General features: G+C 37.2%; 1 protein-coding gene and 1 pseudogene across 2 annotated transcripts; both read left to right on the top strand.

Moving 5' to 3' along the window:
* The first annotated feature begins 3530 nt into the window (after positions 1-3530).
* On the top strand, positions 3531-12298 carry LOC115918399 (annotated as a pseudogene). Its single transcript, XR_004062428.1, has 6 exons — positions 3531-3717; positions 5042-5243; positions 6419-6626; positions 8469-8721; positions 9451-9595; positions 10142-12298. The product of XR_004062428.1 is annotated as an arylsulfatase J-like (transcript).
* Positions 12299-26809: 14511 nt separating this feature from the next.
* On the top strand, positions 26810-56556 carry LOC105436537 (arylsulfatase J-like). The gene is made up of 7 exons (XM_030976775.1): positions 26810-27450; positions 48717-48903; positions 50256-50458; positions 52097-52304; positions 53320-53572; positions 54665-54810; positions 55303-56556. Exons 1-7 carry the CDS (start codon positions 27175-27177, stop codon positions 55572-55574), a joined length of 1545 nt encoding a protein of 514 aa, XP_030832635.1. The 5' UTR covers positions 26810-27174; the 3' UTR covers positions 55575-56556.
* Positions 56557-58311: the final 1755 nt, after the last annotated feature.

The raw sequence follows: 58311 nt of genomic DNA, 5'->3' as shown, positions 1-58311 counted from the left end.
TAAATGTACTTTGACTTGTTTATCAAACTGAGTTTCAGTGCATAGATTTCGAGAAATCTCTCTTGTCTTTCCATCTATATTTTGGCTCTCTGTAAAATACGCAACATTCTTCTTCTTCTTCGCTAGACGTACATGCCACCGTTGGGTGTACCCTGAACCGATGTATATATTACAATAACAGTACATGTACAACTAGTGCGCACCGTGATTGGTGAGCAAATCTCCTCATATAAGGAGGCTAAATGGCTGGTTCTGAGTTGAATAGGGGTATTAGGGATGAACAATTCCATTCAAAGAACTGTTTTCAGACGTCATAGAGACGTCTACCATATATGCCTAACGGTGTACTCGCAATGAACACGCCCCCGCCAGCTAGCCGCGACAGGTAACTTGTCGGCTCGCGTAGCAAAGCGATATCCATACTAACTAGAACACCTTTAAGAAGCGTATTTACTTAATTGATGTTCCCACCTTCAAACCATGTAAAGCGCCGAGAAACCAATATTGTGAGAGCGCTATATAAAAAAAAGACATATTTGTATTATCATTATTATTAATAAATATATAAATACATGACAATATTCATACATATACATAGATGTATTAATAAGTTTATAAATAAATCTCTGAAAAGATGAAGAATCAATGACAATCCTCTATAATGTGTACATTAGAAAACCTTTCCCTGATGAGTGATGACTCGTGTAGAATTTTGTCATCATTTTGTTGTTGGTTTCTTGGAATTATATAATTGGAAGCTGTCACTTATGTAAATAATAGGGACTTTTAGATTGAGTGGACGAGAACACGACGAACGCCGACTGATCATCTCTCAACGTACAGCAACTGCCATGTTGACTATTAGAATGAATCTTTTAGATTGCACTTGACGATATACATGCATGCAGGAAGTACAGAACATGAAGACAGACAGACAAAAGAGGACAAATATATTTTCATTCTACCCTCAACACAATAGAGGCCTTTTCGTAATGTAACTAAATTTAATGCATAGGTTTTTGTGAAGTGCCTCAGTACAAATTATTTCATTCACCTGATAGAAATAATGGTATTTTAATAGTCAGAATACAACTGCATATATTAAGTGTTGCTAGGTAGGTCAAGTCATAATGTTTGTCCAACCTGGCAACAACTAATGTATGCAGTTAGGATTACGAAAATGGCCTATTGCTACATAGTAGAACATCCCTTCACTGCTATTATGTAAAAATGTGTAGAACAGGTGAATATGCATGTGACACCTGTTCTACACATTTTTACATAATAGCAGGGAAGGGATGTTCCTTTGTCTACCTGAGGAAATGTATATTTTATGCGCACGCGGCATATACTAGTACCGTACTAGATTTAGGAAAATCAAGGTTGACGCATTCTCGATCGCCGACTGAGACGACGTTACTCATGCGCAGAGCCTTACAATGACGTCATATATTGCAGTCAAAGCTGTCAACGTGCAAATCTAAAGTCCCTATTATTGTAACTTTGGAAACTTACTTTCAATGTGTACGTTAATCTTGAACTGAATGATGCCAATTACCAAATACACGGAAGTCATGTTTCTTTGTCATATCTGTTAGGTCCCAACAAAAAGTACCCCCTAGTCTTTAGAAGAGTCTTCGGCTGAGGACGTCGTTACATCTTCCTTTTCCTTTCCCTTTCCATTTCTTCTTTTCTTCTCTTTTTTCCCCTCATTAATGGAGGGGCACGAACACAGTCCCTTTTAGGTAAAAGTGTTCAAAAGCTTGCGGTTCAGAAATTATGAGGAGTGCATGCTCCGTGGGTGGAGGGGGGGGGGACTTACTTTTTGTTGCGGTTTTATTTCTCGCATTGATTATAAATTCTTCCAGAAGTGCCCCTGGTTACGCCCACATTGCAGTAGACCGCCCTCTGATGGCGTGGAATATTGAAGCTCAGGGCGTGAACATGTATGCACATGTCACGCTGCTCTCTAATTGGTCAGTTGTAAATGTAGCTTCTCGTGGACCTAACCTGAAATGGGGTATTTCACCAGATTTATTTCATGGCCTCATTAGTTTATTTGCCAACTTACTATGGATATTATCAACATTTTTTTCATTACCAAGGAAATGAAAATATTGATGTAGACGAATAAGAATAAATTCTTTGTAGGAAACAAAAAAAATCATTTTGGGAATGAGCTCTTAAAATATTGTCCACAAATATGGAGGATATTGTTTCTCTACATGTCTCTGCGTCTTTTTTATAGTGATGCATTTCTTACCAGATCCACACAGGTATCCAACACAGAGTCATGAGACACCCTTCAATCGGTAATGAAAACGGAAGCATTTTAGGAACCGAGCTTTTCAAATAACTATGTCTCATAAGCAACTTTGGCGCAAGTCGATACGCACCCTCGCAAACAATGCCTCCTGTTTATCTAAGCTTGAACACATATGCCACACAAAAATGATACTGAATGATTTGGGATAGAACACTCTTTCATAAGATATATAATAATTTACTGTTTATAGATGTTTTTTTAATAATTAGCAACGTTCTAGGTGTAAACTTTTTATTTACTCACACCATGGACCTATTACGAATGGACATTCATCGTTTTCTTAAAGAATTTATTGTGATTGTCTCCGTCAATGTCTTCTCAATAACATTCTGTACATGTTTCTTCCCTTTGATCTCATGATGGTCACCGCCAACAAGCCGGGACAGAATTAAGATAGTGATTTTAAACATGGTAATCTACATGCGCAGAAGATAATTAACCGCTTAAATCATGGGAAATCGATGTGCAGTTCTGGTTAATAATTGGAAATTGTTGTTCCGTGTACTGTGTTCTATTTTTGAAAAACATGTTGATATTACCAGATAGGTTTTGTTTGGATTGTTTGTGATTTAAAATCCCGTTTTCCCCATAATATTCCAGAGTTACAACGCACAGGGCTTATAAAGATCATGGCCTTCTAATTGTTTTATAAGGTCATGGGGATGTGCGAAAGTGTGCGAATCAGTAATAATACATTTTATATCACCAAAATCGTCTGCTTTTCAACTTTGCTGCTCCCCATTGGGGATGCTTTCATTTAAGACACACTCTTACATAGCACACCATCCAAACAAACCCAAGAGAGGGAAACTGCTCCTTTGTCAATGACCGAAAATGCTTACGCAGTCGTTATAGTTAAAACAGCTGAATGTTCTCATTAAGATGCACATAATCAAAAGGCGGCGACTATCATTGGATCAAAGGAAGAATCACGTTGAATTTCCATCCGTAATAGGTCCATGCTCACACGGTATTGTCCACGATGATGAGGGACATAGTTTCTTCATGTGGTGTGTGTGTGTGTATTGGGTTTTTACAGACGTGTATCAATCAGATATTATTATTTACCTCTGGGGACCGACCTTTAAACGTCACCATCCAAAAGACGTGACTCAGTTTCGAACCTGCGTATTCGTTAGCAGTGGATTACAGGCGCACGCCACAACGCCTATAATGTCTCCATGTCTTATATATTCTCTACTAGATCCACACGGGTCTCCAACACGGCGTGATCAGACATGCCCAGCCGAACTGCCTCCCGTTGGATGAAGTCACGCTCCCGCAGAAACTTAAGGAAAGTGGATACGCCACCAACATGGTCGGTAAATGGCATATCGGCTTCTACTTGGATGCTTGCACGCCCACCGAAAGGGGCTTCGATTCTTTCTTTGGTAAGGGCTTATCTAAATTAGTAATCAGAATAAATATACTACTATACTACTCACTATGAACATGATGGACAAAGAAAGAGGACAAAATACACAGTTCCTCATTCTACCCTCCACGTGTGGTAGACAAAGGAACATCCCTCCACTGCTATTATGTAAACTAAGTAGAACAGATGAATATGCATGTGACACTTGTTCTACACATCTTTACATAATAGCAATGAAGGGATGTTCCTTTGTCCATCACAGCAATTGCTGAGGGTAGAATGAGGAACTGTATACTTTAATTGTCTTCTTTCTTTGTCCGCCATGTTCATAGTGACTACTACTAAAATGATGATTACAACAGAAATGCACATGTATTGATAATGATAATACTACTGATAATTTATCCCCAAAACAAATAACAGTAATAATATTAATGATAGGCTATAATATTTATAATAATAAAACCAATAATGAGGATAGTAATAATCTTAGAAATAATAGCTATGATTGTTATTAGTATTATTATTAGTATTACTACTATTATAGTGTTGATTATTATTGTGATAAAAATAACATGGCTGATAATAACAATAGCAACATGAGAACATTAATGATTGAAATAATAATAATTATGCTAACAATACTTACAATAACAATACAACAAACAATAATAGTAATACTATAATTAAATTATAATAATAACACTAAAACAAATTGCAATGGTATAATGATAAGTAACAGCTAGAGTCAAACGTGCTTTAGCATCAACCTGTATAGACAGACCACCTGTCTATAAAGACCACATTTTCTGTTTCCATCGAAAGTAATTAATTATAAACATAAATTATGCTAAAAGAACCTGTACATAAAGACCACCTGCCTATAAAGACCACATTTCGTGTCTCCCTTGAGCGGTTTTTATATACAGGGACCCGTTTCACAAAGCATTTTTCCAATGACAAATGACACAAATCAGTGACAAATCTGTTGGTAACAAATCAGCAGCAAGGATTTCAGTAGCTTATAACAAAAACTGTCATTTGTCACGGATGACAAGTTTTCTGAAATGCCCCCCCCCCAGGTTTCACTGTCTTATCACTGAGGCGCGATAGCTCAGTCGGCAGAGCAGTGGTCTCGTAATCCGGTGACCCGGGTTCGAAACCAAGGCGATGCGCTAGTGCCCTTTGGTAAGGTATTAATCCTCATTACCAGGTCCCTCGGAGAGGACCTAAAGCAGTCGGCCGTCTGGTTGCTTACTTACAAGCATTTATACTTTCTTAACAGTCAGTTAAATAACCACCACCATCGACCTTTTTTTTTCTTCTTTCTTTTTGATCAGGGTTCCTGGTAGGAGGTGAGGACCACTACACGCACTCGGGCCACTGCGAGGTCTACAATGCAGACGATGGCAGTACCAAGACCCTATCAGGACACGACCTACACGCGAACAAGACACCGTCTTCGATTACGAAGGACAGTATTCCACCCATCTCTTCACGAATAAAACAATTGATGCCATAGAGAAGCATGACAAGACAAAGGTACGTTTACGTGGACATAATCGGGACTTTTAGATTTACACGCCGAGAGCGTGGACTGCCGCGTGTGACATTGTGTTAAGGCACTGGGTCGTGCCCGGCAGTGCCTTAAAAAGGACGTCACATTACCTTAAAAGGATGTCACACGTGGCGGTCCACGTTATAAAAACAAAGAACGGACTGAATCTGGAATAGGACAGTATTTCAAGAACTCGTTTCCTAAAAACTATCTTTTTCCATTTTTTTCTTCTTCAAAATTTAAGCTTACTCGTCTGCTTCAGTATTTTCATTTAAAACCAACTTTAACAAAAAATCACTCTTAATTTATGGGCTAGGAGAATGAAGGGCAGTTTTTCTGAATTTTCTTCATTCTCCTAGCCCATAAATTAAGAGTGATTTTTTGTTAAAGTTGGTTTTATACATGCTTTCTAACACAAACTTTTTGAAAGGTGTTTGGCACACTCTATTTAAAAGTAAATCTTAAAGAGAAGGTTGAGTTCTGGGAAGAGATGACAAATAATTTGTGAGCGTTATCATTCTTAGTATGCAAGTGTGGAAGAACATCAGATAAGACATATTCCCTGAAAAGCATGGCTCTTCAAATGCCTTCCTATTCTAAATATGTCATGTAACATCGTAACATACGCCACGGTGTTCGTGTAGTCCTATATTCATCTTTCTGTGTACAGTGTTTGTAACTTTACCAAGACTTGGCCAAAGTTTCTTATCATTTTGGTGATTCCAGAACCTTGCAATACACACAAATTCTTATATGCTAGATGATCAACCTTTTCTGGTCGATTCCACACCGTTTCTTTCACAATGCAATCGCACGACCAGAACTCAACTTCATCTTAATAAGGCACTCTTCCTGTATCTGACTTACTTTAGTAGGATAAGAAAATCTTTATGTCTTCGAGCTAAGCTAGTTTGCAGGAGAACATGTTTCTACGGATTATTTGAGCATTAATTTGATTCGTTCTTTTTCATTTTTTTCTCGTTTAGTGTTTTTACCTTAAAGCCATTGTTCATGTACAGTAATTACTGTAGGTGGTAGAAAAGTCTCCCCATCTCAGAACTTAGGCACCTTTCAAGAAACATATTTCTATGGATTAATTTAGCATTATAGTTATTCTTTCTTTTGTCCTTTTTCCCTCTCTTCTATTTGTACCTTAAAGCCACTCTTCATGTACCTGGCATATCAAGCTGTACACCTACCTTTGCAAGTACCTGACAGATACATGGACCCATACAAGAACATCGCCGACGAAAACAGACGTACCTATGCTGGTATGGTATCTTGTATGGATGAAGGTATAGGAAACGTCACAAGAGCTCTCAAGGACGCTGGTCTTTACGATAATACCATCATAATATTCTCAACAGGTGAAGAAATGCACGTATTTCCATTTACTTTTTGACCCTATCCAGATACTTATTTCGTATTTTGTGATTTGGCTCAATATCGTTTTTTTCTTCAGAGCCCAAACAACAACAAAAACTAAAAAGGGGGTGTTTCACAAAGATCCTAAGTTGAAATTATCTCTGAGTTGGACTTAACAATTATGTACAGCCGTTAGCATCTATGAACATATTTTGTAAAAGTTATTTTAAAAGGCATAAAATGTTGATTCAAATCATTCGTGTTTTCTATCATCAAGGAGATTTCATGTTCTTGATGGGGAAATTATATATAAAAAGTATAAAATAATTGAATTTTTGCTTCTGAATATATATTATTTCAAGGCTACAAATGGCTTTCCATAATATTTAAGTCCAACTTAGAGTTAGGTTTGACTTTGGATCTTTTTGAAACACCTCCCTGATGAGTAGAAAGGGCATGTTTTCATTTAAAGATGTACACCTTGTCTATCTATGCTGCGTGACCATAATTTCATTTTAAGACGAAGAACAAAAGGAAAATATGCTTTAAAACTCTTAAATTGGCAACAAATCTAGAAGTTCAAAATAATTGTTTCTCAAACAAAAATTGTTATTTGTTTAGTTTTTCCAGTAGGTTCGTAGCTATCTATTGCTTAAAGAGACAGTACACTTTATTACAGCAATTTAACAACAAAGGAAAAATAATGTTAAGAACATCAAATGATTGGGTATTTGTTTCTAGACTAGTTCATCGTAACTGTGCCGTGGACCAGTGATGGCCTGGTGGTAGAGTCGCTGCCCGGCTAGCAGTAGATGGAGGTTCAAGTCCCGCCGTTTCCAAAAAAAATTCTGACTTCTTTTTCAATTACAGATCGATCAATCGATCTCATTTACTGGGTGAAAGCCACAAATATGTTTGAATAATCAAGTGATTAGTTTAGGCATTTTCAAATTCCATTCTCGGAGATTGACAGAACTTTATTTATACACATTACAACTAATGTCAACACTTAAACATCAAATATCAAAGATACAAGTAAACGATTTTTACAAAATCGCTGAACAATAATTGACCCTACCGCAAATATCATGTTCGACAGTAGATGACGACCTTTCTCCCCACAAAATAGAGAGGTTAGTTAACACATGCACAGATATACCCGGGAAGACGCTAAGACAATGTTTTTTCGGCTTCCATAGCGGTGTCAACTAATTCTTTAATTTACTAATTTATCGTTCAGGTTTCATAAACTCCCCCGATGGTTTGATGAGATATATGTAGGCACCATCATAACTTGTTATTTATATTTTATTGGTTCCGTAACTATTATTTCTACAACGGAGTTGCCAGTCCTGAGCCAAGGCATTGTATTTGCATGGGAACCGGAAGTGCCTTTGCCAAATATACTCATGGCCGGTACTGCCCTCTGCGGCAGAGAGAGAATTTCAGCAGGATAGTACGGATAATGTAGAAATGAATATTATTGTTTTGCAGTGTGTGAATGCACATCACTAATTAGGTGTGTTGGCCCAGTCAGTAGAGCGTCCGCCTCAAAACCGGGAGGTCGTGGGTTCGAACCCCGGCCGCGTCACACCAAAAGACGTTAAAAGACGGGAGTTGCTGCTACCTTGTTTGGCGTTCAACAATAAGGGATATAGCAACGGCCATCTGGCGCTGCTCAGTGGCTGCCGGGCTCACGATCAATTGGGCAAAAAGAATTTCCATTTCGGTTTAACTAATTTGGAGTGGACTTTAAAGATTATTATTATTATTATTATATTATTACGTACCTAGCTATACATATCACCTATTTAATTTAGTTTTCCTGTTATGTTCTTGATCAGATAACGGTGGTCCAATCCAAAGCGGTGCCAACAATTGGCCACTACGGGGAAGCAAAGGAAACATGTGGGAAGGAGGGATTCATGGAGTAGGGTTCGTACACAGTCCGCTTCTACCAACATCAGTCAAAGGAACGGTCAATCATGACTTGATGCATGTGAGCGACTGGCTACCGACTATTGTAGCAGGTATTGCAGGTGGAGCGTTGAATGGAACCAAACCCTTGGACGGCTTCGATGTGTGGAACTCTATCAGGTACCTAGCCATCAGGCACTCTTTTTCCCTCTACTTTTTTGTGAATCTAGCGAATCATTTTACTTTAACTCATAGCAGTTACTGGATTTCTGATGGTCTATATGAATCTGTTATCATGTACTCTTTCGATAAAAGCTCCAGTTAAAAAAAAAAAAAGTATTTTGTTCAATTCTTTTCTTCAACTAGTTCCAAATGCGTATTTTAATTCTTCTTCTCATTACATTTGTGTTACTATTTGTTTTATTATCATCGTCATCATTATTAATGAATGCATTCACGGTCTCTTTAAGAAAAGGGTGCTAATCACCGTGACCTTTGGCCGTTGACCTTGTTAAGATTCACCACATTAGTATTTCTCAAAAGAAGGTAAGGTTCGTAATTCCGACAAATTAAATCGGGTTCATAAGTCCGAAATTGTGAACATCCCTGGTTGAATTTTCGGAACAACAAACTCTTATTCTATTTTAGGAATGATAAACCCCATTTCATTTTTTTTCGGAATTACGATTCTTTGAAAAACGCAACTTTCTCTCTTTTGTAACAGTGTCCTTTGAACAGCTTAGTTTATTTCTCTACAACAGGCCGAGGAAATGTCTGCATTATGCTTACATACAAAATGTATGAATTGTTTAAAAAAGGGAAAAAAGAAAAAGAAAGAGCAAAGGGTTTAAGACAAGGGATTCTTATATGTGAATAAAATATGTTACTTTTGCATTTGTAATTTTTCAGTGGTACAGCTTCGTCCCCTCGAACAGAAATCTTGCACAATATCGACCTGAAGAAAAGCAACCTGCGAACGAGAAATTTGATACATCAATAAGAGCTGCGCTACGCGTTGGAGACTGGAAAATAAAGACGGGCGCAGACTATGACGGTGAGTCAAAATTATCTTAAAGTTATTCGAACATTTTCGTAATATTAAAGGTAAACTTGAGCTCTCGTCAGAATGCGCTTACGGCTACTACTAAGAGCAGTACTAATAATGATAATGCGACTACTACTACTACTACTACTACCCTACTTCCAACACCACTACTTCTACTACTTCTACTACGGAACCACTATTACTACTACTACAACAACTACTTATACTGCTTAACATTTACTATTACAACATTGTGCTACTATTTCTACTACTACTACTACTACTACTACTACTTATACTGCTGTACATTTACTATTACAACATTGTGCTACTATTTCTACTAATACTACTACTACTTCTACTACTGCTACTACTAGTAGTTTTGGAGACATCATCATCATTATCATCATCATTACTTTTGTATTATTATTTGTATCTGTACCTTTTGAGAATCATCATTTTTATCTATATCCTTGTTTTTATAATTGTTGTTGTCGTCGTTGTCGACATTACAAACATTCTTTTCTCTATCCAAACCTCTCTTTGTGACAATAGTAACGACACACAACGTGTGGATGCCGCCACCCGAATCCGGACTCGACACGATATACCCGACAGAGAAACCGAACCAAAAGGTATGGCTCTTCAACATAACCGCCGACCCTCTGGAGCAAACCGATCTTTCGGAAAAGTATCCGGATGTGGTCAACGAGCTTGTACAGAAATTAGAGGAGTATTACGAAGGTTCGGTTCCCATGCGGTATCCGGATGAGGATTTGGAAGCGGATCCGGCTTTGCGTGGTGGTTCATGGGGGCCATGGAAGTAAATCCATAGCAAATTTAGGCTGAAACTGCTTCAATCGATAGTGGTTCTTTTAGGACCCCCTCTCCTGATATATATATATATAATTAGATACATAACATTCTTAAAAATTTACACTGCATGCAAATGCCAGATAAAGGGGGCAAATGGGACACGTGCCCCCCCCCCCCCCCCCCCCCCCCACACACACACACACACTTCACCAAACAATTGGGAAATATGGTAAGCAGACAATGAGAAGAAGAAAACAAAAAATATGGGGATGGAGAAAAGGAATGCACAGAAAAGGACAGATAAAATGGGAAAGTAAACAGGAAGAAGACAAATATGAAGCAAGGGCTTATTTAATTGATTTGTCAGATAATTTCGTAGCAAAATGGCACTCCAAAATCCAGATGACATTTCGAAATTTCCCTCCGCCCCGTGCCACGAAATCTTAGGTCAACTAATGCATCTTGCGGTAACTACCCCCCTATTTAAACACATCGGCTAACAAGACCGACAACAAGTAATATTACATTACAACAAGTATTACCCCTGTCTACAACAAATAACAAAGTTAGTTGTTATTAACAACGCCAAATTAATCTAATTGACCTAGACATCACAGAAGAGTCTGTTAAAAAGAAGAGTTAAAAATGGAATTTCATTTATAACTATTATTTAATTTTCAAAATTATTGTAAGGTTTGATTAGAACATACTATGAGTACTTTCTACACTCAGTTTAAACTAGAAATAAGAGGAGAAATGTAATTATTGCAGATATCTAAGTATTGCTAGCTTGTTCCCTGTTCAAACAAAGTTTCTTGAGTTGTTTATGTTCCACCAGAGAGTTTAAATCATGAGCAACTTGTTCTTTCTTTCTAATGACAGAATTATTTGAATCTACGACAGGTTTGTTTGAACATATGCAATGATTGTACACTCATACTGATATGAAATTTACAATACTCTTGTATTTGGAAGAACGTGTGTTTCCTGAACTAAAAAAAAAAAATCTGAAGTTGTTCCAATTCACAAGAAATGAGATGAATGGAGGTATTGCCTTACAAACTAGAAGACAGTTATATATATATAATACAAATTAATGCAGAATTATTTGTAGAAAAAAATTGGTGTAAATATATTAATGGTTTCTACATTTCGTTTTTAAACACGGTAATTCGACAAATATGGCTCCTCTTAAATTTAAAATTAAGATACCAAATGTTTATTTCAGACCTCTTTCAATATAATAGTCAAATTCAAAATTATAATACCCGATTTTGCAACAAATTCCATTTATGGTCTGTTAAGTCTAGTTATAAAGCTAAATCAATAAGTTATCTAGGTCCTAAACAGTGGAATATGATTCCCCAAGTAATAACGAAATCACAATTCACATCTTCCTTTAGAAAACATATAAAATCTTATTACTAAATAGTTATTAATCATCACAGTTGTTCATTTTGTTTTATCTGAACCCCTTTCATTGTTGTTTTTTATTGCCCCCTTTATATATATATATATTGTTTTCTTCTATTTCACTTTCTCACGTATTATAGATAGTTAAAGTGTCTGTACTTTGCTTATTTTACTTAATTTATTGTTGTGTGCTAATAATGTTTTGTATTTCCTTTCCCCCCTTTATATATATATTTGTTTTTACTTCACTTTCTCTCGTATTAAAGACAGTTGAAGTGTTTTTACTTTGCTTATTTTACTTAATGTTTTGTTGTGTGCTTTTAATATTTTGTATTTCTATTATTGATGATCCAATTTTACAGGTTTTTGCAACCTTCACGGAAAGCCCCGCATATAACCTTTGTAAATGTATTCAAATTTACTGTTACCTTGTATACTTTGATTTTATATATTGCGAAATAAAATTAATTGAATTGAATTGAATTGAATTGAAAGAACTTGGTTATTATATAAAGCGTTCAATTGTATTAACCATAAAAAAATTATCTACGATATTTATCGTCATGGTATGTATCCACGGGATAACGCTAACATGGCCAAAAAAATTATTTCAGTGACAGCAATCAGTTTGTATTTTGTACGCAATTATAAATGAAAGATGTGTGATATTAATATAGGAGTTGTCCAAGGATCAGAAGTGAGGCCGCTGTAGTTCCTTCTTTTCATTAAAGGTAATACAAAGTTTTGGTATGGGGTCACGAATTAGGTCCAAATGAACATATTTGAAGCATATGCGATCCTACAATATTCAGTGATCGTTGTCGCGGTTGAAATCGAGTCTAAAATTATGAAATTGTAAATAGTAAACTCTTAATGTTGTATAGCTCCCTCTAAAGTTCTAGATGTTAATTAAGCTATAAACAATTTTTCTTGACTAAAATCGACTGATTAACTATTCCCGTATGATAACTATATATCACAACTACATATTCTGAGATTGTCATGGTTGCAGCTACCATTGTACGGCCGAAGGCGCTATGTGAAATTTATCAAAATTTACCTAGGGAGCACCGGTACATTTTTATATTCGATTTTTCTCGAAAGTAGAATTGTTTTAGGGGCTAAATTTTCTAGTGCTTATAATACATCCACAGGGGCATCCCCATATATTTAACAAATTGTAAAGAATCACTATCCACCAATTTTCAAAATTTCCCAAAATTTTGTATTACCTTTAATGACCTGAATATGTAAGCCAACTACTTATCACAACTACAACTACATATTCTGAGATTGTCATGGTTGCAGCTACCATTGTACGGCCGAAGGCGCTATGTGAAATTTATCAAAATTTACCTAGGGAGCACCGGTACATTTTTATATTCGATTTTTCTCGAAAGTAGAATTGTTTTAGGGGCTAAATTTTCTAGTGCTTATAATACATCCACAGGGGCATCCCCATATATTTAACAAATTGTAAAGAATCACTATCCACCAATTTTCAAAATTTCCCAAAATTTTGTATTACCTTTAATGACCTGAATATGTAAGCCAACTACTTATCACAACTACAACTACATATTCTGAGATTGTCATGGTTGCAGCTACCATTGTACGGCCGAAGGCGCTATGTGAAATTTATCAAAATTTACCTAGGGAGCACCGGTACATTTTTATATTCGATTTTTCTCGAAAGTAGAATTGTTTTAGGGGCTAAATTTTCTAGTGCTTATAATACATCCACAGGGGCATCCCCATATATTTAACAAATTGTAAAGAATCACTATCCACCAATTTTCAAAATTTCCCAAAATTTTGTATTACCTTTAATGACCTGAATATGTAAGCCAACTACTTATCACAACTACAACTACATATTCTGAGATTGTCATGGTTGCAGCTACCATTGTACGGCCGAAGGCGCTATGTGAATTTATCAAAATTTACCTAGGGAGCACCGGTACATTTTTATATTCGATTTTTCTCGAAAGTAGAATTGTTTTAGGGCTAAATTTTCTAGTGCTTATAATACATCCACAGGGGCATCCCCATATATTTAACAAATTGTAAAGAATCACTATCCACCAATTTTCAAAATTTCCCAAAATTTTGTATTACCTTTAATGACCTGAATATGTAAGCCAACTACTTATCACAACTACAACTACATATTCTGAGATTGTCATGGTTGCAGCTACCATTGTACGGCCGAAGGCGCTATGTGAAATTTATCAAAATTTACCTAGGGAGCACCGGTACATTTTTATATTCGATTTTTCTCGAAAGTAGAATTGTTTTAGGGGCTAAATTTTCTAGTGCTTATAATACATCCACAGGGGCATCCCCATATATTTAACAAATTGTAAAGAATCACTATCCACCAATTTTCAAAATTTCCCAAAATTTTGTATTACCTTTAATGACCTGAATATGTAAGCCAACTACTTATCACAACTACAACTACATATTCTGAGATTGTCATGGTTGCAGCTACCATTGTACGGCCGAAGGCGCTATGTGAAATTTATCAAAATTTACCTAGGGAGCACCGGTACATTTTTATATTCGATTTTTCTCGAAAGTAGAATTGTTTTAGGGGCTAAATTTTCTAGTGCTTATAATACATCCACAGGGGCATCCCCATATATTTAACAAATTGTAAAGAATCACTATCCACCAATTTTCAACCTTTAATTACCTTTAATGACCTGAATATGTAAGCCAACTACTTATTTCTATTATATTTGCAGATTGTGAAATCGTGTTCATCTTCAGAAGAGATATCACTTAGATTAATCATGTATTAAAATGTTGAATTAAATTCTATTTTTAAATCCTCTTGAAACAAAATATGGTACAAAATTAAAGAAATACCGTGCTTTGTGAATTTCTCCCACAAAAACAAGTGAAGAAAGAATAAATACATACATCAATATCCATGACATTCAGCCATACAGTCAAAAAAACAAATGTGTTAATGGCTGCATTCATGAAAACTTTTTTTTTCTTCAATATATATCAATAAAGTAAATTGATACATAACACGGCACATAACAGGACAACACAACATAAAACGGCACAACACAATGCCTCACTCTAGCCAGTTAAACGTAAGGCTCACCCTGACATGCATCAAGGTTATATTTCATGTTAGAAACCGAGACTGGATCCGTCACGGAGAGGCTCCACTGAAATACAGTAACATTAACAATAGAATAACATAATTGACAATAAGGAAGTAGAAAATTCATGAAATGCTAGGGGAAAAAAATCTACAAGAAATAAAGTGACCATTTACTAAAATGGGAGCTCAGTTTACCTTTCTTCTCTCCTATTCACATTCAATTTTCTGTTTCATTTTTACAAAAGAAAGGAAACCCTGAAAATGTAATTCTACCTCTTGAAATTTACATCGAATAATATAAAAATTGAGGTACAGGAATAAAAGAAATGAATACATACATCATGCCTGCCACCGATATCAATAATAAATATATGAGCGAACCCAAGTACAGTGTTGTCTCCTTCGTCATATTATCAATATAATCTTTATGCTTTTTCCATATTGGAGCAACTGCTGTGCATTTACAAAATATATGAATCAAGGTTTCAGGAAGCTCCTGGCAGAAGTAACACAAAGGACTATCCCTTCTTCCAATTTTATATAAAAATGAGTTTAGGGCTATGGCATTATGAAATATTTTAAAATAAAAGACCTTAACTGAGTTTCTATAGTGCATTTGAAATTATTTTTGTGTATAACAGACCCTTCAATTTCATCTCTATCCAAACCAAGCCACTCTTTCCACTTATTACCAATCTTTGCCTGTAATGGTTTATCTTTGCTACGTAGTATCGAAAAAGCATACCTAGGCACTTTCAACTTCCTCAGCAACTCAAAGACAATCTTATCAAAAATATTCCCATGAACATCTTGATGATTAATAAACCAATCTAAGTATAACGCATTCATCAGGGAATCATACTTGCGCTGGTCACTCATTAGGATATCAAATTCTACAACCAAGTTTTCAAAAGTTTTCACCATATTACAACCCTTTCACCATATTACAACCACTCTCATTCATTCATGAAAACTTAGCTGCTTAAAGGGAGTGTGTCATGACGAGACTATGTGTCTTTCCCGTGGCCCTACCCGGGGCCAATCAGGTATAATACGACTACGGACGACGCGACCACAGCATTCACGTGCGTGCAACATACGCGAACCCGAAGCGTGAGGAGAACTTCGGTCTGTTTCGTGAACGCTAGCTTGCGCTGACCCAGTTAATAGGGACTTTTAGATTTGCGTGGACTGATACGTGTAACGTCCATTCAAGGCAGTGCATTAAAAGGACGTCGATCGTAGGAATCCACGTTGTCGTTGTGCAAATCTAAAAATCCCTAATGAAGTCCATTCGTTTACGTGCAAAAGAAGACGTAGATGACGTTCACTAGTATTTGCCATGATACACTCCCTTTAATATGCTTTTAAAACTGGAGCTGTTCTCTCAATCTCAAAATAATGTTTATATATGGCAACTTGGACGTGTCCCAAATAATTAGATTTTGGGGATGTTGTTGCTTCTTAGTGCTTGTGTTGTAGTTGTTGTTTTCATTGTAATGTTAACTAATTTGGCCTAATTAATCGTATAGCTCCTAGATTAATATTATCTTATCCCAATCTCGCTTGGGGATTATCCCGAAAAAGGCGTTAGGACTTTCTTAACCCCCCCCCCCCCAACATGTAATTAATTTTAAGTTAAGAATGTACCGTTATTTATTCTATGTTCATTCCTACTGTAATGTTTATTATGTTTGTTGCCATTCTTATCATTTAGGTGTATATATATATATCAACCGTTTAAAAGTTCGTTTTTATGAGTTATTTTGAATAAATTTGTATTTCAATATAGATTTGTGATGAATTTCTCATGGACATTGCAGGGGCTATTTATTCTCTCGTAATGTAAAGATGTTTCACTATTTTTTGTATAGATTTTTCTTAAGTAATCTTGCCTTTTATGCTTGATTTTTTAACGTCATATTTAACAAGTCGTCTGCATGCACTGGTTTCAGCTACTTTCATGGCTTGATTTTCAGTTAGACCTCCATATTTTCAACTTGTGTCCGTTTGGCAACATTTTTAGTTTGTTTTTCTTCCAATCTCATGATATATATATATATATATATATATATATATATACAAGCATATCCAAGAAAGAAACACCAAACCGGCTTTCAAGGCATGAATTTACAATTCTAATGAATAATGTACCTGTTGGGATATACATGGATGGAAAGCCCTTCTTCTTTTCTCTCATTGTAATGCATACATTATCATTCATAATTCATGCACGATTGAGTTAAAACAATAACGGTGCATTCCAAATTTCCTTTTTCACGCACAAATTCTAAATTTGAGTAGGGTTTTAGGGTAGTACCGTAATTAATTTAAAATAAAAGAAAAACATCGCTTAAACATTCATAATTTATTCTTCTGACATCTCAGAAAATGAATGATATATTCAAATCAAATCAATTTTGAATAGTTCTAATTTCATAACTGAATAACAACATGAACAAAGTGCTTACATTAATTAAATACCAAATGAAATTTGCAATAAAACACAGAGAAAGAAACCAATTTTAACTTTACAATATTAAATGTCGATAAGTGATTAAAGCATTTAAGGATACATTAATATATAGGCATAATATTATCATAAATTGAGTCAAATTTTAAAGGAAATTGACAAATTTACTTAAAAACAGAGCTTGTAATACTCAAAAAGGGAAACAAAGAAAGGAAGAAATTTAAAAAAATAAAAATGAACACAAGTACTACTCTTAGGTTATGAGCTTTCATAGGCTTAGAACGGGACTGCACTACTTGTAGCTACTTGCGCCCTCTATATAGCCAACAATGCCTAAGCGGTACGCGTATTTTTTTTCTTCACGCTAGCGAGGGGAATTTCTCGAATAATTCCAATGAAACCGCTCGCAGAGAGCCTGGACTGTATTTTTAACCTATAAGTACGTAATGTACTGTACTGATGATGATAATGTACTGCAATTGTTTTGTCGATGGGTGTTGTGTGTACATGTGTGTGTATGTTCACGCTTGTTGCGCTGATTTCTGCTCTCATATTCAACAGCAAATTGCAAAATAAATACCAATATTTTTGTTTAATATATGTAACTGCTCCGAATCTTGTGTTGTGTTCAAATGGTTGAAGTGGTTTTAATTATGAAAAACTTGTTTTCAACTTTGTTTTTCCACATGACGTCCCTCCCCCTCCCCCTCCCCCCCCCCCCCCCTCTCTCTCTCTCTCTTCCTCTCTCTCGCTCTTTCCCTCCCTCATAACTCTTTATCTCTCTCTCTCGCATACGCCTATATATACCTATATACCTACTCTATACCTACTCCTTATCCCCCTCCCATCCCCCTCTCTCTCTCATTCTTCTCTCTCTATCCCTTGCCTTTTTCTTCCCTTTTTTCATTTCGACTCCTCCCTTTTCTGATTGAATTTACATGTTCAAAGTCTGGTTTTGAAATATAGTATGTTTAAATCTTTAGTGTGATATTTTGATAGTTTTACGCATTACTCACAATTTCCGCATGCGCATTCCCATTTCCTTAAAAGTATAACTTCATTTATTGTATTTTAACTGTTTTAATCTGTATGAATTACATTAAATGTGGTACTATATGAACTGTAATTTTGCATACACAGTAATTATACTTCCTCTAATTCTCTCTCTTCCTCTTTCTCCCCCACCCCTTCTAATACTCTCAGGGTTACCTGTTTCTTACATTTTACTTCGTTCTTTCTACTATCCTCCTCTCGATTTCCTCTTCTCTAACTCTCCTTTTCTCCCATTTTCCTTCTACTCTCCTTTTTTGCCATATCTCTCAGTGCAATATGTGAACATATAGCTTGATCCTGTTTTTAAGAATACTGACTTAATTATTGTGATTGCCGTATTGTCTTTATGTTTTGATGTTCTAATAATAATAATCATAATAATACATAAGATTTTTTTTTGTCGCCAAATCCACTTGACAATCAATTGTTCAAGGCACAGCTTGTGCGAAAGATGAAATACGTGATAAATATAAACAAAAGTGCAATAGGAAAGTTACAGACACGAAAGGTAATGGTAATCAATTATAGGCTAAATTAAACAGATATTTCTTAAGATTATTTGTTAACACTTCACCAGAACTGTTTTTTTTGTTATCCATTGACGAAGAGTATACCATAATGAAGTCCCAGCATGAGCGAAGATTCGCCCCCCCCCCCCCCACTTTGTTTTAACCCTAGGAATAACAAGTAAGCCAGAGTTTTGAGCCATGTATACAGTGAAATAATAACAAAATCATCTTGAAAACAACACGTTCTCACACTGTATTATAATTGTTACAACATTGATGTGCAAATCAAATTATTTTATTTTATTTATTTTATTATACTATGGGCTGCCAGGTTCAAAAACTAAATATCGTTGAATATTGTTAACTATAAAGGATCTTTCATTATTTTGACTCGACGATACACGATCGGGAGTAAGAGTTGAATCAAAGCTAAATTTTAAAGAAAGATTAAGCACAAACAAGCGCGGTGGAGCATTTTCCAAAATGGGGGGGGGGGGGGGCACCATTAAAATAGGGCATTTTCTGGAATATAAGGGACACCTACAAAGGGAAACATCGAAATGTAAATCTACCATATTTAGACATTGGTATGCCTATATACCCCTAAATTGTTATGATTGTGATTGCATTGTCAGGGATGATTTCAATATTTGTTTCACTCTTTACATGGTGCAATATACTGTTTGAGAATGAGAAGAAAAAAATCCTGATTGGTTTTAAGCACAATTCAATCATGAAAAACTGAAAATATATTTCATAATTAACACAATTATACCAATTATAAATGCGAGCGAGCTTTGGGGACAATCTAGGAAAAATTTGCTCTAACTCACTCTATAGGGGCGTATGTTATTGAAAAAGGAAAAGGGGACTTTTCAAAAAGAAAAGGGACACATGTCATAACAAACCTCGAACCTGAAACAGGGCACTCACCAGAGATGAAAAAGGTACTTATGACAAAGGAAAAGGGACATCTGTCGAAGGTAAGGGGGCACCTATCAAATTTTAATAGGGGCATTTATCAGAGTTGAAAAGGAGTATTTATGAAAAGTGGAAGGGGCTGTTATTAAAAAAAGGGAGGGGGAAGGGGCATTTACCAGAAGGAAATAGTAATTAATGACAAGGGGACACGCGTCAAAATAGACGCACATATCAGAGCCGACAAAAAGCACGTATTAGAAGGGGAAGAGGAAGTGCTTAAAAAGGAAAATGTCCCTTTTCAAACGTAGCATTTGCCCCCACCCCCCTTCCCCCCACCCCCTTCCCCCCCCCCCCAAAAAAAAAAATCACTGATTCGTTGTAGCTCGAGGTGAACTCACTTACACTCGCAATATACTCGCATTACTCAAAACAAGCTCGTGCTGCACTGATGTTTTAGAAAATGTGGGCATGGCAGTGTTCCTCCCCCCCCCCCCGCACACACACAATTAAGTATTATTTGAAACCCTCCCCCTCCATATGTCCGCTTAGTAAAATCTTGTCATAGTAAAGGCAAATATGTCAACATAATCAAAGAAAGATCACTAAAGAAATCCTGCTTTTGATTTAGCTGGGATTATATAAACATCCCACGAGACTTACAATGTAGGTCTCTTGAACTCTCAGAAAAATTGTCAGAATGCCCATTAAATTTGACAGTATTGAGGAAAGCACATATACATGTAAATAGAAATGATTTTTTTTTTTACATATCGTCTCGTATTAGACAAAACATTTTCTTTCACTTGATTGGTAATTAGAGCATCCAATTCGCTTTTTGAGAGGGTGCGTTTCCAAAACTGGTCTATACCTTTAAAAGAGAAAAGGAGGTTATTTCTTAAATGAAATGAAAGGGACTATTTGACTTTCAAGGAGAAAATTAAAATTTCTATCGGGCATGTCTGCTATTGCTGAATGAGATGGAATGTTAAATCGGAGGGCTTTTTGTGCTCTTTGAAAGGAGCACATAATGGAGGCAGTGCGATTTAAAATTAAATTTCAAGGGATGGATTAGATTTTTGTATCGTTCACGATAGCTATCTAGGAGCCCTAAGGCGGACCCCTGGACCCCATTAGTTATCATACAAGGGGTTTCCAAGACAACCCGCTGTTGTATACAATTATCCTTGAAGAGAAGATTGAGTTATGGGAAGAGGTGAACAATAATAATTATTGTTATGCAAGTGCAGGCGCGGATCCAGGATTTTCCAATAGGGGGGGGGGGGGGCCGGAAATTCGAAATTCGCGCAGACCATTATTTAAACTTACCAATACTGACAAGGTCATATTAGAAGCACTGTACTTTAATAGTGTACTGGTACCTAAAAACGGGCACAATTATTTTGGAAAGGGGACATGCTCACGTCACATCTCTTGTCCGATATCAACATTCCCCGTTTTCAAGTTATGCTCGCGCGCAATTTTTTTGACATTTCCATCAGTGGGGGCTGAAGCCTCTTGCCCCAATATCTATTTCCTGGTTTAATAATTTGGCGAGTGAGCGTAAATTTGAGCTTATGTATGTTGTGAAAAGTGTTAATTGTCACCAAAATATACGAGATAAGATATAACAAATGCATATTGGTAATTTTTAAATTTTCGGGGAAAGAGAGGCTGCAACACCATCCCGCATTAACTGCAGGTGTTTTGAAATCAAATCAGACTCCCCAAAAAAGTATTAACCAAAACGCACGAATCCAGTTTCAAAAATCCAAAAAAATGTCAGCTTCAGAGGGAGGCACATCACCCCTCAGACTCCCTCTAAAAGTATTAACCGAATCGCACGAATCTAGGTAAAAAAAAAAATCAGCTTCAGAGCTAGAGAGGAACCCCCCCACACACACACACACACACACACCCCCTGTGCGTGCAAGCGTGAAATTAACGCTGGCGCTAATGCGTAAGCAGGGGCGGCGGAGCTATTTCCAAAGTGGAAAGCACCAACAAAAAGGGCACCTACAAAGCGAAATCTCAAGGCGAAATTATACATTTTTTTAGACATTGGTATATACCCTTTCATTGTGATCCCATTATCAGGGACGATTTCAATATTTGTTTTTCTTTATATATCATACAAGTTATTGCTTAAGCATCACACTTTCGGCTGAGTGTGATTGTCTGAATATTCATTTGCGAGCGAGCAAAGCGAGCGAGAAAAAAATGTAAGATCTGTGAGGTCGCAGAGTGAAAACTTACATCTTATAAAGAGGAAAAAACCAAATCATGATGGGGTTATAAGCATCACGGAAGACTGAAAAAACATTTGTTTTAAAGTGACATATAATTGTATCATCTATAAATGCGAGCGAGCAAGCAAGCTTTAGGGGAAATTACTCTTAGTCGCTTTAAATTAGTGCAAGACTAATGATGAGCAGGTTAGGGGGCACGTGCCCCCCTCCCCGTGCCCCCCCCCCCCCGTGCCTACGTGCCGGATGATGAGAGGTTAAGGGGACACATATCGAAAGGGATAAAGACACTTATTAGAAAAGAAAAGGAGCATGTGTCAAGGTACAAAGAGTAATTATCAAGGTTTAAACTGGGCACTTCTTACACCTGAAAGGAGGCACTCACCAGAAATGAGATTGGGCACTTATGAGTATGGGAAATGGGCATTTGTCGACGGAAAAGGGGCATCCATCAGAAATTGATTTATCAGAGGTGAAAAGGGGCATTTATGAAAAGGGGATAGGTCCCTTAATAGAAAGGGAAAGGGGCACGATTGAAAATAAAAGGGCAGTTAGCAAAGGTGAAAATGGGCACCCATCATAGATGAAAAGAGTACCTATCAGGAGGGGAAGGGGTACTTTTCAAAGTAAAACGAGCATCTCTCAGATTTGAATAGGGGCAATTATCGGAGGTGAAGAGCGCACTGAAGTGAAAAGAATTAACTTCTCATATATGAAAATGGTCATTTACCAGAGATGAAAAGGGACACTTTTTATTTATGAAGGGCCTCATTTTTCTAAATAGCCCTTATCAGATAGGAAAGGGGGCACATGTGTTGATGAAATGTGCGCTTATCCGAGTTAAAAAGGGGAAGGGGCACTTCTTTACAAAGTAAAAGTGGCCCTTTGGGGAGGGGGGTACTTGAAGAGTGGGGCGAACTTTGCCCCCTACCCCTGCCACCCGCCCCATCATCATCGCTTGTAGTTCACTTATGCACCCCTTCCTCCTAATTCGTTGTTACCGTCACTGCCATTTACGTATGGCCGGCCGGCGTATTTTTATTTACACGCTAGCGAGGGGAATTTCTCGATTAATTCCAATGAAACCGCTTAAAATTCCAATTTACATCCAGGAGAAAGTTTTCTTAACTTTTTCTTGAAACACTTGAACGGTTATGGAAACTGTTTGTGTTTCTAATCTCCAAATATTAATATTATTCTGCATCAAATATAAAACATTGATTTCTACTGTGATATGTAAAGGCACGAACTTACGTTAATACATACACATAATTTGTTTGTAACCAAGAAGGTGCACCATGGTAATACATTTTAACAAACACATCAACATGTTACCTAGACAACTCATCACCATAGCCATTGTAAAACCATATATTAATGATACATGTAAAATATAGATTGAAGCAATTCTCGTCGATTGGCTGTATCCTGAGTGTGATTTATATAATGGATTTTGAGTAACATTTGCATCTACCTGTAGTTGAAGTATAGATACAGTGTATAACATCAATTAAGTTGGAGTTCAATTGGAAGGAAGTAACGAGGAATATTAAAGCAATGGAGACTGGGAGATGAGGAAAGCAGGAAGTTAGAAATTGAGAGATTACTCGCGTGACTAGCCTTGCATTAATGAATCCTTTATATAATGTTGTCTTGAGAGAAAGTAGACGATTTTTTTTAAATTGGAGATTAGTGCAAGTATTAGATATATTGGAAATAGAATTAATGAGAAATTTATTTTTTATCGAGATCAATACATGGGGGGGGGGGCACCATCAAAATAGGGCACTTTCTGGAATATAAGGTGCACCTACAAAGGGAAACATCAAAATGTAAATCTGCCATATTAAGACATTGATAGACGTACGCGCAACGCATGTCACACACAGAAAAATGAGAAGAAAAGAAAGATTTTTTTTTTTTTTTTAAAAGATAGAGGAAAAGGAGAGAGACAGAGAGAGGGAGAGAAAGAAAGAAAGAAAGAAAGAAAGAAAAAAGGAAGAACATGAAACTTAACTTTACACTTAGGCCTACATATTACATTTCCGACTGAGTTGGCTCGACATGTGCTTAAGTAGTCTGCGGACGAAAGTACAACAATACGAAAACAGAAGTTATATGAAATTGTCTTTAAGAGAGAAAGAGAGGTTAAATTCTAAAATGAAATGAAAGGGGGTATGTGACTCTCAAGGAGGAAATTACAATTTCTATCGCTCATGACGACTATTTGGAATTTCCTAAAAAATTTTAAAGTTCAAGAACTTCCTGGTGCTCCGCCCCATGCAAGACTCCCGGCAACAGCGAATTATTTACACAATTTCTTGCTGTCTGCTGCCTCGAGATCACTGGAGCGAAGAAAGGTAACATTATAGCAAGAATCCCTATTCAGTGAAGGATTTATCCCTTTTATTATTAAAGACTCCCGACAAAGGCTCTCCCCCTGCAAAATTGGATAGAGTTTTATGTAGTTTAAGCTTCTAACAACCACGCCCGTGGACTTTTTATTATTTACACAAAGGTAAAAGTGTATAGCAAGAATCCCTATTCAGTGAAGGATTCATCCTTTTTTATGCAGATGCTTCTTCTACCATTCTTGACCAGAAGTGCGTTTCAAACTCAATGATATGGGCATCATCCCATTGAATGTTGTGTCCAGTGTTACGGGTTTGTTTTGCTACTTGCTGCCTAATCTGAGGGCTCTGTTGTGCTCTTTAAAAAGAGGACACAATAGGGGCGGCGCAATTTAAATATCAAGGAATGTATTAGAGTTTATTTCTAAAATGAAATGAAAGGGCTATTTGACTTTCAAGAGCGATAAAAACTCTAATCCATCCCTTGAAATTTAAATTGCACTGCCCCCATTCAGTGTGCCATTTTCAAAGAGCACAAAAAGGCTTCAGATTGAAGATTCCATCTCATAAAATTGTCTATAAGAGAGAAAGAGAGTTTATTTCGAGAGAAAAAATGAAATGAAAGGGCTATTTGACAAGAGCCCTTTCATTTCATTTTAGAAATAACCTCTCTTCCTCTCTTATAGACAATTTTCTCTCTTGAAAGTCAATAACCCTTTCATTTCATTTTAGAAATAACCTCTTTTTTTCTCCTAAAGACAATTTCTTTCTTGAAAAGGCTCTACCAGACCCCTCAAGCTCTGCCACGTTGTATGGATCCATTAGGAAGCAAAATAAGCCCACTCAATAATTGATACATATTAAAACGTCATAGCGATTCATCCAAATAAGAAATCCACGTAAGAGGCATTTTGAATGTTTTAAGAAAATTCTTTCAAATTCCAGGATATTGGGTGTTCTTTTTCAGGAAACTCTATTTAAACGAGTGGAAGCACTGGCGGTTCTGTTTTTTTTAAAACTGTAACAATTCTCCTTGGATCAGATATAGACCAAAAACAAGCCTCATTATCTTCAGTATACAAGTGTCATTTCGGACCTTACAGCTTTCATAGAAATCGCTTCTGGACCGTCAAAGAAAAAGTTTGAGAACCCCTGGTCTACGCATTATACACATCAGGACCAACTTGACAACTTGACAAAAATTTGAGGGGGGTTCGACCCCCCCCCCCCTCCCCCCCCCCCCCCCCCTCTGCCTTATTCATCGTTACCGTCACTACCATTTGAGTAGGGCCGGCCCCCTCCTTAATAACGACTCCCAAGCCATCAAGAATGACCCCATAATTTATAGATTACCATTCTGCCGTTCTTTGGAGGGGCCGGGCGCGGCCTTTTCAGAAGTGTTTCTACACTAACCTTTTCATGCACTCCGGCTTAACATAAACAAGCATGCTAAGATTGTTTTGAAAAGAAGCATAATTTCGACTCAGTTTCGCATAACCTAAAAATAAGAATACGGCCAGTCACCCCCCCCCCCCTCCCCTTAATGTATGTTAACACATTAACGTGGGCGGCGTACCACACAATAAATCATTCATCCGCAAAATCATGTGCAACACGCGTAGCGAACTAATTTGCATAATCGGACAAGTCCGCGATCTACATAAAACATAAACTAGTCCACATTCCCACAGTAGAATACGGCCAGTCACCCCCCCCCCCCCTCCCCTTAATGCATCCGCCTTCACGCACCCCCTTCCCCTTGTCTTTCCCTTATTCGTCGTTACTGTCACTAATTTTTAGTGCCATTTCGTTGTCTTGCTTTCTCACCGGCTCCTCTCTTCTTTTTCTTTCCTCTTTTTTGAACTCTCTCTCTTTTCTTTACTTTTTGTTCTCTTTTCTTTTATCTTCTCCTTTCCCCCCCCCCTTTTTTTTCCCTTCTTTTTTCTTCCTCTTTTTTCCTTCTCAATTTTTTTGCTTCGCCAATAGGGGGGGCCGCGGCCGTTTCGGCCCACCCCTGGATCCGCCACTGCAAGTGTGGAAGAACATCAGATAAAACATGTTCCCTGAAAAGAATGGCTAGCCCTTCAAATGCCTTTATATTTCAGATATGGCATGTAAGAGCAAACAAATCGGGACGGATTGTATGCCAAATGTTCGTCTATTCCCATATACATCTGTCTGTGTACATAACACTGTGTACGAACTAGTTCACCACAGAAACATTTTCGTTTTTGTTTTGTTTTTTTGTTTTTTCGTTTTTTTTGGTACCACTATTTACACTCAGGAATACCCGTAATAAATCTTCCGTCTTTGCTCACTTCGATTCTTGATGGGTTCTGCTTATGCGTGACTTGTCGCTGCTCTGCATGTCACGTGATCGCATGGAAGCGAGAAGAGGAAAATCGGGTGACAAACAAAAGACCTGTGTATAATGTATTCACCAACGTTTTGAGAGCGGACATTTATACGGAAACAAACCGCCGGAGTTATACACAAAAACACTCCAGAGGTGGATATTTCGATTTTTGGCGATTTAAGTACTTTTGACGAATGAAGTCAACTTTTGACAAATGTATTAAGGATCGATTTTTGGTTCCAGTGTAAAGACAGCTTATAAATTTTCGCCTTCATCTAGAACCAAACATGCGATACTAGTATATAGTTCAATCATTGCAACAACAAAAAATGGCTGTTCGGCACTTCGGTGAGTTTGTCGTGATTGTATACCTGACGTTAGTCACATCTGGATCCTCGTACGCGGAACAATTACCCAATGTCGTATTCATTCTCGCTGACGATTACGGATTCAACGACGTCGGCTACCATGGTCGATCGCAAGGGTCTGCAATACTGACGCCGAACCTGGACCGGCTCGCAGGCGAGGGTGTTAAGCTAGAGAACTACTACGTTCAACCGATCTGCTCTCCAACGAGGAGCCAGCTCATGTCAGGAAGATACCAGGTAAAAACCAGGAATAATTAATCTTTTTTCTTCTTCTTTGCCTCATCAGTGGATTTATTAGGTAAACATGGTTTACATTCAAAGATACAATGATACAAATCATACTTACATAATCACAAACGCATCATAATCGGCATAACGTGAAATGAAATAAAGCTTATGCAAGGCAGTATTGCCTTTTTATCAACCCGATTGGTTACGTGGCCTAGGATACTCTTATTTTTAAAGGTTCATTTCACACCGAAACCTCTTATACATTTAATGAAAAATCCGGGGCATTGCTCCAAAGGGGTGGGCGTGGGGAACGAGTTTTCCATTTTTCATTTATGAATATATAACTAAGGGCTTCTTGTGGTTCTGAAAAAGGAAAAGTTCACAAACCTATATTGTTTTGATATATATTTCAGTATTCACATTGGATTCGCCTGAGCAGAAAGGAGCGACATTATGAAAATGCCTTAACTTGCCTTTCTTTTTAAATTTGGACGTTATCCGATCACACTAGCAAAACCTCACTTTCAAAATGAATTAACTATATCTGTGGATGCCATTTCAATGAGGTAAATTTATTTCTTTTTTTAAAATTCATATCCACTATATGTCTTAAAGAAACTAAAATTGTACAGCTTTCTCGAAAGATCGAAAACCAGACAAGAACAGGATTATATCTAGACAGACCTTTTTAGTTTTCTACATAATCTTGTCAGCAAACTATGTTGGCATCAGCCACTATCCAAAATGTTAACGTGATGCTATAGCACAGGGGTTCTCAAACATTTTCTTTGACGGTGCAGATGTGATTTCTATGAAAGCTGTAAGGTCCAAAACATGAGGTGCCATTCGCCTGACAGTTTTTAAGGTCAATCGTTTCCTTTAACGTAAGTAGAACTACGTACAATATGATTGCTGGAAAGCTGAGATCGAGGATTCGAGCATTACTCAGTTTTGTTTCAGACTTATACAATCTACTGCTAAATTTTACAGTAATGACACTTGCATACTGAAGATAATAAGGCTTGTTTTATGTCTATATGTGATCAAAGGAGAATCGTTACAGTTATATATTAAAAAAACAGAGTCGCCGGTGCACCCAATTTTCTAGAATTTGAAGGAATTTTCTTAAAACTTTCAAAATACCTCTTACGTGGATTTTCTATTCGGATAAATTGCTATGACGTTTAAATATACATATATGTATATGAATTATTTAGTGGGCTTATTTTGGATGACCGTCTTGAGCTATGGAAACTCCTACTCTCTCCTGGGGACAATTGTATACTACATCGGGTTGTCTTTTCTTTGCTCCAGCGATCTCGAGGCAGCTCCTTTCAAAGAGCACAATAAGCCCTCCAATTCAGCATTCCATATCATTGATCAATAGCAGAGACGCCCTCAATACTGCACAAAACTTTCAATGAGATGATGCCCACATTAATGGTGAGTTATCATCTAGAAAAAAAAAGGATTTATCCTTTACTGAATAGATACTCTTGCTATACATTGTTAAATTTCTTTGCCCCGATGACTTCGAGGCAGCAGACTGCAAGAAATTGCGTAACGGTAACAAAAAAAGTCCACAGGAGTGGTTGTTAAAACTTCATTCATCAATAACACACACGCCCGATATAAATTTTATTTTTCTTCTTGAAAGTCAAATAGCCCCTTTCATTTCATTTTAGAAATAACCTCTCTTTCTCTTTTAACGGTATAGACTGCTTTTGGAACCCCCCCCCCCCCTCCCCCTCCCCCCAAAACGATATGGAAGCTCTTATTACCAATCTAAATGTGAAATAACATGTTTTGACTAATACGTGATGATAATTATGTAAAATCTATTCATTTCTACATACATGCACATGTTTTCTATAATTCTTCACTAATAACAAAAGAAAACACTTTTTGGCTCAAGCTTGATATCCATATGTATTGAAAAGAATTTACATCACATTAACGCTTCGGCATTCTGCATAGTCTTGTGAAAAAAAATACTTGAGGATTCACAAAACCGGCATGTCAGTTTAATGGGCATTCTGACAATTAAAAGATCGCGAGGGTAGCCAGTACAGAAACGGTCATAGCTCATTTAAACACCCCGTATTCAGCACTTGCGTCGCACAGTGGGCCAGAATCGCCTCAAAGTGTGCCAAAATTCAAAATTGGCGAATGTGAATTTTTATATTTTTTTTAATCGCTTTGGGAAGAAAACATTCAAAAGAATATTTTTCCACCCATATTTTAATATTTAGCGAGTTTTAAAAGTGTCATATACCCCTGCGAACATGGGAAAATCTATATGTTTCTCCAAAAATGATAAAAGAAGCGACTTTGCAATAGGTGTTGAGAATTTATGAAGGGAAAAGCAATCAACTTGATACTGCGTGCACTTCTTGCCTATTGGTAACCCAATTAGAAAATACAATGACCACATTTATGGAAGCTTCATTTTGGGGGAAATGAGCATTAAATTTCACGAAAAAAGGAAAAAATTGCAATTTTTATATAAAAGTAGCATATTTATAAGGATTCCGGCCGATTCCCGCAGTGATGTTAATCTCAAAATGTCTGCCCAAACCTAAGCTTTTCATGTATGGTATTTCTTTTTGCCAGAATTTGCAACACTGCATGTGTAGGTGCTTTTCCTCCCCCACGTCCTTCGATTACTATTATTAGGCATAATCGGTACACATTTGTACTATTCAACGCTCGTCCGCGTAACCATGCCAACGGTTACGTCAGTGTAGAGCGTATAGCGTAGTGTATATTGCTTCCACACGTTGATGCAATTTGCAATAACATATGGTATCATTCTAGGAGAACTTGGATTGAAATAAACGATGGCGGTATTAAGAAGACAGCTTTTTCATGCTGTGCATTCAGCTGGCTTCATTTCAGACATCAAACTGGCATCCGAAACATCCATTGATGCATTATGTGCATATCATAGTGTGGGTAACAAGTCAAACATTCCACAAAAACTAATCAAGAGTTTGTCAAAGACTATTGGACGCTTTCTGTATCGTATGCGAGAGAAATGGAACAAGTGTGGTCGTTACCAGGAATATTTCATGAAAGAAAACGAGGACTGGCTTAATCAGACATTGACATTCAATACTGAAGTAGAAACATTTCTTGCACAGCAAAACAGCACAGATACCGGGACAGAAACAGAACCAACTTCAGACTTGCCAGGCACGTCACAGGGCGCATCCAATGTGGGACGTCCACCTAAGAATTGGGACACCCTCCAGTGGCGGATCCAGGGGTGGGCCGAAACGGCCGCGGCCCCCCCCCCCCCCCCTATTGGCGAAGCAAAAAAATTGAGAAGGAAAAAAGAGGAAGAAAAAAAGAAGGGGAAAAAAAGGGGGGGGGGAAAGGAGAAGATAAAAGAAAAGAGAACAAAAAGTAAAGAAAAGAGAGAGAGTTCAAAAAAGAGGAAAGAAAAAGAAGAGAGGAGCCGGTGAGAAAGCAAGACAACGAAATGGCACTAAAAATTAGTGACAGTAACGACGAATAAGGGAAAGACAAGGGGAAGGGGGTGCGTGAAGGCGGATGCATTAAGGGGAGGGGGGGGGGGGTGACTGGCCGTATTCTTATTTTTAGGTTATGCGAAACTGAGTCGAAATTATGCTTCTTTTCAAAACAATCTTAGCATGCTTGTTTATGTTAAGCCGGAGTGCATGAAAAGGTTAGTGTAGAAACACTTCTGAAAAGGCCGCGCCCGGCCCCTCCAAAGAACGGCAGAATGGTAATCTATAAATTATGGGGTCATTCTTGATGGCTTGGGAGTCGTTATTAAGGAGGGGGCCGGCCCTACTCAAATGGTAGTGACGGTAACGATGGATAAGGCAGAGGGGGGGGGGTCGAACCCCCCTCAAATTTTTGTCAAGTTGTCAAGTTGGTCCTGATGTGTATAATGCGTAGACCAGGGGTTCTCAAACTTTTTCTTTGACGGTCCAGAAGCGATTTCTATGAAAGCTGTAAGGTCCGAAATGACACTTGTATACTGAAGATAATGAGGCTTGTTTTTGGTCTATATCTGATCCAAGGAGAATTGTTACAGTTTTTAAAAAAAACAGAACCGCCAGTGCTTCCACTCGTTTAAATAGAGTTTCCTGAAAAAGAACACCCAATATCCTGGAATTTGAAAGAATTTTCTTAAAACATTCAAAATGCCTCTTACGTGGATTTCTTATTTGGATGAATCGCTATGACGTTTTAATATGTATCAATTATTGAGTGGGCTTATTTTGCTTTCTAATGGATCCATACAACGTGGCAGAGCTTGAGGGGTCTAATAGAGCCTTTTCAAGAAAGAAATTGTCTTTAGGAGAAAAAAAGAGGTTATTTCTAAAATGAAATGAAAGGGTTATTGACTTTCAAGAGAGAAAATTGTCTATAAGAGAGGAAGAGAGGTTATTTCTAAAATGAAATGAAAGGGCTCTTGTCAAATAGCCCTTTCATTTCATTTTTTCTCTCGAAATAAACTCTCTTTCTCTCTGATAGACAATTTTATGAGATGGAATCTTCAATCTGAAGCCTTTTTGTGCTCTTTGAAGATGGCACACTGAATGGGGCAGTGCAATTTAAATTTCAAGGGATTTATCGCTCTTGAAAGTCAAATAGCCCTTTCATTTCATTTTAGAAATAAACTCTAATACATTCCTTGATATTTAAATTGCGCCGCCCCTATTGTGTCCTCTTTTTAAAGAGCACAACAGAGCCCTCAGATTAGGCAGCAAGTAGCAAAACAAACCCGTAACACTGGACACAACATTCAATGGGATGATGCCCATATCATTGAGTTTGAAACGCACTTCTGGTCAAGAATGGTAGAAGAAGCATCTGCATAAAAAAGGATGAATCCTTCACTGAATAGGGATTCTTGCTATACACTTTTACCTTTGTGTAAATAATAAAAAGTCCACGGGCGTGGTTGTTAGAAGCTTAAACTACATAAAACTCTCTCCAATTTTGCAGGGGAGAGCCTTTGTCGGGAGTCTTTAATAATAAAAGGGATAAATCCTTCACTGAATAGGGATTCTTGCTATAATGTTACCTTTCTTCGCTCCAGTGATCTCGGGGCAGCAGACAGCAAGAAATTGTGTAAATAATTCGCTGTTGCCGGGAGTCTTGCATGGGGCGGAGCACCAGGAAGTTCTTGAACTTTAAAAAAAATTAGGAAATTCCAAATAGTCGTCATGAGCGATAGAAATTGTAATTTCCTCCTTGAGAGTCACATACCCCCTTTCATTTCATTCTAGAATTTAACCTCTCTTTCTCTCTTAAAGACAATTTCATATAACTTCTGTTTTCGTATTGTTGTACTTTCGTCCGCAGACTACTTAAGTACATGTCGAGCCAACTCAGTCGGAAATGTAATATGTAGGCCTAAGTGTAAAGTTAAGTTTCATGTTCTTCCTTTTTTCTTTCTTTCTTTCTTTCTTTCTTTCTCTCCCTCTCTCTGTCTCTCTCCTTTTCCTCTATCTTCTTTAAAAAAAAAAAAAAATCTTTCTTTTCTTCTCATTTTTCTGTGTGTGACATGCGTTGCGCGTACGTCTATCAATGTCTTAATAATTATGGTAGATTTACATTTTGATGTTTCCCTTTGTAGGTGCACCTTATATTCCAGAAAGTGCCCTATTTTGATGGTGCCCCCCCCCCATGTATTGATCTCGATAAAAAATAAATTTCTCATTAATTCTATTTCCAATATATCTAATACTTGCACTAATCTCCAATTTTAAAAAAATCGTCTACTTTCTCTCAAGACAACATTATATAAAGGATTCATTAATGCAAGGCTATCACGCGAGTAATCTCTCAATTTCTAACTTCCTGCTTTCCTCATCTCCCAGTCTCCATTGCTTTAATATTCCTCGTTACTTCCTTCCAATTGAACTCCAACTTAATTGATGTTATACACTGTATCTATTCTTCAACTACAGGTAGATGCAAATGTTACTCAAAATCCATTATATAAATCACACTCAGGATACAGCCAATCGACGAGAATTGCTTCAATCTATATTTTACATGTATCATTAATATATGGTTTTACAATGGCTATGGTGATGAGTTGTCTAGGTAACATGTTGATGTGTTTGTTAAAATGTATTACCATGGTGCACCTTCTTGGTTACAAACAAATTATGTGTATGTATTAACGTAAGTTCGTGCCTTTACATATCACAGTAGAAATCAATGTTTTATATTTGATGCAGAATAATATTAATATTTGGAGATTAGAAACACAAACAGTTTCCATAACCGTTCAAGTGTTTCAAGAAAAAGTTAAGAAAACTTTCTCCTGGATGTAAATTGGAATTTTAAGCGGTTTCATTGGAATTAATCGAGAAATTCCCCTCGCTAGCGTGTAAATAAAAATACGCCGGCCGGCCATACGTAAATGGCAGTGACGGTAACAACGAATTAGGAGGAAGGGGTGCATAAGTGAACTACAAGCGATGATGATGGGGCGGGTGGCAGGGGTAGGGGGCAAAGTTCGCCCCACTCTTCAAGTACCCCCTCCCCAAAGGGCCACTTTTACTTTGTAAAGAAGTGCCCCTTCCCCTTTTTAACTCGGATAAGCGCACATTTCATCAACACATGTGCCCCCTTTCCTATCTGATAAGGGCTATTTAGAAAAATGAGGCCCTTCATAAATAAAAAGTGTCCCTTTTCATCTCTGGTAAATGACCATTTTCATATATGAGAAGTTAATTCTTTTCACTTCAGTGCGCTCTTCACCTCCGATAATTGCCCCTATTCAAATCTGAGAGATGCTCGTTTTACTTTGAAAAGTACCCCTTCCCCTCCTGATAGGTACTCTTTTCATCTATGATGGGTGCCCATTTTCACCTTTGCTAACTGCCCTTTTATTTTTAATCGTGCCCCTTTCCCTTTCTATTAAGGGACCTATCCCCTTTTCATAAATGCCCCTTTTCACCTCTGATAAATCAATTTCTGATGGATGCCCCTTTTCCGTCGACAAATGCCCATTTCCCATACTCATAAGTGCCCAATCTCATTTCTGGTGAGTGCCTCCTTTCAGGTGTAAGAAGTGCCCAGTTTAAACCTTGATAATTACTCTTTGTACCTTGACACATGCTCCTTTTCTTTTCTAATAAGTGTCTTTATCCCTTTCGATATGTGTCCCCTTAACCTCTCATCATCCGGCACGTAGGCACGGGGGGGGGGGGCACGTGCCCCCTAACCTGCTCATCATTAGTCTTGCACTAATTTAAAGCGACTAAGAGTAATTTCCCCTAAAGCTTGCTTGCTCGCTCGCATTTATAGATGATACAATTATGTCACTTTAAAACAAATGTTTTTTCAGTCTTCCGTGATGCTTATAACCCCATCATGATTTGGTTTTTTCCTCTTTATAAGATGTAATTTTTCACTCTGCGACCTCACAGATCTTACATTTTTTTCTCGCTCGCTTTGCTCGCTCGCAAATGAATATTCAGACAATCACACTCAGCCGAAAGTGTGATGCTTAAGCAATAACTTGTATGATATATAAAGAAAAACAAATATTGAAATCGTCCCTGATAATGGGATCACAATGAAAGGGTATATACCAATGTCTAAAAAAATGTATAATTTCGCCTTGAGATTTCGCTTTGTAGGTGCCCTTTTTTGTTGGTGCTTTCCACTTTGGAAATAGCTCCGCCGCCCCTGCTTACGCATTAGCGCCAGCGTTAATTTCACGCTTGCACGCACAGGGTGTGTGTGTGTGTGTGTGGGGGGGTTCCTCTCTAGCTCTGAAGCTGATTTTTTTGGATTTTTGAAACTGGATTCGTGCGTTTTGGTTAATACTTTTTTGGGGAGTCTGATTTGATTTCAAAACACCTGCAGTTAATGCGGGATGGTGTTGCAGCCTCTCTTTCCCCGAAAATTTAAAAATTACCAATATGCATTTGTTATATCTTATCTCGTATATTTTGGTGACAATTAACACTTTTCACAACATACATAAGCTCAAATTTACGCTCACTCGCCAAATTATTAAACCAGGAAATAGATATTGGGGCAAGAGGCTTCAGCCCCCACTGATGGAAATGTCAAAAAAATTGCGCGCGAGCATAACTTGAAAACGGGGAATGTTGATATCGGACAAGAGTTGTGACGTGAGCATGTCCCCTTTCCAAAATAATTGTGCCCGTTTGTAGGTACCAGTACACTATTAAAGTACAGTGCTTCTAATATGACCTTGTCAGTATTGGTAAGTTTAAATAATGGTCTGCGCGAATTTCGAATTTCCGGCCCCCCCCCCCCCCCTATTGGAAAATCCTGGATCCGCGCCTGCCCTCTCAGATCGTTCTAAAAAAAAAAAGCACACCACCTTCTAGAAGACTGGGAACCAGAGGAACTTCTATATGCGGCATCTCAAGGCGTGTATAAGAAACATTCAAGTTTGAAATATGTGTTGAAATTCGCAATGCTAACACCATCTGAAATCAATCGATGTCTCATTCTTTAAATTCATATGGAAAGGGAAACCCGATACAATAAACAGAAAACAAGTAGTTTGTAAATACGAAAATAGTGGACTAAAATAGTTGATGCCGGACACTTTTATGGAGAGAAATTTAAAAATGCTTCAATTGTGCGTCTTAGGTCAAGAGACCCCTGAAAAGTTCCCCTAGTCAGTGTAATATAAATCTGTCTATGTGTTACAATGATTATTTGCCTTGCCCAACCAGAAAACAGTATTTTGATGACGTCATAGAAATTTGAAAATGCTCCAACTGTGTTTCTTAGGTCAAGAAACCCCTTATAAGTTCCACTAATCTGTGAAAATGAATCTGCCTATGTGTTTAATACATAAGTATTTGCCTTGTCCGATCAGAAAACAGTATTTTAATGACGTCAGACGAATTTGAAAATGCTCCAATTGTGTTTCTTAGGTCCAGAAACCCCTTATAAGTTCCACTAGTCAGTGTAATATGAATCTGTCTATGTGTTACAATGCATATTTGCCTTGTCCAATCAGAATATAGTATTTTGATGACGTCACACGGATTTGAAAATACTCCCATCGAATTCTATGGGTCCGAAAACCCCTCAGATACTTTAACCAGGAACTTCATTAACCTTCTTCAATGAGAAATTAATTATGGCCCACTGTGCGTCGCCGTGTGAAAACTCCCTATAGTTGGTCTCGTGGGCTGTTTATATAATCCCAGCTATTATCACAAGCAAGATTTTTTAGTGATCTTTCTATGATTATGTTGAAATATTTGTCTTTACCATGACACTAAGCAGACAGGTGGAGGGTGTCATACACAAGTTAATTGTATGTGGGAGGGGAGGGGGCACCTGCCCTTGCCCACATTTTTCCATAACATCACACAGAGTACAGAGGTATACTTATCAATTGCACTCAGCACTCTCCTGGCCTAATCCTTTGAACTGTCTGGACTGTCTGCATTACTTTATTTGTGTTTGTTGATGGACTTATTTGTCTTGGTCATGGGCAATAATATGATAAGGGGCTGAAGACGCGGGGATGGGGGGGGGGTGCAACTGCCAACGCCCACATGTCCTGAAAAATCCCTAATTATATAATAAGAACTTATCAATTACCCTCAGTGACTCAGCACTCCAAATCCTTCGAACTTTCTGCGCTACTAAATGTCTAATCGCTTTTGTTCATTCAATATACCGAGATACTGCCCAAAATTATTTCGATTTTTTTCATTATCCATCTTTTGACACCAAATTAATGGTGATTAGAGGTTTTACTTAAAAGTTATCTTTGAAACTCTATGTAAACACGCTTAGGTCCACAAAACACTAAGACATGTATGCATACAGTTAATACACATGTGGGGAATACTGTTGTTGTTGTGGAAATCGAATCCATAAAATTTGGGTTGCTATACCTTTTTATTGAAAATAAATTTTAAAAAACGTCTTCTTTACACAGGATATTTTCCTTCCACATGGGCAAATTCTAAAAAAAAGTGAGGAAAAAATGCACCTCTCCGATTTTGATATATAGAAAATATTATTTTATGAAATTCAATATTAATTTTCGGGAAAAAAAATCACAAAAATCGTGTTTTTTTACTTAAATTTGCAATGTTCATTAATCCCAAAATCGTTATATCGTTAAAGATAATTAAATTTTTCTTTCATGTGACACCAAACTTATGGTAGGTCAAGGTCTCCTCAAAATATATTAACCAAATACTCCTCTACGTCAAAAGGGCCGCTTTTGGACGCCCCTCCGATTTAGTAAACCAGTAAAAAAAAGACTCCTCTGAAATATTATGTATTATGATAACATCTTTCGAATAAACAAGGTGTGCTTAGTTTGTGCGGTAGTGGCAGGCAAACCTCTCTTTTCTGGCTTTGCCCCTCCGCTTAAAGTAGAGAATTAATAAATGTACTTTGACTTGTTTATCAAACTGAGTTTCAGTGCATAGATTTGGAGAAATTCTCTCTTGTCTTCCATCAATATTACGGTTCTCTCTTTGTAAAATACGCAACATTCTTCTTCTTCGCTAGACGTACATGCCACCGTTGGGTGTACTTTCATACCAATATATATGGGACCCGGTTCACAAAGCCTTTTTTCAATGACAAATGAATAAAATCAGTAACAAATCTGCTGATAACCAATCAGAAGCAAGGATTTCAGTAGCTTAAAACAAAAACTGTCATTTGTCACTTATGACAAGTTTTGTGAAACGCCCCCCTGGCGTACAGGTGTATAAACAGTGTCTCTATTACAGTATTACAAAAACAGTACATGTACGACTAGTGCACACCGTGATTGGTGAGCAAATCTCCTCATATAAGAATGGGTAAATGGCTTGATCTGAGTTGAATAGGGGTATTAGGAATGAACAATTCCATTCAAAGAACTGTTTTCAGACGTCATATAGACGTCAACCATATAAACCTAACGGTGTACTCGCAATTAACAGCGCCCCCGCCAGCTAGCCGCGACAGGCCAATTTTCGGCTCGCGTAGCAAAGCGATATCCATCGATCAAAATGACTAAAATGGTCCAAGATATAAAATATTTTAAATGAAATTGATTGTCCTAATATCCTTGCACATTTTTATATTAATTTTGAACATATCCGACATGCACACCAGAACTTTTACTTTTGACTGTTTTAACTCTTGAAATTAAGGTACTTGTAAATAGGCGTATATATATAATATCACAAAATTTTATGTACGGAAATAATTGATTAAGTAAGCTAAGTTGTCGATTGCTTCGGCCCTTTTAGCTTTCATGGAAATCATTTCTTGACCGTCAAGAACATGGTTAAAGAACCTCTGTCCTAGGCCCTACACTAGCATCTGTCTAACATACTGTTTCATCAGTCTGTCACAATGTGGGAATCGAGCAACACATTGCGACTAGGATTTTTTGCTATTGCATTTAAATGTTGGTACTGCTACTAAGAATTTGGTAACCTTTCAAACAGAAGACATTTCAGACAAATCATTAGGTTGAATAAACCTTTATTAACGTAAACTATTCTACACAAGGGTTATAAGAAAACATATCCAATGAATTACACATATATGAGACTCAAAGAGAAGATTTATAGAATTCACTGATTAATATAAATCCTTAGCTGGGTATTTTCTACTTCTGCCCCTAAAGCTGGAAAGACCTGGACCAATTGTTTCGTCTTGTCCAATAGTTCCAGTTACAGAACAGCTACATGAATCCTAAATTCCGACTTATTACATGATACAAACAAATATTCAAAGTCATTTTTGGACACAGACCGTACATTACAAAGAAGGCATGCGAACATTCTTGCACAGTTGTTACCTTGTCCCGCCTAGACTATGCAAGCTCACTTCTGTGAGTAATATGGGCATCGCAGGTCCAACGGCTTCAGCGTGTTCAGAACCATGCTGCAAAGCTCGTAAACAACACGATGCAATCCAATTAAAAAATATATATTCAAAATCCTGGCTATAACTGACAAATGTCTCCACAATCTAGTCTGGGTTTTTCTCATCAACAGGCATCAATCATCTTTCCATACCTAGAACATCCACAGTGACAGATGATAATGCTTTTCAATCATATGATTTCTGGAATCAACTACTTCGGTACATCCTTACACCATCCATACTAGCTAGGCACCTTTAAGAAGCGTATTTACTTTAATACCTATGCTCCCTCCTTCATACCATGTACAGCGCTGTAAAAAAAATTGTGAGAGCGCTATGTAAATAAACATATTTGTATTATAATCATTGTGAATAAAAAGATAAATTAATTAATATATTCATACATATACAATGAAAACATAGATGTATTAATAAGTTTATAAATAAATCTCTGAAAAAGATTAAGAATCAATGACGACCCTGTATAATGTGTACATTAGAAAACCTTTCCCTGATGAGTGACTCGTGTACGATTTTGTCATCGTTTTGTTGTTGTTGTTTCTTAAAATTATATAATTGGGAGCTGTCAACAATTTAATTAATATTGTAACTTTGGAAACTTACTTATAATGTGTACATTAATCTTGAACTGAATGATACCAATTACCAAATACCAATTACTTTTTGTTATGGTTTTATTTCTTGCATTGATAACAAATTCTTCCAGAAGTGCGCTTGGTTACGCCCACATTGCAGTAAACAGCCCTCTGACGGCGTGGAATAATGAAGCTCAGGGCGTGATCACATGTCACGCTGCCCTCTAATTGGTCAGTTGGAAATGTAGCTTCTCGTGGACCTAACCTGAAATGGGGTTTTTCGCCAGATTTATTTCATGGCCTCATTAGTTTAATTGCCTACTTCCTATGGATATTATCAACATTCTTTTTATATATTGGTTTCATTACCAAGAATATGAAAATATTGATGCAGACGAATAAGTATAACAATCTTTGTAGGAAACAAAAAAGCATTTTGGGAATGAGCTCTTTAAATATTGTTCACAAAGATGGAGGATATAGTTTCTCTACCTGTCTCTGCGTCATAATAGTGATATTTTTCTTACAAAAACGGCCGTTTAATGGTAGCTGCCACCATGAAAATCCCAGAATATGTAGTTGTGATATATAATTTCCAAATGGGAATAGCTTATTGGTAGATTTTAGTCAAGAAACATTTTATTACAGCTTAATTGATATATTGACCTTGAGAGGGGGCTATACAACATAAAGAGTTATTATTTTCAATTTCATAACTCTAGACTTGATTTCAACCGCGACGACGATCACTGAATATTGTCGGATCGTATATGCTTCCAATAAGTTCATTTGAACCAAATTCTTGACCACATACCAAAACTTTGTATTACCTTTAATACGACCTTTACTCTAAGGTAACTTTTCTCCGTCTGCACAAGACTATACACGTGCTGTTTTTCTATGATCGGTGCACACAGGATACTTCTGTGTCAGCAACACAAAGGTAATGGAATGTCATATTTCAGAGCAAGAATAAATGCTCTGTCACTCTCTTCACGGTTGAACTCAAGTGAGCATCTCATTTTTCATTCCTTTGAAATTTCGTTGGTGGTTTTGCCATTCATAAGACAGGCTGGTAGTATAACGACAAATAATAACGGGTTAAGGAACACATTTTGATACATCGAGCAGGTATTACAAACAAAAACCAAGGCCGTCTGGAATTCTAGACAATAGGTATACCAAGTTTAATATTGACATTATAGCGCTATTCACCACAGACGAGACGGCGAGACGCTCAATCAACCAGATCTTTGTTTGATGTATTTTACACAGTGTTTACTTGGAGGTTATACCATTGCAAGTATTTTCCCAATGACAGAAGCATGTAATATGATTATGAATACAACTGTACGAATGTTGATATATATAATAACTATGTAGAGGATAACTTAAGATGCAGAAGGTCACTTATCTGTTATAGTTATTATTTTTACATTTGTCTTGGCCACAAGTGGATATTTAAAGGGATAGTTGAGTTCTGTTTTCAGACCGCAAATGCCTTCTAAGTGCATGGTTATTGCTTTTATTCTTATCTATGACATTTCTAGTGCCCTTTTAAAACCTATAATTGCTATGAAGGTAATTTTAGACCCAAAATGTGTGAAATTTAGCAAATACGAGCATACCCATTCAGCTCCACTTTCAAAAAAACACGGTGACCGTTAATTAATTATTTAATCAAAAATAACAATACATGGGCCAGTTTATTTCCAAATGAAAGACACATTCAATATGATTATGAATACAACTGTAGGAATTTTGAAATAATAGAGGATAACTCAAGATGCAGAAGGACACCTGTGTTAGTTATTATTTTTACATTTGTCATGGCAACAAGTGGATATTTAAGCTATTTCCTTATGTGAATGAGATAATACCTTGTATTCTTATACTAATCTAATTACAACTTATAATCTTTGCACTATTAAATCCATATTTAAACCATCTCTATGATTTCAAGAGATTGCAGTATAGCAGTATATATTAACAGTTATAATCTTAACAAATATCGCATACTACTAAACGCTTATATGTTATAACCTATGTAGATTGCTTCTATGTGCTTCATTAGATGTAATCATGGTCCTGTGGTCGAGGGAATTGTGCCTAGTCTACCTGTTAAGGGCGTCACTTTGCTACTGGGTAATGACCTAGCACGGAAAATTAATGTCTCGTTTTATCCCAAGTGGTGACCCTGCATAAGAGATGCCTGACGTCTTCCCATCGTGTCGATGGGAGCAGCCAACTCAGCTCCACAACGCCCGCCCGCTTATTTTTTCCCCACTTCAGCTCCGGATCCCTAGTATGAACTCATTTGCATACAGCCAATTAGAGCTCATCTTGTCAATAACAAGCTTTACGCGTGCTAAAGATGCGAAATTCGAAACGTTGCAAATGTATTCAACGCGGAGTCATGAGACACCCTTCAATCAGTAATGAAAAACGGAAACATTTTAGGAACCGAGCTTTTCAAATAACTATATCACATAAGCAACTTTTGCGCAAGTCGATTTTTGCACTCTCACAAACAATACCTCCTGTTCAACCAAGCATGGACACATACCACACAAAAATTGATACTTAGTCCGGCAGCCAAATCCAGATTATTGGCCTAACCTTGTTTTATGGTCTATAGTTTTTTTTTCAATGGATTTTGATTGCTTAGACCTTCTATTTCAAGAATCCGATTGCTGACACTCTGTCAGCCTTGAGCAATTTAAGATATATGACGTCATACAAAATGGCCGCCAAAGTACATGATTTTCCTTTAAAAATGAATAATAAATATATAATAAGGATTTTTTTCTTCAATTTTTGGCAGCCAAATGTCTGTATCTCTCAAGGACCATCACTAAAAATATGTTTCGTGGTGTTGCATGGCCAGAGATGACCAGCTTATTTGCATATTTTGAAATAGCGCCCTCTATAAACATATTAATTTGAATAAAATATGTGTGCCAGCCAAATGCCAATTTCTTAAATCTATGTCACGTTGAAATCATATTAAATGCTTTTTGGGGGAAACAATTGCAGTTGTGCTGCATTAATCTTTCATCGTGTTTGGTACAAATTTAGATAGGGTAGGTGTGGGGAATGGAAGACCCTTAAGCACATTTGCATAATTTACATAAACATGAACAATGTTACACATACAGACATTTTTGTATTCTCTTTAGTATTTTTTCTCTTTATTTGGTAACGAAATTGTGGTGATGATGTAACTGATTAATAAGATAACAATGATTAATGACGTCATCACCAAAGGTCTCTCTTTACCTACATGTGTAGGTAATAAGGGACAGTTACAAATCAAGACATTTTAAATACAATTTAAATGAAAATGGGATTGTTATAGTTAGTTCAAACACTTTTTGAATGATATACATGCAGCCAATGAACTTACTGTAATTTTGAAACGATTTTAAAACAATGGGGCCCAAAATATTTCTGTAGTTTTTTGTTTACCGTAATAAAGGTGCTCTCAAATATGTTAAAATACTTTCAGAATAATGTTCTGGCAATATGACTTTTACATTTATCAAACTCACAGCATAGAAACAACTTCTTAAAATTAAATGCATTCAAATTAGAATGGTGACACGTACAACCAAATATGTTTCATGATAGTGCCTTTCAACATGAAATGAACAACTGGGGAGAAGTAGGCCCCCATCTTGGACCTGGTGTCCCCCATTACCTACACACATTTCTGATCAGACACCATTCATAATGTGAATTGCAACACCCATTCACAACACACAGTGGCCATAAACTTTCTGTGATGGTTGGCACATTTCATAAACTTCCTTTTAAAACTATTTTTTTTAAGGGCCACCCCTAAATATCTGCATACACCACAACATTCAGTGAAAATTGTGTTTTTATATCAGAGCAAAATTTTACGATCAAAATTGCTTATCTTGGTCAATTTTGCCAATTTTCTCGTAGAGAGAACGCACTGTAGTCTTTGAAATGAATTAGATATATGCAGTAGTGTTGTTGAAGGCCACATATGTCGCTATATCAATATTGGATCCAACACGGACAGACAGTGATGGGTTCAAGCTTGGTGGTCTCCAATTCCCTACACCTACCCTACATATGTCAAGAAAAAAATGGCTATGAAAGAATTTATTTTTCAACAAATCGGTGAGACGTGGTTTTACGGCACACATTATTATTCAATTAATAGGCTTTATTTAGACCAGCATTGCTCCAACGTCAGTGAATGTGGATAAAGCAGTTGACATCTATACTAGACAGATGCATGATTTTCAAAAGAAATTACCTGGTGGATTCTATGTCACAATTTCCAAGAATGTTCAAACCGTGGCATCCATGAAGAAGTCAATGTTGGGGTACGAAAGTCTATGAAAAGTTGATCTACTCCAGAGTAATAGGACTGCAGGCAAGTTCAAGAGAGGTCAATGTCAAGGACATTTTTCATAAGAGCTTTCACCAGTCCCAACAGCACTTGTTGATGATTCTGGAAACGAGCACTCCCATGTCAAAGACGGACTTATAGAATTTGACAAAAGTTGAGATGTCAGCCAGGCATGAGACACTGGAACAACCTTGTACAGTCATTGATGGTTGTGCTCTGCTGTGGATGAAAATCTGATGATGTTTGCTTGGTGTTTGACAGATCCGAGAGTATTTAGAGGTCATAACGGGTCGAGAGTCTTCCAACTGAGTCCCGCGTCACTGCTGCCCTCCAAGAAACTATCTCTTACTGTTCGTCGTCGTCGTCGTTGTCATATAGATCATGGCTCACCCTTGTGACCCGTTTGATGAGACCTTTTGATCGGCATCTGTCTCCTGCAATCCGCTAGAGTGTCTTTAGTATTTAGAGGGTGGCTAGTGATTTCCCTAAGGTCGTCAGTCCATCTGAGCTTGAGTCTTCCTTTGTTACGTGTTTCTTCAAAGGTACCTTGAATGATAATTTGTCAAGGTTGTCTCCTGATCTTCTGCTAACGTGACCAAACTATTGTAGCTTGTACTTGTCAATCCTGGTAGCAAGTGGCGGTTGATCTCCGATGATGGACATTAATTGTGTACATTGGTGTTGTAATCTCTTCATGATATCCCAAGTAGCTTCCTCCAACACCACATTTCAAAGGCAGATTGCCGAGCTTCCACCCTCCTTGACAATCATTGACCCAAGAACATTATATAAACTTGTCCACTTGATCAACTTCTTCTCCATCAACCACCATGCTCTGTTGCATGTAGTTAATTTCCACCAATCATGATCTTGGTCTTTTTCACATTGAGGTAGGGTCCAAATTATTCACTTGCATCCTTCACTCTTTTTTAAGGAGTTTTAGTAGTTCTTCTGATGTTCTTGTTATAAGTGTTGTCAGTGGCATACTGAGCAAAAACACTTAGAGGGGCAGAAAAACAATCTGCATCACCATCACTCATACATGTTACATTTTTACATTTTTTAAAGCGGGGTGGGGGGGGGGGGGTTGAAGTATTTACGATCAGGAAGAGAGGAGCGCAAATTGGCGTGGTGTTCAAGGGGCACAGCCCCCGGAAGCTCAAGGGTTTCAGGCATTTATTAACTGTAAGATGAACATATTTTGATACCTCATTTCACCTCGGGTCACTTTCTTTCTTTCTTTCTAGTTCTCTTTAACATACTTTATACAAAAAGTGAGGGGGCTCGAGTCCCCTGAGCCCCGCTGTTCTTCGGACCCTGACATGTAGGCTTTTAAATAAGCATATTTTTTGCTTGACTGTGGATTTACTAAAAAGTGAGAAAAAACCCAGGAAAATCATGTCATTTCAGCAACATTTGTAAATCACCGGTATCGAATATATAAAAAAAAACAGTTTGAATTTTGTTTGGGGGTTCAATTGTCCCCCCCCCCCCCCCCCATACCCTTCCCCATAAATACGCCAGAGAGTGTTGTGTTGTCGGCGTATCTTAGGTTGGTGATCGTTCGTCCACCAACAGAAACTTGACCATAAAATGCCTTTCTCATGATGAATTCAGCATAGATGTTGAAAATTTATGGTGATAGGTTGCAGCCTTGACGGACAACTTGACCAATAGTGAACCTTTCGGTGTCGCCATTCTCTGCTCTTACTGTTGCTTCTTGGTATTGGTAGAGCGACTGGATGAGTTGAATTATATGTGCTGGAAAGCCCATCTAGCTCATAATCTTCCATAGGCGTTTATGTTGTACGCAGTCAAAAGCTTTGGAAAGATCAATAAAGCTAGGGAGAGAAGTTGTTGAAACGTGTCTCTAGTGTTGCTAACTTCACTATCTTTTCATAAAAACAAACTACAGTTGATCGACATCATAATTATATGCACGAGTCTGCAGGATGATTGGGTGCTCAGAAATAGGCAAAAGCACAAGCAGGCCTTTACCGTCAAGATGAGGTTCTTGTTGAAGTGATTCCAGGCAGTGATGTCATGCCAAGGAAAGGTCTGTCCACAACATAGTTATGATGAAGCAGGCAACATCAAAGAACAGCAAGCGATTGGAATTGATGCTAATGAGAAGATGTATGTTAGGGTCCTAGTGGATGACACAGACGTCTACGTACTACTTTTGCATCATTATCTACATGACGGATTTATAAAACGCCAATTACCATGGAGACGCCCCTTCACAAATCGAACTGTTATTGATGTTCCTGCCAATGTAGACAAGTTAGGAGATATCATTCCATCGATGTTGGCAGGACATGCGTTGACGGGATGCGACACTCTTGGGGCATACTTTGGCATTGGATAGGGTACAATGCTGAAAGTGATGAAGCAGAAGATTCGACTCCCTTAGGACTGAGTTGGCAATGTTGATGCAGCATGGTCATATGTCATCACTCAACCTACTCAATGCTTTGCTTAATGTTATGGACAGTCAACAACCAACTGAATGTCAGAGGCTCGTATCAACGTGTGGCTATCAAGGGTCCGAAGACTAGGAGCTCCAAATACCCCCAAACCTTGCCTCACTACCTCAAACTACTGAAGCGTTTGTAGAAAATGTTAAGAGAACTCATTTGCAAACATATGCGTGTGGAAGCACGCATTACAGTCACGACCTTACTTTGCAGAATTAAGTGTGAAATGACACCCTGTGTGCAGCACAATGTGCAGCACAATATTTACTCACTGTATTCAGTGCATCTGACTCATGACATATGATAATCTCATGTTAGAAATTGGTATTTGGCCATCATTTTGACCTATGCAAGTTAATGTGTCTATAGAGGGCGCCATTCCGAATTATGCAAATTTGCATATCATTTGTAATCATACAGCATTGCAATTTTTATTTAGTGATGATTCTAGAAAAAAATCAAGATATTTGACTGCCATTTAATGTAGTAAAATGCTGTTAAAACTTTTTATATCATTAATTTTGGTTAAAAAGGGGATTTTGGCGGCCATTTTGTATGACGTCACATATCTCAAATTGCTCAATGCTGACAGAGTGTCAGCAATCGAATTCTTCAAATTGATGGTCTAAGGAACTATAATCCGAAGAAAAAAAAACTATAGACCCTAAAACAAGGTATATCGAGATGGCTGCCGGACTAACTGAACGAGTTGGGATAAAACACTCTTTCATAAAATATATACTGTTCATAGATTTTTTTTTTTTTTTATAGTTAGCAATTTTCTAGGTGTAAACTTTTTATTTACTTACACGGTATTGTCGACGGTGATGAGGGACATAGTTTCTTTATGTGGTGTGTGTGTATTGGGTTTTTACAGACGTGTATCAATCATACATCATTAGGGACTTTTAGATTCGCACGAAGACAATAGGTCTATGCTACGATCGACGTCCTTTTAATGCATTGCCTTGAATCAGGGAGGTGAAAGAAAAGGAGGCGAAACTCTTGTAATTTATTCAAACGCATTCTTGAGTTCTAAAGCGTAACAATGGGATGTGTAACATTCCACTTGGCTTTGAAGTTCCATGCTCCGAACCGCGCTTCCACTGCGGGGAATTTCGGAAGCCAGGCACCAGTTTTAAATTTATTACAAAATATTAAATTACCGGCAAAATTTCAGTGTAAATCAAAAACTTTATATGGGGATTTTATTGGGAATAGTGCATCAAACAAATTTTCAAATTTAGAACTCCGTCCTTACTTTAATTTGTGTGCCAGAGTTGGTAAAAGAAAAATTACATCCTGTCAAAAACTCAATATTTTAGGATGATGCGCTAATTTGTGCATGCTTTAATGTCCCGTTATTTGATCCATGATTTACAATCTTCAATAACATTAAGTTTGCTAATGCGTGTTTTCGCGTGTTTTTTGTATTTTTCAAGTTTAAAAAAGGATGAAAGTACACAAGTTTGTGTTCGCTTGTTCTACTCTTTACACATTCAACAATGGATGAGAAATCATTGGAAGGGACAGCGAACAGTTGCAGTGATACCATTTTCTGATGTAGGAATTCTAAATCCTGAAATTTCATGCGCTCTTTTATCTCACCACCTGGTCAACAGTTGCAGATTAGCGCATAACTTTTCGGCGGCTTGGAGCATGGGGTCAAAGGAGAGCGGCTTGATTCCTGTCCTTCTCTATCACGTCCCTGCTTGAATGGACGTCACACGTATCAGTCCACGCAAATCTACAAGTCCCTATTATTTACGTCTGGGGACGGACCTTTAAACGTCACCATCCGAAAGACGCGTCTCGTACCTGCGTCCTCGAATAAATCAGTTTGTAACTTCCATTATAAGCAGTGGATTACAGGCGCACGCCACAACGCTTTTAATGTCTCCACTCCATGTCTTATGTATTCTTTACTAGATCCACACGGGTCTCCAACACGGCGTGATCAGACATGCCCAGCCGAACTGTCTGCCCATGGATGAAGTCACGCTCCCACAGAAACTCAAGGAAAATGGATACACCACCAACATGGTCGGTAAATGGCATATCGGCTTCTACTTGGATGCTTGCACGCCCACCGAAAGGGGCTTCGATTCTTTCTTTGGTAAGGGCTTATTTTAATGAGTAATCACAATAAATATACTACTAATACTCACTATAAACAGTCATGATGGACAAAGAAAGGGGACAAAATATACAGTTCCTCATCTTACCCTTAACATTTGCTGTGGTAGACAAAGGAACATCCCTTCACTGCTATTATGTAAAATAAGTAGAACAGGTGAATATGCATGTGACACCTGTTCTACACATTTTTACATAATAGCAACGAAGGGATGTTTCTTTGTCCATCACAGCAACTGCTGAGGGTAGAATGAGGAGCTGTATATTTTGTCCTCTTTCTTTGTCCGTCATGTTTATAGTGACTCCTACTAACTAAAATGATGATAACAACAAAAATGCACATGTATTGATAATGATAATACTACTGATAATTTATCCCCAAAACATATAACAGTAATTATATTAATGATAGGCTATAATATTTATTATAATAAAACCAATAATGAGGATAGTAATAATCTTAGAAAAAATAGCTATGAATGTTATTAGTATTATTATTATTATTATTATTACTACTATTATAGTATTGATTATTATTGTGATAAAAATAACATAGTTAATAATAACAATAGCAACATGAGAACATTAATGATTAAAATAATAATAATTATGTTAACAATACTTACAATAATAATACAACAAACAATAATAGTAATACTATAATTAAATTATAATAATAACACTAAAAATTATTGCAATGGTATAATGATAAGTAACAGCTATGTTCAAACGTGCTTTAGCAGCAACCTGTATAGACAGACCACCTGTCTATAAAGACCACATTTTCTGTTTCCATCGAAAGTAATTAATTATATAAGCATAAATTATGCTACAGGAACCTGTACGTAAAGACCACCTGCCTATGAAAACCACGTTTCCTGCCCCCTTTGCTCGATTTACAGGGACCCATTTCACAAAGTATTTTTCCAATGACAAATGACACAAATCAGTGACAAATAGAAATATGTTAGTAACCAATCAGAAGCAAGGATTTCAGTAGCTTATAACAAAAACTGTCATTTGTCACTGATGACAAGTTTTGTGAAATGTCCCCCTCCCCCCCCCCCCCCCCCCCCCCCCAAGGTTTCACTGTCTTATCACTGAGGCGCGATAGCTCAGTCGGTAGAGCAGTGGTCTCGTAATGACCCGGGTTCCAAAACAAGGCGATGCGCTAGTGCCCTTTGGTAAGGTATTAATCCTCATTACCAGGTCCCTCGGAGAGGACCAAAAGCAGTCGGCCGTCTGGTTGCTTACTTACAAGCATTATTACTTTCTAAACAGTCAGTTAATAACCACCACCACCGACCTTTTTTCGTCTTTCTTTTTGATCAGGGTTCCTAATAGGAGCTGAAGACCATTACACGCGCATGCTCTCTTGCGAGGCATACAATGCCGACGATGGCAGTACCAAGACCCTATCAGGACACGACCTACACGCGAACAAGACACCGGTCTTCGATTACGAAGGACAGTATTCCACCCATCTCTTCACGAATAAAACAATTGATGTCATAGAGAGGCATGACAAGACAAAGGTACGTTTACATGGACATAATCGGGACTTTTAGATTTACACGCCGAGAGGGTGGACTGCCGCGTGTGACATTGTGTTAAGGCACTGGGTCGTGCCCGGCAGTGCCTTAAAAAAAGACGTCACATTACCTTAAAAGGATGTCACACGTGGCGGTCCACGTTCTCGTCGTGCCAATCTAAAAGTCCCTAATAGTCCAGCCTCTGTACCGTTTCCGTGCCAAGCGCCCTCATTAACACACCCTCAACGTTGTAAGTAGACCTAGCCATTCCTCTCAATAGACCAGTTCACGGTTAGCACATTACTGCAATGACCCCGAATATCCACAGATCTTCAAAACGTGAAGAGGTCTCACTTTGTACATTTTGAAATATTCACTCCTACAGCGATAGAGGTGCTACATAAATAGCCTTTGTTTCCCCTTTTCAAAGAATACTTCCACCTGGGTATCATGGAGTGCATAAATGAATAATGATTACATAACTTTCATGAGCACGTTTCCAGTATTTCGTCTCCGTGTATTTCACAATTTGTTCTGCAATGACCTTTATCTGCTCATGCGCAGACTGCAACCGTGAACTGGCTTATTCTGTACATGGACGGAAATTGGGGGGGGGGGGTCGCGCGGTCAGTGAAGAGACCGCGCTGAGTGTGGGATCAAGGCGTGTGATTGAAGAATAAAAACAAAGAACGGACTGAATTTGGACTAGGACAGTATTTCAAGAACTCGTTTCCTAAAAACTATCTTTTTCCATATTTTTCTTCTTCAAAATTTAAGCTTACATCGTCGGCATCAGTAATTTTTTTTATTTACTGGTACTGAAATGGGCAGTTTTTCTGAATTTTCTTCATTCACCTAGCCCATAAATTAAGAGTGATTTTTTTTTAAAAGTTGGTTTTATACATGCTTTCTAACACAAACTTTTTGAAAGGTGTTTGGCACACTTTGTTTAAAAGTAAATCTTAAAGAGAAGGTTGAGTTCTGGGAAGAGATAAAAATAATTTGTGAGCGTTATCATTCTTATTGCAAGTGTGGAAGAACATCAGATAAGACATATTCCCTGAAAAGCATGGCTCTTCAAATGCCTTCATATTCTAAATATGTCATGTAACATCGTAACATACACCACGTGTTCGTGTAGTTCTATATACATCTTTCTGTGTACAGTGTTTGTAACTTTACCAAGACTTGGCCAAATTTCTTATCATTTTGGTGATTCCAGAACCTTGCAATACACACAAATTCTTATATGCTAGATGATCAACCTTTTCTGGTCGATTCCACACCGTTTCTTTCACAATGCAATCGCATGACCACAACTCAACTTCATCTTTAAAGGCACTCTTCCTGTATCTGACTTACTTTAGTAGGATAAGAAAATCTTTATGTCTTCGAGCTAAGCTAGTTTGCAGGGAAACATGTTTCTACAGATTATTTGAGCATTAATTTGATTCGTTCTTTTTCATTTTTTGTTTCGTTTAGTGTTTGTACCTTAAAGCCATTGTTCATGTACAGTAATTACTGTAGGTGGATTGAAAAGTCTCCCCATCTCAAAACTTAGGCACCTTTCAAGAAAAATATTTGTATGGATTATTTGAGCATTATTTTCATTTTTTTTTCTTTTGCATTTGTACCTTAAAGCCACTCTTCATATACCTGGCATATCAAGCCGTTCACGCACCTTTGCAAGTACCTGACAGCTACATGGACCAATACAAGAACATAGCCGACAAAACCAGACGTACCTATGCTGGTATGGTATCTTGTATGGATGAAGGTATAGGAAATGTGACACAAGCTCTCAAGGACGCTGGTCTTTACGATAATACCATCATAATATTCTCAACAGGTAAAGAAAAGCACGTTTCCATTTACTTTTTGACCCTATCCAGATACTTATTTCGTATTTTGTGATTTGGCTTAATATCGTTTTTTTTCTTCAGAGCCAAAAACTAAAAACTAAAAACGAAGGCATAAATAACTACCAGGGGGTGTTTCACAAAGATCCTAAGTTGAAATTATCTCTAGTTGGACTTAACAATCATCGACAGCCGTTAGCATCTATGAAAATATTTTGTAAAAGTTTTTTCAAAAGGCATTTAATGTTGATTCTAATCATTCATAGTTTCTATTATCAAGGAAATTTCATGTTCTTGATGTGAAAATTATAAAAAGTATAAAATAATTGAATTTCTGCTTCTGAATATATTTGATTTTAAGGCTACAAATGACTTTCCATAATTTAGAGTTAAGTTTGACCTAGGATCTTTGTGAAACACCTCCCTGATGAGTAGAAAGGGCATTTTTCATGCAAAGATGTACACTGTGTCTACCTATGCTGCGTGACCATAATTCCATTTCAAGAAGAAGAACAAAAGTAAAATATGCTTTAAAACTATTAAATTGGCAACAAAATTAGAAGTTCAAAATAATTGTTTCTCAAACAAAAATTGTTATTTGTTTAGTTTTTCCAGTAGGTTCGTAGCTATCTATTGCTTTAAGAGACAATAAACTTTATTACAGCAATTTAACAACAAAGAAAAAATAATGTTGAGAACATAAAAAGTGATTGGGTATTTGTTTTTAGTTCATCGTAACTGTGCCATGGACCAGTGATGGCCTGGTGGTAGAGTCGCTGCCCGGCTAGCTGTAGATGGAGGTTCAAGTCCCGCCGTTTCCAAGATTTTGTCTTACTTTTTAATAAAATTTGGAGTGGACTTTAAAAGATTATTATTATTATTATTATTATTATTATTATTATTATTATTATTATTATTATTATTATTATTATTATTATTATTATTACGTACCTAGTTATACATATCACCTATTTAATTTAGTTTTCCTGTTATGTTCTTGATCAGATAACGGTGGACATATTGATAGGGGTGGCAACAATTGGCCACTACGGGGAAGCAAAGGATCCATGTGGGAAGGAGGGATTCATGGAGTAGGGTTCGTACACAGCCCTCTTCTACCCGATGCAGTCAAAGGAACAGTCAATCATGAATTGATGCATGTGAGCGACTGGCTACCGACTATCGTAGCAGGTATTGCAGGTGGAGCGTTGAATGGAACCAAACCCTTAGACGGCTACAATGTCTGGAGCTCCATCAGGTACCCTAGCCATCAGGCACTCTTTTTTCCCTCTACTTTTTTGTGAATCTAGCGAATCATTTTACTTTAACTCATAGCAGTTACTGGATTTCGGATGGTCTATATGAATCTGTTATCATGTACCCTTTCGATAAAAGCTCCACCTTAAAAAATAAAACCTTATGTATTTTGTTCAATTCTTTTCTTCAATGACAAATGTTTCTTTGTGACTAAATTGATCAAATATTGTTCTTCTAACAATGATATTTTGTTGATGTTAAATTGTTTTAATGAAATACATTCTTTCTGCAAGCAAAGTACCTAGGTAAGATTTTGTGTTGAAAAGTTGAACAAATGGCCAACTCGGATCGAAAAACAATGCAGTTGTGAAACCTCTCAATCTGTTGATAATTCAAGGATTTTAAAGCTTATTTTGCCTTTAGAAATGCCTGCCGTCACACGCAGTTCGGTCATGTAACAAACATGAACTCAATACGCGAAGACATTTTTGCCGATTTCATTAGGCGACAGACAAGACTAGTGAAATTGCCCAAAGTTACGTCTTTCAAACTATTTCCAAATGCGTCTTTTAATTCTTCTTCTCATTATACTTTTGTTACTATTTGTTTTATTTTCATCGTCATCATTTTTAATGAATGCATTCACGGTCTCTTTAAGAAAAGGGTGCTAATCACCGTGACCTTTGGCCGTTGACCTTGTTGTTAGATTCACCACATTAGTATTTCTCAAAAGGAGGTAAGGTTCGTTAGTCCGACAAATCAAATCGGGTTCATAAGTCCGAAAATGCGAATATCCCTGATTTAATTTTCGGAACAACAAACTCCTTTTTTATGTTAGGAATGATAAACCCCATTTCATTTATTTTCGGAATTACGAATCTTTGAATAGCGCGATTGCCTCCTTTTTGTACCAGTGTCCTTTGAACAGCTTAGTTTATTTCCCTACAACAGGCCGAGGAAATGGCTGCATTATGCTTACATACAAAATGTATGATTTCTTTTAAAAAATTAAGGGGGGGGGGCAAATGGTTAAAAACAAGAGAATTCTTATATGTTAATAAAACCTGTTACCTTTGCATTTGTAATTTGTCAGTGGTACAGCTTCGTCCCCTCGAACGGAACTCTTGCACAATATCGACCCGAAAAAGAAGCGACCTGAGAACGAGAAATTCGATACATCAATGAGAGCTGCGCTACGCGTTGGAGACTGGAAAATAAAGACGGGCGCAGACTATGACGGTGAGTCAAAATTACCTTTAGTTATTCGCTAATTTTCATAATATCAAAGGTAAACTTGAGCTCTCGTCAGACTGCGCCTACGACTACTACTAGGAGCAGTACTACGTCTACTACGTATACTACTACTACTACTACTACTACTACTACTAATTCTACTACTACTTCTAACACCACTACTTCTACTACTTCTACTATGGAACCACTATTACTACTACAACACCTACTTATACTGCTTTACATTTACTATTACAATATTGTGCTACTATTTATACCACTACTACTACTACCACTACTAATACTACTTATGCTACTGGTACTACTACTAGTTTTGTAAATATTATCATCATCACCATTACTTTTGTATTATTATTTGTATCTGTACCTTTTTCAGAATTTTCATTATTATTTATATCATTGTTTTTATAATTGTTGTCGTCGTTGTCGACATTAAAAGCATTCTTTCTCTATCCAAACCTCTCTTTGTGACAATAGTAACCGTATTCAACGAGTGGATGCCGCCACCCGAATCCGGACTCGACACGATATATCCGACAGAGAAACCGAACCAAAAGGTCTGGCTCTTCAACATAACCGCCGATCCTCTGGAGCAAACCGATCTTGCAGAAAAGTACCCGGATGTGGTCGATGAGCTTGTACAGAAATTAGAGGAGTATTACAAAGGTTCGGTTCCAATGCGGTATCCGGATGAGGATTTGGAAGCGGATCCGGCTTTGCATGGCGGTTCATGGGGGCCATGGAAGTAAATCCATAGCAAATTTAGGCTGAAACTGCTTCGATCGATACTAATAGTAGTGGTTCTTCTAGGACCCCCTCCCATGACATATATATATAAATATATATTATATACATAACATTCTTGAAAACTGTTTGAAAACTGCAGTGCATGAAAATGCCAGATCCAAAGGGCAAAGAGCACACGTTCCTCCCCCCCCCCCCACACACACACACACTCCATCAAACAATTGGGAAATATGGGAAGCAGACAATGAGAAGAAGAAGAAAAAGGGATGGAGAAAGGGAATGATAAAATGGGAAAGTAAACAGGAAGAAGACACATATGAAGCATGTGCTTATTTAATTTGTTAGAATTTCGTAGCACAACGGCACACCAAACTCCGCATGACTTTTTTGTTTGTTCGTCATAGAATTTTCGAAATTTCCCTCCACCCCGAGCCAAAAAATCCTGGGTCAACTAATGCATCTTGTGGTAACTGTCCCATATTTATACACAACGACTTACAGGACTGAGAACAAGTAATATTACAACAAGTATTATCTCTGTCTACCATCAATAACAAAGTTTTGATGTTATTAACAGCGCCAAATTAATCTAATTGATCTAGACATCACAGAGGAGTCTGTTAAAAAGAAGAGGTAAAATAGAATTTTATTTGTAACTATTATTTCATTTTCAAAATTATTGTAAGGTTTGATTAGAACATACTATGAGTACCTTCTACACTCAGTTTAAACTAGAAATAAGAGGGGAAATTTAATTATTGGAGATATCTAAGTATTGCTAGCTTGTGTCCTGTTCAGACAAAGTTTCTTGAGTTCATTTATGTTTCACCAGAGAATTTAAATCATGAGAAACTTGTTCTTTCTTTCTAATGACAGAATTATTTGAATCTACGACAGGTTTATATGAACATATGCAATGACTGTGCCTCATACTGATATGAAATTTACAATACTCTTGTATTTGGTAGAACGTGTGTTCCCTGATTATTATTTTTTAATCTGAAGTTGTTCCAATTCACAAGAAATAAGATGAATGGAGGTTTTGCCTTACAAACTATAAGACAGTTATATCCATAATACAAATCAACACATAATTATTTGTAGAAAAAAAATTGGTGTAAAGTATATTAATGTCTTACGTAGCAAAAAAAAATAACCTATGATTTCTACATTTCTTTTTTAGACACGGTGATTGGACAAATATGGCTCCTCTTGAATTTAATATTATGTAATAACGTGTTTATTTCAGACCCCTCTCAAAATAATAGTCAAATTCATAATTATAATACCCGATTTTCCAACAATTTCCATTTATGGTCTGTTAAGTCTAGTTATAAAGCTAAATCAATACGTTATCTAGGTCCTAAACAGTAAATATGATTCCCCAAGTAATAACGAAATCCCAATACATATCTTCCTTTAGAACAGTGGCGGATCCAGGGGGGGGCCCCGGGGGCCCGGGCCCCCCCCCCCCCCTTGAGAAAAAAATCATGTAAAATCACGTGATTTTTACGATTTATGGGGGTTGGGCCCCCCCCCTGGCGCTCAAGGGGGGGGTGCAAATTGAAATTTTTTTGAGGATCAAAAAAAAAAAAAAAATGTGCTCACTATCCCCCCCCCCCCCCCCCCCCCCCCCCCCCCCCCCCCCCCCCCCCCCCCCCCACTGAGCGAATCTTTGGCCGGCGCGTTTTTCAAATTTTCGGGAGCAAAAAAAAAAAAAAAAAAAAAAAAAAAAAATTGTGCTCTGTACCCCCCCCTTTGAGCGACTTTTCGGCCGGCGCGATTTTCAAATTTTCGGGAGCAAAAAAAAAAAAAGTTGGGCCCCCTCCCCTAAGAAATCCTGGATCCGCGCCTGCTTTAGAAAACAATATAATATCTTATTACTAAATAGTTATTAATCATCAGTTATTCATATATTCTATATATCTGAACCCCCTTTCATTGTTTTCCTTTGCCCCCTTTATATATATATATATATATTTGTTTTTTACTTCACTTTCTCTCGTATTATAGATAGTTGAAGTGTTTGTACTTTGCTTATTTTACTTAATGTATTGTTGTGTGTATTTCTGTTATGGATGATCTAACTTTACAGGTTTTTGCAACCTTCGCCGAAAGCCCAGCATATAACCTCTGTAAATGTAGTTAACATTTACTGTTACCTTGTATACTTTGATTTTTTTTTTATTGCGAAACAAAATTAATTGAATTGAATTGAATTGAATTGAAAGAACTTTGTTTCTTCTTGGATATTATATAAAGCGTTCAATAGTATTAACCATAAAAAAAACTATCTACGATATTTATCGTAATGGTATCCATGAGACAACACTAAAATGGCATGAAAATTATATCAGTGACAGCAATCCATTTGTATTTTGTACGCAATTATAAATGAAAGATGTGTGATATTAATATAGGAGTTTTCGAAGGACCGGTAGTGAGACTGCTGTATTTCCTTCTTTTCATTAATGACCTGAATAATAAGCCAAATACTTATTTCTGTTATATTTGCAGATTGTGAAATCTTGTTCATCTTCAAAAAATATTTCACTTAGATTAATCATGTATTAAAATGTTGAATTAAATTCTAATTTTAAATCCTCTTGAAACAAAAATATGTGTTTTGTGAATTTCTCCCACAAAAAAACAGATTAAATGAAGAAAGGATGAAAACATGCATCAATATACATGACATTCAACCAGTCAAAAATACAACATTTGTTAATTCCTTCATTA

The sequence above is a fragment of the Strongylocentrotus purpuratus genome, unplaced genomic scaffold (assembly GCF_000002235.5).
Source record: "Strongylocentrotus purpuratus isolate Spur 01 unplaced genomic scaffold, Spur_5.0 spur5_contig_871, whole genome shotgun sequence".
NCBI classification, from domain to species: domain Eukaryota; kingdom Metazoa; phylum Echinodermata; class Echinoidea; order Camarodonta; family Strongylocentrotidae; genus Strongylocentrotus; species Strongylocentrotus purpuratus.
Note: the sequence above shows the minus strand (reverse complement) of the source record. Positions and strands in the feature narration are given on the sequence as shown.

What these genes read in the sequence shown, in the direction of transcription:
- LOC105436537 (XM_030976775.1), top strand. Translation starts at nt 27,175, where the DNA reads ATGGCTGTTCGGCACTTCGGTGAGTTTGTCGTGATTGTATACCTGACG. An exon ending in TCATGTCAGGAAGATACCAG is followed by an intron (nt 27,451 to 48,716) that starts GTAAAAACCAGG and finishes ATTCTTTACTAG; the next exon opens with ATCCACACGGGTCTCCAACA. An exon ending in GGGCTTCGATTCTTTCTTTG is followed by an intron (nt 48,904 to 50,255) that starts GTAAGGGCTTAT and finishes CTTTTTGATCAG; the next exon opens with GGTTCCTAATAGGAGCTGAA.